This window comes from Phocoena sinus, chromosome 1 (assembly GCF_008692025.1).
Source record: "Phocoena sinus isolate mPhoSin1 chromosome 1, mPhoSin1.pri, whole genome shotgun sequence".
Classification (NCBI taxonomy): Eukaryota; Metazoa; Chordata; class Mammalia; order Artiodactyla; family Phocoenidae; genus Phocoena; species Phocoena sinus.
In genome coordinates, this window is record NC_045763.1 from 17,180,543 (window position 1) to 17,250,110 (window position 69,568).

General features: G+C 54.1%; 1 protein-coding gene and 1 long non-coding RNA gene across 7 annotated transcripts; one reads left to right on the top strand and one right to left on the bottom strand.

The window, feature by feature from the left end:
- Positions 1-2,836: 2,836 nt before the first annotated feature.
- Positions 2,837-31,412, bottom strand: WNT4 (Wnt family member 4). 5 transcript variants are annotated; one of them, XM_032632805.1, is made up of 5 exons: positions 31,161-31,412; positions 15,930-16,165; positions 6,752-6,883; positions 6,513-6,655; positions 2,837-5,758 (listed from the first exon to the last, which is right to left on the bottom strand). In XM_032632805.1, the coding sequence occupies exons 1-5, from the start codon at positions 31,235-31,237 to the stop codon at positions 5,390-5,392; spliced, it is 957 nt and encodes a 318-aa protein (XP_032488696.1). In that variant the 5' UTR covers positions 31,238-31,412; the 3' UTR covers positions 2,837-5,389. The 5 variants fall into 5 exon arrangements, with proteins under 5 accessions (XP_032488696.1, XP_032488668.1, XP_032488687.1 ...); XM_032632777.1 differs by having other exon boundaries at positions 2,837-5,857; XM_032632796.1 differs by lacking the exon at positions 31,161-31,412 and adding an exon at positions 21,602-22,903.
- On the top strand, positions 5,704-13,900 carry LOC116754297. Of its 2 annotated transcripts, none has more exons than XR_004350038.1 (3): positions 5,704-5,842; positions 6,007-6,193; positions 8,960-13,900. It is a non-coding gene; the product is annotated as an uncharacterized LOC116754297 (long non-coding RNA). The 2 variants fall into 2 exon arrangements; XR_004350036.1 differs by having other exon boundaries at positions 6,007-6,189.
- Positions 31,413-69,568: the final 38,156 nt, after the last annotated feature.

Sequence of the window (69,568 nt, forward strand, 5' to 3'; positions counted from 1 at the left end):
TGGGGAAGTGGCCAGTGCGGCTAGAGACCGGCCCTGCTGCAGGGTCCTACGCAGTCTGTTCTCTCGCTAGACTGTGAGCCCCTGAGGGCAGGGTCCAGGTCTGAATTGCCTCTGGGTTCCCGTGTCCAGCGTGGAGCATGTAATCCTCGAGTCCTGCCTAGAGGGCCCGGCCCCTGCCGGCCTCAGTTGTGGGGCTGGCTGAGGCAGCACAAGCCCGGGCTGGCCCTTCTCGCTCACAGGTGGCAGGGCTGGGGGTGGGGGTGGGCACTGAATCAGAGTATATGGCTCCTTGTGTCCAGCTTCCTCTTCCTGGCTGGCCAAAGGCTTGGGAACAGTGGCTGCCTTTCTGGGGCAGCCAGGGCACCTGGCCAGAGTATGCTCTGTCAGGCACTGTCAGCTCTTCAGCGAGCCCCGGTCCTCCTCTTAACCTCGAGAAGGCCCCAGGTTATTGGTGTTGTTCTTGGCAGACCACCGGGCCCCTCAGCAAACAGGGAGGCGAGTGTGTACCCGGCCTGGGCCTGTTTGTGTTGGCCTCGCCAGGCGGGGGATTAGCTCAGCTGGGCTGCTAATTGCCTCCAAAGTGCCGGCCGGGATGCTGACAAGGGCTGGGCCTCTAGGCCCCTCCTCCCCAGCAGGCACTATGCCAGGCTTGGGGACCTGGCCCAGAAGGGCCCCTTCTCTCCCCTGTCAGCGCCTGCTTGGCCTAGACCCTTGAGATGCGGGCAGGGGGTCAGCAGGGCTGGCGGCTCAGGAAGGAATGGGGGGAGATGCCTATGAAGTCATCGCCTGGGCCAGGCCAGGCCAGGCCACACTCCGCCCCCTCCCCCCATCCCTTAGACCTTCTCGAGTCAGATGCCTTCTCCTGAAGCTCAGCGTTTTCTCCTCTTGCTAGGAAGCTGCTGGGCTCCTCTGCCCAGATGCCTTCTGGTCCCTCAGCACCTTCCTCTCCTTCTTCTGGTATCTTTCTATTTCTGTGTCTGCCCTCCTACCCGCTGCCTTTTCCTCACTCAGCCTTTCTTAGCCCCTGTCAGTTGCCCAGAACCTTCCCTATACTTCCTTCTACCCTTCACTTTCCTGTGTTCTCTGGCCCTTTCTTGGCCCAAGATCCACTTTAAACTCTGCCTCTGGTCTCCCCAAGACTTCCTTGGAGTAGTGGCTATCACAAAGGAGCTGAGAAGGAGGTCCACTTTATTATCACACGGTTTCACAACCTTCTCAGAAACCTTCAGGCCTGAGTCTGAGGGCATTGTCAAGGATGGATCTGGACACAGCCTCTCTGCGAGCAGACCTGGCCTGGGAGCCCTGGAAACCTTCCACCCTCACAGGTGGAGCCCCTGGGCCCCACTGCATAAGCTTCCCACAGCTCCGACACACCCACCTCTACTTCTGACTATGGCCTCCTTCACCCCCACTCCCTGTCCTAGTCCTGCCTCTCACCCACATTGGAGCCTGGATTCAGCCTCTCCTGTTGGTGCCTAGGGGCAGCTTTGCCATTGCTTTGCTCCCTGGGTACCCCGATCCCTTGGATTTTCGGTTTCCTGCCTGGAGATCTCTGCCCTGAGACACCCGCCTGCTTCTGATCTCTGGGATGGGGCCAAAGTAGGACCACAGTCTTGGGGCACACCTGCCTTCAGCCCCTAACCTATCCCACTCCTCGTCTCATCCTCCCTCGGATCCCCTCCATCTTAGAGCTCCCTTAACTGCCCACTGCATTCCTGAAAAGGGAATAATAATATTTATAGTAATAGCTGCCATTTGTTGAGCTTCACACGTTTTATTTAACATCCCCAAGAAATAGATTCTATTATTATTTAACCCCAAATGATGAATGGAGTTGGGGCAGGGGGAGCAGCCCCATATTACAAATGAAGAAAAGGAGTTCCAGAGAGGGACAAAGAGTTGTTCAAGGTTCCATATAGTGAAGAAGTGACAGTGCTGGGATTCCAACCCAGGTCGGTGTGATTGCAAAGCCTAGGTCCTTTTCCCAGTTCTGGAAGGTGGTTGGGCACGGACATCCCCACCTCTTTGCTCTACCATCTTGGACCCTCTATATCACCAGTCTCTTTCTCTCTGCGTTTGACCCTGATTTGCGGATGTTTCCTTTTCTATCCTCCCATACTCTAGACCCCATCCCCTCCCCAATGCTTCACAAATTTGTGTGTACCACTGCTATCCTGAAAGCACTTTGCTTTGGCCCTTTTATACCCCATTAAATTTTTGGAAAGCCAAGCACATAGTAGCCTAACTGTTCCCAGGCTGGTGTGGGTTTACTGCAGTAGGGGCGGAGTGTGGGTGTGGGACCATGGCCCCCTTGGTAAGGCTGAGGACTTCATTCCACTAGGCTGAGGTTCCTGAGAAGCCACTTTGGGTCTCCCCAGCAGCTGTGACTTGAGTTATATGGAGTATTCCATCCAAACTCCTCATTCTGACTGGGCTCTAATCTTGGAGTTTACTTTTAGTCACAGGCCTTGAATCCTTGTGTCCTTGGGCAGGAACTAAACTCTTTTCTATTTGTCCCCCACTTCCTCAATCGACATCCACTTTACCACACCCTCCTCTGTCATCGTATCTGTCCCTCCTTTCCAAATCAATGCCCAAGAAGCGTTCTGAGACCTTGGATTAGGCCAAGGTTTGAACAGCTGATCATGCATGGCTCAGTGAAATGTGGACAGCCTCTGGGTGTTAAAGGTGAATTCAAACTAGATATTCAGAAGGAGAGGGGTCAAAGGGTGTCCCCATTTCTAGAATTTGATAATGTTTATCTGCTTTTCCCATGTCCTTCCCCAAGTTGCTCTTCTCCCTCTTCTACGAAAAAGTCACTGCCACAATTGCAAGATAAAGAAATAATCATTTTATCGTGCACCAGACTATTTCATGGGGATGTCACAAAGGCAAGGAGCCTAGTATAAAAATCGGGACGAGGTGGGGGCAGCAGAGGGGGTAGCAGCATCCAGAGCTGGGGCTTGTCCAGCCCTAGGCCTCCGAGGGCACCTTTGCCTTGCGGTAAGACCAGTGGAGAGGGTTTCGGGCAGGGCTTGAACCCTCTGGCCAGCTTCCAGGATGCGTGGCTATGTCAGTCCTGTGCTGGTTCCTCTTTAAACTGTTCTGCTGGACAGTTTAGAGCTGGGTGTGTCCAAGGAAGCTCCGTTTTCCTGCAGCTGTGGATCCCTTTGGCCTTTGGGGTGCTGGTGGCAGTGGTGGTAGGGCTGGGCAGAGGTTCCTAGAATCTAGTCTGCTTCACCGAGGCTACACCCTTCAGAATGCCGGGAGGATCAACTTTGAGGAGCCCCCTGGTAGGTGGAAAGGTGAGGCCTATGAATAAGCGCAGATCCGTTCTCTTCTTCCTGGGGCAGTGCCCATCATACCAGCATCCAGCCCGAATCTACTAGTGCCCTGGCTCTGGGGACAGGACTTAGGGGTGGGGGAGGGGTCTCCACTGCTTCCTTTGTGTGGGTCGGGCCTCTGCCAGTGAGGGATAGTATTTTGCCTGGCTCTGAGCAGACAGCTGAACAGAGCCCACCAGAGGAGCAGTGAGCCCAGCTGGGCAGCTGTGGGGACACAGTCGGCTCAGCTTTCATCCACATCAGAGCCTGCCTGCCCCAAGATTATCCCCACATTTGAATGTGGGTCCAGCCTCTCACTTGGTTTTGGCCTTCTTCTTGGATGGACATGAGCAGAGAGCTTGGCTGGGGGCCGAGGGTGTTGACCCTGTCTTCGTGAGGGAGCCAACACCAGGAGGCACAAACCGCAAGGCCTGGGGGAGAGCGTCTACAGGCTGGAGCCCGTATTCTGGATCTGGGACCTTGAATTCAGACGCTGAACCCTGGAGCCAAGAACTTGGAGTCTGAGAACCTGGAGCCTGGAGTTTAGGACCTCAAACCAGGAGCTGAAAGCCCCAGGGTGGGTGCAGCCTGGAGAGAGGGCTGAGAGTGAGGTCCTCTGGTGGTTGGGAGCCCGCCTGAGAAGCAGTTGGGTCAGGCCAGGGCTTGCTGTGTGCAGGTCCTGCGCACAGAAGTTTGGGCTGGGCTCCTGATGGTTTGGCTGGTGCACAGGGCCAGGCCCAGGCTGCTGGTGCTGGCTCTGGGGGCTCTGCTTCAGTACCCTCGGTACCCTCCGCTGCCGAGACCTCACTTCGTCAGCCTTCCCACTGTCCACCTCTTCCCTCAGAGCCTGCTCTGCCCTCCCTTGGGAACCAAGTGGGCTCTGGCTCAGCCTGTGGTCTGTGGCTCCTGCTGCTTTCCAGCCCCTTTTCCTCCAGCCAGAGCCCCATCCCTGAGGCTCAGACCCAGGGGGACCTACAGTTCCTGGGCCTCTGGGTACAGGAGTCCAGGAGGAGCCTTGGCTGGGGGGCTCTTCTGGCTCTGCCTCTGCCTCTACTGGCTCTGGGACCCAGCTGAGCCTTGCCCTTTCTCCTGTAAAATGGGCACAGGCATGCATCCCTGTCTTGTTGGCCTCCCAGGATTGCTGTGGTCATCCAGTGAGATGGCCCAGTACAGGGCCTAAAACAGTATTTGCTCAATAGATTCGGTTAAGGGAGTGAAATAAAAGTTGGGAGATGGCTTTTTCACGTGGCCCTCTCCCGTGTGCGTGTGGCGTTTCCATCCTTAGTTTCATGGAGGAGCAGCACCGTGGAGCGACGCTCACGGCGTCACTGTGAAGGCCCAGCTGGGGTCTCTGATCCAGGACGCAGCCGTATTCCTGCCTGGGAGGGACCACGGAGTGAGGGTCCCCCTCTCTGAGGGGAGGCCTGGCGGCTGGGCTAAGGGTGGGGGCACTGCAGCCTTCACTGGCTCTCGCCTCATCTGCTGTTCTTGCCTGGAGGGTTCCACAGAGATTGAACCTCCGGCTGCTCATGGAGGCCTGAAATTAACCTTCTGCCCTGGACCTGGTGTCTGCCCATTCCTTTTCCACGGGGCTTGCGAGACAAAGCTACCAGGCTGAAGCTGCCCGGGGTCCGTGTGTAAGTGTGGGGTGCAACTGCTGTCAAGATGGCACCATCCCCCTGCCATAGGGCTGCCCCTTTCCCTAGATGGCAGGGTCAGTAGGCCTGTGTCTGCAACACTTCGTTACCCACCTTAAGTCTGCAAGTGGAAAAACAGGTACAGATAACAAGTGAGTGGTCAGCAGTGGCCACATGTGGGCAGCCAGAGGCATAAGCAAAGTCCCTTCGGTCAGTGGCAGCCACAAAGGCCCAGGCTTCAGGGAGGCCCCAGCTGGTGCCCTTGGGGTCGCCTGCCTGGTTCCAGCAATAAATAACACGAGGACCCAAAAACCAAACCAAAACAAAAAATACAACCAGTATCTTTTGGGGTGGGTGGTGCGGGACTGTTTAAATTATCGGCCTTCCCTGGGCCACTAGGTGGTTGCTGGGCACAGGGCCGGGCGGCGGTCACCGGCACGTGTGCAGCTCCACGAGCCGCTGGCACTGCCGGCACTTCACGAAGCAGCACCAGTGGAATTTGCAGCTGCAGCGCTCGGCCAGCTCTACCTGTGCCGTGTGGAAGCCGCGGCCGCAGCACAGCAGCTCGCAGCCGTCGATGGCCTTGGACGTCTTGTTGCACGTGCGGCCCCTCGTGCCCAGCACGCCGCTGCGCGTGTCCTGCTCGCAGAAGTCCGGGCTGGGCTCCAAGTACACCAGGTCCTCGTCTGTGTGCGGCTTGAATTGCGCATTGCGCGGCACCAGCGCCCTGGAGGAGCCCACACGGCGCGGCTCCACCTCCGTGGCGCCGTCAAACTTCTCCTTCAGCGCGTGGCCCACCTGGCGGAAGGGCGGCACGGCTCGCCAGCACGTCTTTACCTCGCAGGAGCCCGACACCCCGTGGCACTTGCACTCCACCCGCATGTGAGTCAGGATAGCCTGCGGGGGGCGGGGAGGGGAGAGGGGCCATCAGGAGATGTCAGGGGAGGCCGGGGAGGGGCTGCTGGGGGGCGGATGAGCGGGGGCAGAGACGGGGGCATGGCGCAGAATTGGAGAAAGATGTACGGTCATGCTTCCTCTGTATTAAGCTCCTGCTGTATGCCACGGTGGCCTGGTAAGCTGTGTTGGGAACAGAGATACTGTCCTCGCCCTTGGGGCACTCGGAGTTGATGGAGGAGAGACATGTTAAAGGCAGCGTCATACGAAACAGGGAAAAGTGACGTGTTGGGGAGGAAGATGGCTGCACTGAACCTGCACCGGAACCTTGACGAGTAGGTACTGAGAGAGCAGATGGTATTGTAGTTAAGCACACGGTCTTCGCAGTGACAGAGAGAAATCCTAACCCTGCTACTTATTAGGGGTGTGTGCGTGACAAAGAGGGATGGAGACACACCTATGTGCACTGTTCTGTGATGCCTGCTTACCTGTCCGCTCCCTCCCCGTGCCCCCCGCCCCATAGGAGGTGCCTGGTACCGGCCAGAGCCCGACAAGTGTTTTCTGAGGGGCAGGTGGGGGCGGGGGAGAGCGTCTGGGGACATTGCCGAGCCCGCCCTTTCCCGGCCGGCCGTGAGGGTGCTGGGGCCGCACGCACTACCTTCCTGCCGGCCTCGTTGTTGTGGAGGTTCATGAGGGCCCGGCTGGACGAGGCCCCCTTGCTCCTCTCCCGCACGTCCACAAATGACTGTGAGAAGGCCACGCCGTAGGCAATGTTGTCCGAGCATCCCGACCACTGGAAGCCTGGGTGGGGTGGGCATGCGGGGTCCGTGGGTGAGTGAGGGCCTGGGCCCCGGCCCCTGCCCTGCCACGCATGCCCTCCCCACTGCCCGCACTTACCCTGTGGGCTGACCCCGTGTACCGTCCGGTCACAGCCGCACTTTTCCAGCTCCCCACTGCTGCACGCCCGCGTCACCGCAAAGGCCACACCTGCCGAAGAGATGGCGTACACGAACGCCGCCTCCCGAGTCCCTGTGGGAGGGAGGCAGAGGGAGGGCAGGGCTGGGTCCCAGTGCTCCTCCCGGCACCCTCCTTTTTAGAGGAGAGGCGTAGATGGGACTCCTGAACGACGGAGGCCCAGGGAGAGAGCAAGGCAGGCTGACTCCCGTGGGGCAGGAGTCACGCCGAGCTGGTGCTTGTTCTTACCCACCAATGGCCAACATACTTACACACGCCGGACGCTGCCCTGCGGCCTTCACGTGTGCTGGTCTTTTAGCCTCCCCGCACACGTCAGGTGAGTATAATTATTAATCCCGCTTTCAGAGGGATTAGCCAACTTGTCCCAGGCCACACAGCATGAGCAGCCGGATGGTCCAGCTTCAGTGCTCTGAGCACCGTCAGTTACTGTTCTCACAACCTCTCCGGGAGGTTAGTGATGTTAACGTCATTTTATGAGACAAGACAGGCATGGGAGAGGTGAATTAACTTTCCAAGGCTACAGAAGTAGCAGGCTGGCCTGTCAACCCAGCTCTTTTTGTGCCTATTCCCCAGCTGGCCCCTCTAGGCTCTGATGGGGTCCCCCGCCCGAGGAACCTGCCCCAGCCCTTCCTGCTGAGGCTGGGCCCATTTCTGAGACCACCTTGCTTCCTTATACCTCTAAGAGTAAACCGTAATGACAATGGCCCCACCGCTTACCAGGATCACTGCTGAAGAGGGGATGCCCTCTACCATCGGAAGCTTTATCTGTGCTTAGTTCACAGATGGCACATTGCGGGTTTGGGGAGGGGAAGTGGGTCGCAGTCGTCCAGTCAGCAAGTGATAGAACCAGGACTCAAACTCCGGTCTGTCTGCCTCTGCTGCCTGTCTTTCCCTTCTGCCCCATGACTTCTTGGTGGTTCTATGTTGGTGCCTGCCCTGTCTCTTGCCTGAATGGGTGTTTTTATCCTCCTAGGAACTGTGCCTCAGGGGGTGTAGCTGCTATGTAGACCCTTTCTGGGGGTGTGGGTGGTGGGAGGGAGTGTCTTTGTGTGTGTCGCGTGTGTGTGTGGTACATGTGCACAGGGCTGGCTGGGTGTGTGACCAGACGGGCCCTGCTCCTCTCTGGGCCCTGTGAGGGCCTCTGTGTGCCCCTGACTGTCCTTCTGTCTCTTGCTGGAGTGTCTGTGTCCACAGGAGCAAAGGGGGGAGGCTTTGGCCTCGTGGTTGGCAATTACCTCTGTGACACCCAGGCCGGTGCTCTCGGCTGCCCTAGGGAGCAGTCACCGTGGTCAGACAGAAACAATCACCTCCTCTGTGCCCGTGTCTGTGGACAGGCAGTGGAGGCCGAGCGCTGGGGTTGGGGGCAGCTCAGGCCCCCATGGCCCAGGACGCCCTGTTCTCGGTTCGGCCCTTGAGCTGGGGATACTGCCCGCCACCCACTTTCTACGGCCCACCCTCTGCCCTGGCCTGGACACTCTGGGCCGGCATGAGGGGGCTTGGCTGGAGCCACGGGGGCCTTGACAGCCTGAGATGGAATCCTCTCCAAGTTAATTGAGGTTAATAGCAGGATCATGTTGGTTGGTTTTGTGCTGTGGCCGCCCAGAGAGAGACGACTTTAGTTTCTGGTATTTCTGGTATTTCCAGGCCTGAACCAGCACAAATCTTTGCCCCAAAGACCAAGGGGGAAGGGAAAGCAGGAGATAGTAGGGTGGATGGGACTGGCAGGGTGGCCCCAGCCCCTGGCCTGGCATGTTCCTTTCTCCTCTGCTTCTCTGGGCCCTCAGGCAGCCCCTGGCCTGCCCCAAGCTCTGGGCCCACCTCCTCCCCTCAGTGCTAGTAGCCTTGGGTGCAGGGCTCCCTGTGAGGTGGCTCAGGGAGACCCCTGCCTCATCCCCAACCAACACCCATCTGCCAGGACTACAGGCCCCCTTGTCCTGGCCTCGGGAGCAAGGGCGCTATAGTTCTCTCCACTTGGGCTTGAAGGAAGAGGTTCTGGAAGGAACATAATAAGACGAGCTAAACCTTAGAGAGAGCTCACTCTGTGCTGGGCACTGTCTGAGCACTTGACATAATTTATATACTCTTCACAACACGCCTGCAAAGTAGACACTTTCACTCCCCGTTTTACAGATAAGGAAACTGAGGCACTGAGCCATGAAGCACCTGTCCAAGGACACCCAGCCAGGAAGTGGTGGAGCCAGAATTCGGACTCAGGCAGCCTAGCTCCAGAGTTTCAACCTTGACATGATCCTGCCGCCCAGAGCCCAGAGCCTGGAGCCCCCAGGAATATACAGCCCATCTCTTCCCACCTCCATGTGTGAAGCCACCAGCTGTGGGACATGTCCAGTTCCTTTTGTGGGTTCTTCACTGGGGGATGGTGAGCAGTGGGCCTGTGCTCAGCACAGGAGGCCCCAGAAGGCCTGAAGAATGTGGCTGAGACACTGTGTCCCGAGAGCCGATGGCAGCGTTTCCTCCAGCCTTTTATGACTGGCCCTGGGTCCCGATCCCTTGACTCCAGGGCTCATCCCCTCTGCCCGGCTGGAGCCTTGCTCACCAGTGGGGCGCCTGGCAGACCGCTGAGACACAGAAAAAGGATTGTGGTGTGGCTGTGAGGGTGGCAGAGGGGGGTTCCCCAGCGACCTGGTCGATAACTGCTCCCTGGTCTGGGGGTTTGCCTGTTCCAGCTGCAGGGGGAGGACTTTGTCCTCCTGGGACAGCAGAGCCGGCCGAGGGAAAGGCAGAGCTCTCGAAGATGCTAGCAGCTGCCCTACAGCCTTCTGCCTTTTCCATAATGCCATTTGCCCCATTCCACACCCAACTCCTTTCTTCCTGCTCGCTCTTCTTCCCTGGCTCCATTGGTCTAAATCCTGAGCGTCCTCTAGGTCCCACATCACTGCCATCTTTTCCAAGGTGCTAAGCCTGCCTGGGGCCGGGAATTCAGAGTTGTCCTGGGGATCCAGTGATAACTACCCTTTCTGAGGGCCTGCGATGTGCCAGGGCCTTTCCATGAGCTCATGGCGACCTGAGCAACCAGCTCTCTCCAGCTCTGCTCTGTGGAGGAAAAAGTGAGGCCCGGGGGCTTGTCTGGGGTCCCTCAGCCAGTCGGTGGCCAAGAGGGAATTGGAACCGCGGCCTGCCTCACTCGAGGCCAGTGCCCTTCTGAGCACATCACATGCGTTGTCTCCCCAGATGCTGGATGGAAAGACATTTGAGCAGGAAGGAGTGTTTGGAGGAGAAACAGATGAGGCTGAGTTGGGCTAGAAAGGAAGCCACGGGCGTGGGGATCCCCGGGGGCATCAGGCAGGTGTCCTGATGGCAGTGTCATTCCGAGCATAACTTACATGTTTCCAAAGCAGACCCAGCGGGAGTCCTCCGGAGGTGGGGCAGGAGAGGCACGGCCTCTGAGAAAGGCACTGCCCTTGTCATCTCCCCATCCCTGCCCCCCAGCCTGCCTTTCCAATCTCCTTTGCTCTCTTGTCTGCAAAGGCTCACCTTTTCTTGAAACTACCTCCAGGAAGCCTCTTTGGATTTAAGAGACAATATAGGACAGGGGAAAGAGTAAAGGCTTTGGAGCTGGACAAAGCCGTGTTAAGACTCTTACTAGTGTAGTGACCTTTCCCGGTTCTAACATGGGGAAAGTAACGCTGGCCCAGCAGGCCAGGCCCTGGTACTTCTGCGCATCCCTCCCACCATCATGGATTCCTGGGAGCCCGGGTGCTCTGGCTGGCCTGGCCTGCCCTCCCCGCGCAGTCAGAGTTGGACTCGGACTGTTCCATCTTCTAAGTGTCTTGTCTGCAGCCAGACTGGAAGCTCCAGGGGCCACGCTGTCCCTCACCACCTCCTCTGCGCCCCTCGAGCCCAGTACAGAGCTGGCAAGAACAGGCCTTTCCCAGCTTCCTGGAGACAGAGGTGGGTATTGGGAGGAGCATGGATGCTCAGCCTGGCAGGCCTGAGATCTAGTCCTGGTTCTGCCACTTCCTCAATGTGTGATTTCAGTTGTTCTGTCCATAGGATGGGGCTGACGATAGTTCTGACCTCTTCAGGTGGGTATGGAAATCTAATGACATAAAACGTGGGAAGTGCTTAGCCTCTGGCCTGGAGTAGGAGCTTGAGACTTAGTAGCTACTGTGAATGTTATTGTTGGGTGATTAATGCCATTTTACTCATTCGCTAACAAATATTGGCAGGGCACTTACCCCCTGAGGGCCACTTGTCCACATATTTGCCATTGGGCTAAAAGCTTCCTTAGCGCAGAGACACCTCCTCCCTCACCGGACGTTTGTTAGCCACCTGCTGTGAGCCAGGCCCTATGCCAGCATGAGGGAGACGGAGGTGAGTCTGTCCTCAAGGAACCCCCAGTGCCAAGTGTCTCTGGGGTAACCCCTCCCCAGACCTCCTGTGATGTATCGGATGGCACCAAAAGCTGGCCTGAGAGGTCCCCAGAAGAAAGGCATGTTGTCACCCTCATTGGGTCCAAAGTGATGCCAACATTGAAGACAAAGGTGAGAGCACGGGTGTTAGGGAGTCACAGCCCAGGACTGAAAAGCATCTACTTCTTAGATCCAGCCTGAAGTTCCCGTCAGTCAGGTGCCCTGAGGTTAGACACGCGGGGACTGCAAACACAGCCTGGGCTGAATCCTCACTCGGCTACGACCAGTGCACCACATCGCCTCCCGACATGGCAGTCAGAGCCCAGAGGGGCCGCAGGGCTCATGGGGTCCCCTCTCAGGACAGGGACACGATCAAGCTCACAGAGCAAGGTGTGAGAAGGCAGGGGAAGGCTCGGCGTTGTCTACAGATGGAGGGAAGCAGGCGCAGAGGCGTCTGCACTGCCTTCCACGCCTCTCCCCGTGCTGCTCGGGCCGGCCCACCCCGAGACCCCAGCACTTCCTGCTCACGGCCGCACTGAACTTCTGCCAGACTCCCTGGCCTCTCCCTCCCACCCTCAAACCCTCATCGTTCATTCCACGAATACTTATCAGTTACCTACCTCGTGCAGGTGCTGCCCCAGGCACGGGATTAAGCAGTGACTGAACCGCACAGAGGCCATCATCCCACATCTGGCCCTGCACGCCTGCTCAGCCAAGAACCACCGGCTGCCCCATTCCTGGCTGCCTCCAATGCCACCTTCACCAAATTGCTGGCAGATTCTCAGCCTAGAGCACAGTTTGGCCCTGACTTACACATGTCCTCACCAGTTACCATTATGTCACCGTCAGTCTTGCCTCTGTAGGCCAGGAGCAGGGGGTCTCCACTGCCTGGGAGGGGAGGGGGTGCGGGTTGGAGCTGTACGGCCTCGGGCAGTGCTGGCCGTAAGAGAGCTGCTCCCACCCCCAGGTGCCCTGGGAGTCAGGCAGGCCTTTGGAGACATCATCTTTGAATCCTGATGGGAAGTCCAGGAGCTGGGGCCTGGGGTTGCCCCACCACCCCCCAGCCAGGGAGGAGGACGCTGAGGCTAGGACAGGGGATGGACCTTGCCCGGGAACTCATGCCAAGAGCCGTCAGGTCCCGGATCTAGGTGCATCACACCCTCTGCTGGGCCTCCTATCTCAGCTGTAATGTGGGAACAATACTACACACTCGGACTTGTCGTGAGGGTGGTCGGATGCAAGGCAGCACCAAGGAGGCCCTCAACAAATGGGGCTCCTTTTCTCCTCCAAGTATGGCCTGGCCTGTGAGCTATTACCTTTCCAGGTCTGAGGTCAGGACCCCAGCCAGGCAGCCCATGAATGCGGGCACTGGCCTAGCCCCCCAACCCCTAAACCTGGGGGCTGTGAGAAAGGCCTGCCCAGCCGGCTGCTGCCCCAAATCACAGCAGCTGGTGAGCACGGATGGCTTTTCTGGGGTCAAGGTCCACCCTAAATGGTGATGCCCCTATGAGGTAAGCACACGTGCAGGTCCTACTGACAGGTGAGGAGACCGAGGCTCGGAGGAGTGAGGTCCCTCCCCCAAGGTCATGCTGCCCGTGCTCTCCCCGCACGGCCTCATCAACCGTGGACCCCCCAAGAGCAGCACTGTGGCCTCGGGAGGGACAAGTCCCGTCTCTTGTTCAGTGGAGATAAATTGAGACTTTTCCAGGAGGGATTTTACTAGGGAAGAAAACAGAAAATGCAAAAGTGAGGGGATGGATGAATGGGAAGAGTTCAGACTCCTCCAAACACGACTGCCCTTGCCTCGCATGTGGCTGGCTTGGCGAGTGCATGCCCTGACTCAGCCCCGAGGAGACTGGATGCTTGACCAAGTCACTTGGACTTTAGTCCACAGCAGGTTCCAGCCAAGCCTGGTAGGATTCTCAGCATCTTTCTGAACTTGATGAGCCGGGGCTGGGCCCCCTCCCTGGTTCCTGGTGCAAACACGGGTGAGGAAAGCACTTCTTGACGGGGTCCCTCACCTGCATCAGGCCGCACTGACCCATGCCTCCCCTCTTCTGCCCCTTGAGTCATTGCCCCGACTTGCTCTCTGCCACTGGATGACATCCCTTGACTGTCTCCTCCATGCCAGGCTCTGCCACGTGCTGGGAAACGGGTAAATGAGACATTACCCTTGCCTTGGAAGAGTTCAAGGTTTAGGGATGGGGGAGTGGGGTGGGGGAGACAGGCATCACAGTTCAGTGTGAAAGGTGTAATGAAAGCCACGTGGACACAAATGGTTTAGACAGAAGTGTGTGTGTGTGTACACGTGTGTGTATTAAGGGAGAGAGAGAGTGAGAGAGAGAGAAATTGATAAGTCAAATGGGTTAAAATGTAAACAGCTGGTGAATCTAGGTAAAGAGTATATGGCAATTCTTCACAGGAAAAACTGAACTCATATATTCAGAGAACAAACTGGTGGTGCCAGAGGCAGAAGCAGGGATGGGGGCTGGGCAAAATGGGTGAAGGGGTCACCAAGTACCAACTCCCAGTTATAAAATAAATACGTCATGAGGAGGTGATGTACAGCGTAGTGACCACAGTTAATAATACTGTATCGCATATTTGAAAGTTGCTAAGAAAGTAGATCTTGAAAGTTCTCACCACAAGAAAAAAAATGTTTGCAACTGTGTGGTGATGGATGTTAACTAGACTTACTGAATCGTTATATTGTACACCTGAAACTAATATGTCAATTATACCTCATTTTAAAAAGAAGAAAATGAAAGTAGTTGACTGAATAAACCTATCACACAGAGATTTTTAAAAAAAGAGTATATGGGAATTCCTTGTACTATTTTTGCAACTTTTCTGTAAGTTTGAAACTATATCAAAACAATTAGCAAAAAAAGGGGGGAAAACCCCAGCATGAACAAAGAGCTTTGGAGCCCAGTAGAAAAAGCAGCCACCTGCTTGCAGGAGCTGGGCAGACTGGAGGAGGGAGCTGCTGAGCTGGAGGAGAAAGAGGGTTGGGTGTTAGGGTGGAGGAAATAGCATGTGCAAAGGCATGGGGGTAGGAAGGGCCTGGCACATGCAACCCTGCCAGTCTATTCATCAGTCCACACCTACTGTGTGCCAGGGGCTTCCTGTGCCCGGGGTCTGCTGTTTGAGCCTAGTGTCTGGGCCTCATCAGACAGACAGCCCTGGGTCCTCGGCAGGGGCACTGTGGTCCCGGGAGGGCCTCTGCTCCCAGGCCACTCACTGGGCCTTTGCTTCTTCTCCGAAGCAGCAGTGTTCAGTCATGCCAAGCATAATCGTGCCTTTTTGGCCCCTGCCAACTCCCAGGAGAATGGCTTCCAAATTTCTATCCCAGTTGGTTTCCAACAACATCCAAATGGTTTTGCCACAAGCCCAGCAGCCCTCGCTGTCCAGGACCACAGGTGCCAAGACAAAGGTTGGCCCAGGAAAGCTTTTCTGCTGCCTGAGCAAGTCAAGGGGTCTGTGGACTAGTGTCAGTTTCACACTCAGGAAGTAGTAAAAGACGCAGCTGGTTTAGAGCGCTCCCTCGAGGGCAGCGGCTTGACCCGGTGACCTCTTAAGGAGACTTCCAGTTGCATGGAACGTTCTCTGTGCCCTGGCCCACCTTCCTCTGGCTTGATGCCTTCTTATATTTCTGGTGTCAGCCGAGGACCCACTCCTTGGGAAAGCTTTCCCTGAGCACCCACCCTGGCTGGGGCAGGGGTCCACCCTTGTGCTCCCGAGGCTCCTGTGTCCCCTCTCATCCTGGGTAAGAGCAAGACCCTGGAGCTGGACGGCACGGGCTTCCCGAGGCTCCTGTGTCCCCTCTCATCCTGGGTAAGAGCAAGACCCTGGAGCTGGACGGCACGGGCTTCCCGAGGCTCCTGTGTCCCCTCTCATCCTGGGTAAGAGCAAGACCCTGGAGCTGGACGGCACGGGCTTCCCGAGGCTCCTGTGTCCCCTCTCATCCTGGGTAAGAGCAAGACCCTGGAGCTGGACGGCACGGGCTCAAGTCCTGGCTTGGCCACTTTTTGGTTCTATGACCTTGGGCGAGTTACCTAACCTCTGTGTGCCTCAGTTTCGTCATTTGCAATACGGAAGCCCATCTCAAAGGGCCAGATGAGTTAATATCACTTAAAGCACTTAACCAGTGTCTGGTCCCTAGCTGGTGCTACAGGTGTGAGAGCCACTGCCCCTACTGAAGTGTCATTGTTGCCTCAACTGTGAGTCCAGGAGGACAGGATCTGGGTGCGGCTCTTCCCGGGGTCTCAGGGCTGGGCAAGTGAGGCTCAACAGGGTTCGTCAAAGGTACGGACGAACGAGATGAGCTTGCGTCGGTGAGACCAGTGCTAAGGTAAAAATAGCACAGGGCTGGGGGGCTGGAAGCCCAGGTCTGAATTCTTTTCTGCTGTTCACCCTCTGAGGAGCCCCGGGCAACTCCGTCTTTTCCCCTGCCTGAGCCTCAGCTTCTGACTCTAGAACAGGAATGGTGGCTCCGGGACCGAAAACACGGCACACCGTCTTGTGCTGCGCAGCCAGAGAACAGCATCCTCCTCCATCGGCCCTCCCGCAGGGGACTGCCGCCCGCTGGGTCCCACCCGCTCCCATGCCTCCTTCTGCATCCTGTGATGAGTGATGGACCCGTCAGGCCACTCGTGAGCACGTGATTCCCCACCCCAGGAAACAGTGGTCCCTTCCGGGGTCCCCAGCACCCCCGCGAGCCCCTCCCTCACCTTGCGTCACCACCTTGCCGAAAACAGGCAGCGAGTCGAGCGTGGAGCAGTTCCAGCGCCGGTTCCGGAACTGGTACTGGCACTCCTCAATGGCGAGCTGGGCGCCGCGGCGCACCGAGTCCATCACCTCCAGATTCCGCTTGCACATCTGCACCTGCCTCTGGATCAGGCCCTTGAGCTTCTCGCACGTCTCCTCCTCTGAGATGCTCCCCACTGATGACAGCTTGGCCAGGTACCTGGGGAGAGGGGGGTTGGGGATGGGGATGGGACGTGAGGCTGAGCCCCTTGCCTCCTCCTTCCACGCCCCGGCTGAGGCCATGCCCTGCCCAAGTCTCCGGGAGCCATTTCGTACCAGGGATGGGTCCTGGAGGTTGGCTTCTCTCTGGATCCAGTGACAGCCATCCTGCCTGGTTCCCAGGGCCAGAAGGGGGGAAGTGCTGTCTTGCACAAGGCCTCCATCTCAAGTTAGCCAAAGCAGGGAGAGCACTGGGAGGGCGGCTGACAGACCCCCGTGGGATCCCTCCCTGCCTGGGTGGCCCCTGCACTGGCATATGTACCCCGATGTTACCCTAGACCTCGCCCATGGGCTCTGAGCCCTTCGTGTCGAAATGCCCTCTAGATGGGAGGCTGGAGCCACTGTCTGCCCTGGTGTGTCTCTTTCCCTCCCAAGGCAGAGACCCCAGTGACCTAAGCTCACCTCTGGCTACAAGGTCATAATCCTCACTGCCAGCCATATCCCAGGGCCACCAGGCAGAGACCAGCGTCACTACTGTAGCACTTAGGACAATAAGGGCAGTGAGGGCTGGGGATAGTGCTGGGGGAGGGGGCTTTGAAAACAAAGTGTGCCATGCTCTCCCCTCCGCCCCTGGAGTCTTTATAGCCAGAGAATGGGGCCCCAATGCTTGCCCCACCTCACAGGGTTATAGTGAGGATATACAATCCAGATGAGATAGCTTATGTCGAGGCACTCTGGGGCCAGGCATACATGGGAAGGAGCTTTACTGCATCCCTTTCAGCAGAGTACAGAGAGCACGACTGTTGACTGGACACCTACCATGTGCTGTGCACGGCGGCAGGCACTTCTTCCTGTTGCCAGCTCACCCCAAATCTATGAGGTGACAATTATTACGACCATCTTATGGATTCCAAAATAAAGGCTAAGAGGTTAACATGCCCAAGGTGACCCAGGTAGCAAGTGTCAGAGCCAAGCTTCAAACCCCTCCAAACCCCATGGGCCTTTCCCCTGCCGACCCCCTCCATGAGGGCCCTGGAAGGCTCTGCCCTGTCTAATGACGGCCACTTTGTTTTTTTGTTTTTGTTTTTGGCCGTGCTGCGTGGCATGTGGGATCTTAGTTCCCCGATCAGGGTTCGAACCCGTGCCCCCTGCATTGGAAGCATGGCGTCTTAACCACTAGACCACCAGGGAAGTCCCTAGTGATGGCCACTTCGCAATCTGGGCCAGGAGGCAAGGGGGCCAGGAGTAAGACACAAAAATACTCACCGGGGTGGGAGCAGAGCTGGGGAAAGACCCTGTGAGGAAGAAACTGGTTTTTCTCTCGAGGGAAGGGTGTGCATTAACAGAACACCTACTAAGTGCCAGGCATGTTTCAGAGCAGTGAGATGACCATCCAGGTCACCCAACTTGTAGGGGCAGACCTGGATTGGAGTCCGGGTCTGGATGACCCCGAGGCTTGTGCTCCAACCACTGCACTGCCCCTCAACCAGTCCCCTCACCCCATCCCAGCATCCCTGGCCAGGGCCCAGTGCACATAGTAGGCACACAAGTAGCAGCCTAATGGTGGAAGGAGAGCTGAGTGGTGACTCTGGAAGGCCTCCCCTCCCTCCCCTGCCTCCCTTTCCCCGCTCTTCGGTGGGAGATGCACCTGCCACCTCCCAGGGCAGGCAGGGCTGCCTGGAGCTGCCTTCCAGATTCTTGGAGGAGCAGCAGGGTGCACGGAATCACAGCCTTAAGGAATGTTCCCTGACAGGTGGTCTGGTCCAGACTCCTTACTTTACAGGTAAGCTCAGAGGAGGAAAGGGGCCTTCCCACCACCTACCAGCAGGAGACTCAGACCCTGGCTCTACCCTCAGCCTCAGCCCCACAGATCAGGGGCTCTGAACAAAAGCAGAGCAAGTGTCCCACTGCCCCAGGGACCACAGTGAACCAGCCCAGCAGCCCAGGTCTGCTTGATGGGGGGGGGCAATGGCTCTCTGGGTGGTAGAGGTGAAGAAGCCAGAGCATCTTTACCAGGGAAGCTGCACAGATTTCTTGTCCGAAGAAGGACAAAGGCCACTGCTCTCTGGGACTCAGTTTTTCCACCTGAAATGTGAGGGGGAGACCACCGATTGTGGCCAAGTCAGGGAACTGTTGTCAGGCGCTAAAGGGATCCTGTATGTGAAAGATGGTCTTACGTGGTGCCTCAGGCAATGGGGCAGGAACTCGCTGGACATCTGTTTACTTAGTGAAGGAATGAATAAATGCATGGTACCCAGATAGAAAAGCACACAGAAAGCCTAGTAAGATATGGGAGATTTTTAAGACAATGACAATAAGGATAGCTGACTTGTACGGCCCTTAATCAGTAAAGCCTAAGACTTTACTTACATGATTGCATTTAATCCTCCCAGCAAGCCGATGAACCCCCATTTATAGAGGAGGAAACTGAGGCACAGACAAGTTAAGTACTTTGCTTTGTGTGCAAGGTCAGACAGCTAGTAAAGGCAGAGTCAGGACTTGAACCTGGTTTTGCCCGACTTCAAAACCTTTGGTAGAGACAGTATTCTTTTATGTGGCTCAAGGACTTGAATGTCACCCGTGGGCAGAGGCTGCTGGGAGCTGGGTTCGTTTGACCTAAGGGTGCGGGCCAAGGTGCAGGTGGGCCGCCTGCGGGTTGCTGAGCTCTCCCCCCCGGGGGTGCGCCATCAGCAGCTGGGTTCTATTTGTCAGGCCGGACCCGAGTGATGGTTCCCATATCTGGCTGCGCATCGAAACATTTGCGGGGTTTGCCGAAAGTACAGGTGTCTGGGCCCCACTCCAGGCAGGGCTTGGTGGGCATCTGGGCTTTTCACACGTTCCCAGCAGCAGCTGTGAAGCCAGGCTGGCAATGGCCTGGAGGGCACTTTAGGGGAAGTCTGTGAGTAACCACTGGGGATGTTTCTTTCTAAGTCCCAAGGAATCTGATTCTGGGACCCTCTCTCCTCTTCAAAGCTGCGGGGCCTCTCTGCGTCTGGCTTTCTTGATCTGGCAATCCCACAGGCTGCTGTGAGAAATTAACGTGATTTGACGTGGCTGGTGCATCTGGCTCTCGGTCGGCACATCTTGGGTGCACCGTAGCTGTGAGGATCTCGCCCTTCCCTGGCAGCTCGGGCTGGTGGGAGGTGGGTTGTCTTGGGCTGAGGCAGTCCCACCTCCCCTCACTTTTCCTGAATTCCTTGCCTCCCGGGAGCCTCACAGCCTCCTCTACCAGGTCCTGCCCAGAGGATGCACAGAGGCTGGTAGTGTCCCGAAGAGGCCTGGGCAGAAGCCTGAGTTTCTCAGAAGGGAGACAAGGGTGGGAAGGTGGCTGGGGGTCTGGGGAGGGTGTATCTGCAAGGGGAGGGGGCTGACGGCTCCTCTGCCCTACCTAGGTGCATCCCCTGCCTCTGCCAGCTACGGAGCTAGTCCCACCTGGCGCTCTTGGCCTGCAGGGGGCACCAAGAGCCCGGCTACTGGCTGTGGGCCAGGTACACGTTTGGGAAGCCACGGGTGAGGGGACTAGCAACTGGGCCTAAAGCTGGATCCTTTCCTGCTCAGATGCCAGGGTTGGTCTCTAGGAGAAGGTGGGGCCCCCTATTCCCTCTGTGACATGGGGGCACAGAGCTGACCTGTCCCCATCTCAGCCTCTGCTCCCTCTGTGTCCTGCCAAGGGGCCAGGTGGGGCTGTGCTGGGGCCCTGGCTTCTGTGTTCAAGGCAGGGGTTCTCTGGGCAGGAGGGACAAGCTGGGGAGGCCTGGCTGAGCCACCAACCCACTGTGGGACCTTGGGCAAGTCCCCGCCCCACTCGGAGCCTGTCTCCTCATGGTACCATAAATGAATGGGTCTGTGTCAGAGTCCGCTGGGACGGGGGGTGGGTTCAAGCCTCAAAGTCCCCCTGGCCCCATGCCAGGCGGACAGACGGAGCCCCTGCCATTGAAGAGGCGTGAGATGGACCTGAGGGGCCACCCACCCCGCCTCCCGTAAGCTCAGGACTCAACGAGGGACACGGGCTGAAATAACAGTAATAGGGATTTAGGGGTGAGCTGCTGGCCTGCCATGGGTGTGAGTCACTGGGACAGCTTCCAGGAAGAGGCTGAGAACCCTCTTCCGCTGAGGAGTGTCCCTGCCCCCAAGGTTGGCACCAAGGCCCACCACCCCCAGCCCCTGCCTTCATCTGGCTCCACAGCTGTCCCCTTCCAGGCCACAGGAGACATGGCCCCAACTCACCCTGGTTCTCTCAGATCCCAGGGTCTTGCCTGGGAAGGGCTGGGTATCAGAACTGGAAAGAACTGGGAATGGAGTGGGGAGAATTAGGACCCCAGGCATCACACGCCCTTGCCCACACTGCTTGCCCATGCTGGTATCTGGTTAGGGTGCCTGGCCTCATGTTACAGATGAGCAAACTGAGGCCCAGAGAGGTGGAGTGACTCCCCAGAGTCACACAGCTAGTGAGTGGCAAAGCTGGAATGCAAACCCAGCTCACACCGGGACCTCTCTTTCCCCTGTACCCTGGGTGTGGATCTGCCTTGTTTGACAGCTGCAGGGGGCTAACACCACCCTCGGTGTCACGTCTAGTCCATGGCCTCCTCGATGCCTAGCACAGGGTGTGGCACCTAGAAGGTGCGCAATACATGCCTGCAGCATAAATGGATGACTCTGTCCTGACTAGGTCCCCTCTGCTCCCCTCCTGGCAGAGTGCAGGGTTGGGGGCGGGGCGGTGAGGGGAGAAAGTGGAGGCTCTGTGGCTTTTTGCTCTGCTGAGGACTTGGAGACCCTTAGGGGCAAGGCCCAGCTGGTTCCAGGGGCCTCAGGAATCCCCTCTCTGCACCCTCAGGTGCACCCCCTTTCCTCCAGAGACACGCGTGCCACTTACTGACCTGGAGCTGGGCCGGCTCAAATGTCAACTGCACAAGCCATTCCTGGAGGAGACCAAGAGCCTGGGAGTGTGCGGGGGTGGGGGTGGGGGTGCTGACTGCGTTGGGCTGGGTCGGCCTGTGGAGTCCTCGGCCATCCCTGCTTCTTCTCTCATTCTGGTTGCATCGCCCCAATTTAGGCTTCTTCTTGCCACTGCTGAGCACAGGCTTAGCCATTTGCTACCCGCTGCCCCGGCCACGCAGGACTCCAGCCACAGCCGTGCCATCGATCAGGTTACCCCCCACCCCCAACCCCGGGCCGCCTCGCTGCCAGGCAGCTCGTGCCCCGTCTTCTCCAGCGGGGGCTCCGGTCCTTCAGGCTCCTCCCAGGAGGCCCTCCCCACGCCTGGCCCGTGCCTGCAGCCTGCGAGGCTGGAGGGCCCTGGCCCTGCCAGGGAGATCAGATCCTCTCGGCCACCTGCTGTTTTCATTAGAAACTAAAATTAGCTGGGCTTGTCCCAAGCTTTTCCAGGTTTGCTTGCTTTTTAAAAAAAATATACAAATTCCTAGAGGAAAATCCGCACCTCTTCGCGACTCCTGCCCAGCTCTCGCTCTGCGCGTCAAGAGGACAGGGGACGGGAAATAGCTGGAGCGTTTGGGAGGCCAAGCAGATCAGCGTCGTGGGTCCTGGCCCCATGGTCTCCAGGTGGGGGCTGGGACGCCAGCCCAGGCCTCTCTACCCCCTCCCTCTGGCTTCCCCACCCGGCCGGGCCACATTTAGAGCCTCCTCAGGAGCGGTCGTGCCTGCCGGCGACACCAGGGAGGAAGGAGGCCAAGCGCCAGGAGGAGGAGCCGGAAGGAAACGAGCCCCTGATGAGCCGAGAGCCGCCTGGGGAGGCGTGGCCTGGGGAGGCGTGGCCTGGGGAGGCGTGGCCTGGGGAGGCGTGGCCTGGGGAGGCGTGGCCTGGGGAGGCGTGGCCGGGTGAGGGCGAGAGGGACCCAGACCCCTCCGGGACTGTGTGCTCCTGGCAGGTGGGGAGCGCCTCGTTCCCCAGGAGCCTTCCACACCTCCAGTTGTCCTCAGACCTTTGAGGGTTTCTGTACACGTGGTCTTAGTCTCCTGCTGTCCTCTTCCCTACAGTGTCCCGGTCCCGGAGACTCTTATCCCTTCGCGTGGCAGGCAGCATGGTGCACTGGGCAGGAGAGATGGACAGTCTGGGTCAGCGTCCCATCTCTGTGTTACTGAGGCAAGAGAGGGAACATCTTTGAGCCTCAGTGTCTTCACCTCTAGAATGGGGAGAAGAATAGTTCTGATCTCAGGAGGCTTAAGTGAATTAAATAGTCACATAGAAGGCACTCTTCCCCTGTTGGCAACAGTATTACATAATCATCATTAAGATGTTTATCATCACTGCCCTCTCAAAGCCTCGTCAGAGTCCATTGAGCTGGATCCTCTTCTGGACCCCAGACAGTTCTAATTATTTGTCTTCTTTGGCTTGGTTCCATCAGCTCTCTTCCACCTGGGTTCCCAGCCTGTTTTTCAGCTGAGCACTCCGGAGGGCAGGGCACACGCCCATGGGGCACAGTGGATCACTTCAGCCTCGATCCCAACTGTCGATTTCTTTTTTTTTTTTTTTGGCCACGCAGCATTCGGGATCCTAGTTCCCTGACCAGGGATCAAACCCGTGACCCCTGCAGTGGGAGTGAGGACTCTTAACCACTGGACAACCAGGGAAGTCCCCCCCAACTGTAGATTCTTGATAGTCTCCGGACAGAGTATGCAGAGTTAGAGAACGCGTTTCCAGCGATTCTGGCCCATCAGATGGATCCTCCAAGGACTGGGAGTATGAGGGATGGGATGGGGGGGGGATGGTCCTGTTAGGAGATTAGGAGCTGGGGACACTGGGGTGAGGAGGGCAGGGACAGTGGGGATCTAGGACTAGCTCAGGTGTGCCCAGGGGACTTGGAAACCGTTCATGGGACTAGATGACTAGAAGAAAGGGACCTCATGTCCCTTGTCCCTTGTGCTCTTCAAACAACAGCCACGTGCTTTACTATATCCTTATATGGATATATATTCATATATCCATGCGGGGTTGTCCAGGTGGGTATCATCCCCTCCATTTAAAAAAATAATAAATTTATTTATTTTACTTATTTATTTTTGGCTGTGTTGGGTCTTTGTTGCTGCACACAGGCCTTCTCTAGTTGCGGTGAGCAGGGGCTACTCTTTGTTGTGGTACGCGGTCTTCTCACTGTGGTGGCTTCTCTTGTTGTGGAGCACAAGCTCCAGGCATGCGGGCTTTAGTAGTTGTAGCTCACGGGCTCTAGAGCACAGGCTCAGTAGTTGTGGCACACGGGCTCAGTAGTTGTGGTTCACAGGCTCTAGAGCGCAGGCTCAGTAGTTGTGGCGCACGGGCTTAGTTGCTCCGCGGCAGGTGGGATCCTCCCAGACCAGGGCTCGAACCCATGTCCCCTGCATCGGCAGGCGGATTCTTAAGCACTGCGCCACCAAGGAAGCCCCATCCCCTCCATTTTACAGATGAGGAAACTGAGGTTCAGAAAGCCACGTGTTCAAGGCCGTGTCAGTGGTGGTCAGGATTTGAAAACAGGTCATACTGGCTCCTAAGCCTGGGCTGGCTGATCAGGCTCCAGAGATGGCCCAGAGCATCGAGGGCATGAGAGTTTGGCATCAGTGGACAATGATTTGAGGAAGGTGGTCTTCTTCTCTGATGGATGAGTCTTTCTAGAGCCCCATGTCTCTTCTGAACTAAGGTGAAGGCATCTTTCAGGGCTGCTTTCAGGAGTGAGGGGTGCTGGGGAGGGCAATGTCTCAGGGGTTATGTGGCTGCCTGGACAGCATCTGGGCCGGTGGCCTCTGAAGCTACTCAGGCCATGGAAGGAGTTGCTGTCACTGGCCTGAACCCCCTGGAGGGGCAGCCGGCGAGGAGGGGCTGGCCTTGGAGACATTCCCAGTGGTGGTGGGGTGGCGGGTGCTGCGTCCACGCCACCTTCTTCCCAGGTGTAGCGTAACTCTAGAGTTCTCAATGCCCAGGTCACGTTCTCTTTGTCCCCAGTGCCTTTCCCCAGCCTCCTCTGGAGCCCAAGGCCCCACTCCTGTACCTTAGGGTGCTAATTCGCCCTCTACCTGTCTCCTGGGATCCCTAGCTCCCTTTACTCCCCATCCGCAGAGGTCTCAGCACCCGTATTTTCCGTCTCTTGACATCTCAGTTTCCATTATTTTCAGCTCCCTGTATGTCTTTCCTGTCCCCCACCTCTTATTCGGGAGCCCCCCCCGTTTCCCATCTCACAGTATTTGTTCCCAGGGGTGCTGGTGGCTGACTCAGGGCCAGGAAGTAGCCACTCAGACCTGAACTTGGATGGTTCCAGAGCTGTGCGAGAGGTGAGAATTTTTCTTCTCTCTCTGGGGCAGGTGTGCTTGTGGGGTGAGTGGGTGTCAAATGTAATGCACTTCCTCACCTTGCCTTGCCCCCCTAATTTACCAGCAGAGAGCTTCTCCCTTGCAAAGACCCATCCAACCCTCGTCCCCAGGGTGCCTTTCTTGCCCTTGGAGCCATCAAACCATTGAACTGTCCTCCCTAGCTTGGCTGAGGGAGCCCTGGGGTTGAGGACCAGGGAGGGATGGGGAAGCTGCACGAGCTGTCCAGGGCCGGCGCTGGCTTCCTGGAGTGAGGCTCATGCTCTGGTGGCTTCAGGTTTCTAGCGAGTTCCTTGGCCTTGGTGCACCCCTTCTAATGGCCCAGTCCTGGGAGAGCCTGTGGCTGAGCCCGCACGCCCACCCCAACAGGGCAGATGGGAAAACCTTGGTTCCTCCCTTGTTGCTCATCACCTCCAGCAGAGATGCCTGGCTAGGTGCATGGGCTGCAGCTCTGTTTTCACCTGCTGCAGGGAAAGTTCTGGGAAGACAGTCAGGAGACCTGGGGTAGAGTTCCAGCTCTACCACTCATACGCTCTGTGACCCCAAGTGCCTAGCACAGTGCCTGACGGAGCGTAGGTCTGGACAAGTAAGTGCTTGACATGACTGAATAGGGCTTACCAGGCACTCACTGTCCTGCTTGCAGGCTCTGTGTCCCGGGAGGGGGCTAAGCTGATCACTTCTGAGAACCCCTCTGACTCTGATGGCTGTGATTCCGCCCTCTATGCCTGGGGCGCCAGGACAGCTGGGCATCACTGACTCAAGAGGAATACCCTGCTGTCTCCACTCCTCGGCAAAGAGTTCCTGGGACCCAACCCTGCGATGATATGACTTGTATGTGAACAGAGTGAGAAACAGGGTCTGAAAGCACCCTCCAGGGTCACAGCAGGGAAGAAGCCCCTCTAGTTTCATCAGCAATTTCATGCTGCTTCCAATGGGCCGCTCCAAAGTTCCCCCATGAACTGTGAGCTGTCAGGGGGTTCCTTCCCTCCCAGGACACATCCCTCCCTCTTTCCACCCTCCCCGCCCAGCCTCTCTTCTCAGACCAGGTCCCCTCTGCTGCGGGGGTTCTGACTTGGCCAGGGAACTTTTAAAACAGAGTTTGGTTTCAAGTTTGCCAGGAGATGGGGGAGGTGGAGAGGGGTTTGGAGCGGGGAAGGGGGAGCTGGGGGGGGAGGTCACGGCAGGGAGCGTGCCTTCTCTCGGGTTTGGCCGAATCACAGAAGACACAGTTCAGGACTCAGAGATAAAACCTGGCAACTCCTGTAGAAATCTGGACAGCAACCATGGGGTCGCAGCTTCGCCTCCCAGCTGAGTTTGCGGAGCAGCTCTTGCAAGCTCGTTCGGAGAGGGGGGTGACTGGGGTGGGGGCAGCTGTGATGCAACCCCCACCCCCGTCAGCGGCTCCCTGGCCAACTCCGTGCCCAGTTGGCTCAGGCCAAGCCCTTCTTCCCAGAGGGAGGAACAAGAGGAGGAGCCGTGGTACAATTGCTCAGCTTTCCAAATGCACCCACAGGGCCCGAGTTGGGCGAGTTTCAACAGGTTTGGGGAGCACTGTCTTGTCAGATGCTGAGTTGCTCAATTGCTAATCCAGGGTTGAGGGAAGAAAGTCAAGCCACAGCAGACAGCTGTGTCGTGACTGCTGCCTGAGCAAACCCCTCGGGCAGAGCCTGGTCCCGGGGCCCTGGGAGGAGGGTGAGGGGAGCGAGCGCTTAGCCTGGCTCTGAGCGGGTGGCCTGGCCGGGAGCTGCGGGCCAGGGCAGCGCATCTGCCGGGTGACAGCCACACGTCCTGACACCCACTTTGGCACATCTTAGCATCACCTGAGGCTCAAGGCAGTAGAGCAGAGCCTCCCTCCCACTCGAGGTCTTTGAAAGTGGGGCACAATGTGACAGCAGCTTACAACCCTCTGGAGCGAACAGGCCTGTCCTTCGTTTGTTTATCAAATGTTGACTGAGCCCCTACTACATGCCAGACATACGCCAGGCACTGAGGCTGCTGAGCTGTGTTGATGCCACAGCCTCGGCCACCAGAGGTTTCTAACCTTGTAGAAGGAGCCACATTATTAGACTATAGTTATATACAATATGAGACAGTTCTATAGGCAGGGGATAAAAACCATGAGATCTGGACATGTGAGAGCAAGTTCAAGTCCTGCTTCTGACGTGCAGAATGTCCTTGGGGAAGTCACTGCACCTCTGGGCCTCTGAAGTGGGGCTGAAGACAATACAGACTCCCTCCTCTGAAGGGGGAGGGGGAGAGGTTATGTGGTTCTCATAGGGAAATGGCTGTGAAAATGCTTTGTCAGCCACCGATTCTCAACCGGGGGTGATTTCGTCCTCCAGGGGACATTTGGCAATGTCTGGGGACATTTTTGGTGGTCACCTAGTTGGGCGGGTGCTACTGGTGTCTAGCGGATAGAGGGGCCAGGGATGCTGCTAAACATCCTACAGTGCACAGGACGGGCCCCAAATATCAATGGTGGATTTGAGAGATCCTGGTGTGGACTGTGAAGAGCTGGGGGTGTGTAGTGATTAGATTCAATGCCCAGAGCCATGGGAGGTGATCCAAGGGGGTGGGTTTTTGCTATGTAGAAGGGAGCGAGGGATCCTTTATAGCTGGAGACTAGGCTGACACTTCTTGGGGGAGACAGACCACACCTTTACCTGTGGGGCTGGCACTGCACATCTTGGCTGGCTCTGCCCACACCTGGTCCAGCAAGTTGCACCCAGAGTGCCAGGCCTCACTCTGCTCACGGGCAGGGCAGTTACACACCTCTGCTGCGTGAGCAGGCACGTGGGAGCTTGGCCCGGAGACGGAGGTGCACACCTGCGGGGAGTCAGATCCAGTGCGCAGGGAGATGCCTCCCCCAGGGGCACCGAAGGGCACTCCCAGCAGCAACTCCTCTGGCTGGCAGGATTTGCCCGGGAGCCCGGCTGGTCTCCCTGGCTCTGTGAGGCTCTTGCAGGGGCCCTGGCTGAAGAGCAGGGAGGCAGCAGCCTAGGATCCTCCCTGTGTGACCTGTGTAAGATCACAGGGTCTGGACAACACAGTTTTGGGTAGATGGCGCTTGGGGGCAGCAGCCTGAAGGCCCGTTCCCTCCATCATCTCTGTAACCAGGGGCACAGCTCCCCCAGTTCAGTGACAGCTGCCCTCCACATCCTGCAGCAGCCATGGCTGCAGTTTTAATTGCTGTGCCTGGCACTGTTCTCAGCATGCCACATGCATGGGCTCGCTCTGGCCTCATCACCCCCAAGCATGGGTACCGTTTTACAGATGAGGACCCGAGGCTCAGAGAGGTTGAGTAACATGTCCAAGGTCACTACTCTTGTCAGTGGCAGACCTGGGATGGAACTGCATACCATCTGTCCTAGCCACTCTGCTGGACTACCTTTGAGTGGAGCACAGGCCCCCTGCCCTCGCCTACTGGGCCTCCGCTGGGGCCCCAGCATAGCGCAGCACTGCCTTTCTTCAGGAAACCCACAATAATGAAACTTTAGTTTGTCTATTCTCTAACTCTTCCAGTACCTTCCATTTGGGGTTCAGAACAATCTGCTGAGGATTGTGGCCCAGAGGGAAAAAGAGGCCCATCCAAGGCCGCCCAGCACTGGGGACCAAGCTGGGACTGGAACCCTGGTCTCCCGACTTCCAGCATAGCCCCAGTGCGGGGGGGAACATTCAGAGACATTTATGAGCCCAGGTCTGTGGCAGAGTCCGGGCCTTCCACCGATGGACTGTTTTTATCCCTCCATCCCTCCCTCGGTGGGAGCTGCTACAAGCTGTCAACTCACTCCTGGTGCCAGACACAAGTCTAATCAACAGCTTCCAGCTTCTCTGGGCTTGCCCAGGCCTCAGGCTGCACAGCCCTCCCATCTCCAAGCTCCATCCTGCACAACAGCTGCACGCAGCGGGACACCTGGCCTCCCCTCCAGGCCACCCGCCCTTCGGAGACAGCAGATAGCACTGGCTCTTGCAACCGGCCAGCCAGCCGACCCTGGACGGAAGCCTGACTCCAGGTATTGCAAGGGGAGTGGACACCCAGGCCTTGCCCCTCTGAGAGTGCTGCCAGCCATCCTCTTGGGGCCAGACCTCCAGCGTGGCTCACACTTGAAAAGACACAGTGCCAGCTACCATGCCCGGATGGACATCTGCCCGCCAGAAGCTTTTCCTTCTAGAGGTAGCTTTTGGGTCAGATGCCTCTGGCATTTACTAGCTAGGTGACTTGGGGCAATTACGTCTGTGATCCCCAATTTTCTCATATGTAAAATGGGGTTCAGATGTTGTCAGGACTTAGCTAGTACAGGGGGAGCTGCTATAATCATTAGTCATGATTCTACAACCTCCAGGCCAAGCCCCCTCCACGACCGCTGCAGCTCACACTCAACTCTTTCCTCCGACAGCAACAGCACGTTCATGGTCTCATCCATTCGTGATCTGCTTTTATCTTGTCTTCCTCTTGGAGACCAGGCTGTGACATCTATTTCCCCCAGAGCTGGACCAGTCCCTGGCCTGGGGATGGACCCTGTCTTGGAATGTGCCCAGAGATCTTGTCTCCATCATAGCCTCTCTGGTTTGGCAGCGTCCTGGGAAGCCCCTTGTTCTTCCTGCCTTGGGCTGAGCAGAGAGACCCTTGGCTCGAAGCCCAGGGTGGAGCAGGAGTGAGCTGGGTCATCCGGAGACCTGCTTCGTGGCAACCTGAACCATCACGGCTGCAGAGAACAGGTTTGCCAACCTCTCTTCTCTCGAGAAGGCTGCCCCTCCTCACCCCCCCACCCCCCCCACCCCCGCCACAGCGCAGCACGAGAACTGAGCTGCTGGAATTCCCCATGGTTTGCGTGACCCAAAGCTGGGGCTGCCTCCCTGGCTGGGATTTCGGGCTGGGATGTGGCTGAGGGTGGGTGGTGACACCACCTGGGCCACACTGGCTCAACCTTGGGACGGCTTCAGGGAAGGGCGTGTGTCACTGGCTGGGAGTCAGAGCACCTGGGTTCAGTTCTCAGCTCTGAGTTTGAGCAAGTAGCTTCCCCTCCTGGGGCCTCAGTTTCCTCATCTGTAAAATGAGCCAAAACGCTAGATGCTCTTGAAGGACTTTGCACTGTGGATGTTGTGCTCTTTCCCCGATGGCCCGGGTCAGACCCTTGAACTGCCACTTCCTCCTCTGCCTTTGAGCAGCCTTCAGCCCTGGGCTGGTCACACCCAGTTCTCGCTCACGCTCCCTTTGGAGACCCCGGCTCTGAACCCATGCTTTCCAGAGTCAACTCCAGGGACCCCAGACTTCCCCAAGTCCAAATCAGCTCCCCTCCTCGGCTCTGCGACCCAAGCCCCTCTCAGGGGGATGGCCTACTGGGGGTAGTGGGAGGGAGGTGGTGGTGCCCTGGTTTCTGTACACTTTGCCACTGCCCCTGAAGTGTTAATCGAATTCAGTCTCCAAGAAAAACAAAAGCTCCGCAGCCACTTCAGCCTGCCTTGGAGTCGCTCACTCTTGCTCTCAGAACAGCTGGGAGAATTCCACATCACCTCCGTCCCCCAAGCCCTGGGTGGCTCTGACCCCAACGAACACACTCCTTCCAGCCTGCGGGGCCCTGGAGGCTGCAATGACCTCATAGCAACAGCCATTGGACACTCGGGGCAATTTCATGGGAGATATTTGTTCTTTGGTCTTGATGCAGAGAGAATTTTTTTTCCTCTCCTGCTGTCTCCATGGAAACCCCAGCTACACTGTTGGCGATCCCCCTTCCCACCTCATGCTTTTCAGATCAATATTGGAGCTTGGCTCCCCACTGGCTGCCCACAGCCGATGGGGGCAGAGCTCTGGGCAGAAGGAATTGGGACCAGGGTTAAGCCTGGGACTGGGGGAATGGTCACTGAGGGAGATGAAGAAGGGGTCCAGGGTCCTCCTGCTTCCCTGTTCACCCACTCATGGAAGCTCATCCTTTAGAATACCCCCCCACCCTCCGAGCCAATCTTCCCAGGGAGTCCCCTGAGCCAGGCCCAGTCAAGGAGAAACAGACAGGTCATCAGCGGTCACTACCCCTCCCTCCTTAGGTGAGACTGAGGGAGGTGGAGGGCTGCTGTGCTCTTTAAGGTCTGGACGGAGTTTCTTCCTGCCCCAGGGAGAACCAAGGCCGTCCAGTGTCGGCTGCGGTCTCTCGGATGCCGGGCGTCCCGTCCCTTCCCTCCTTCTCTCCCGGCTCCCGCCCCCCAAGCAGAAACAGGTCTCTGCACGCCTCCAGCCCAGCCCGCAGCGCCGCGCGGGGCAGGTCGGCGCGGGGAACTAGCCCCTGTACTTCTGGGGATTAACCTGTTATCAGGAGCCAGGGTTCTTCCCCGTAATGGGCTTCCTCGGCGACCTGTCAGCCCAGCCCGGTCTGCGCCCCGCGCCCGGCACCCCACGCCGGCCGCGGTCTCGCTCTCGCACCCCTTGCGCTCTCGGGCTCCCGAGGCCGCCTAGGGGTGCGGAAGCCGCCGCCACCCTTGCAGCCTCTGGGCTGGAACGCGGGGAGAGGGGTGTCCGGAGGGAGGCCCGGGCGGTGTCGGCGGCAGTGCAGAGGGCGAACGAGCCTCGCGTCCCGCGGCCGAGACACCTGCCGGGCGCCCCCGCGCCCGCTGCCCCGCGCTGCCTGGCACCGACCGCTGCCCCCGGGGCCTGCGCCGCCCCGCCCCCGCCCGGCCCCCGCCCGGCCCAGCCGGGTCCCGGCCCGACTTACAGCCAGTTGCTCGCGGCGGCCGAGAAGACGGCGAAGACCAGGAGGCGCAGCGAACGCAGGCACGAGCGGGGACTCATGGTGCCGCCGCGGGCGCCCCGCCCCGGGCAGCGGCTGCGGCCGCTGGGGGCCTCCCGTCGGGGCGGCAGGTGGGCGCCCCGCGGGCGGGCTGGGGCGCGGCGCGGCGCCGGGCGCGGGCCGGGGCGCGCGCGCGGCGGGGTTCTGCCTCCGTGCCTGCCGGCAGCCCTGCCCGCTGCTGCGCCCGCTGCCCGGCGCGGACCAGACTGTCAGCGCCGCCCCAGAGCCGGGATGCGGCGACGGCGGCGGAGGGAGGCGGGCGGCCGGGGGGGCGGGCCAGGGGCGGGCCGAGGATGGGGTTACCTGGGCGGGCCCAGCGGCCCGGGACACCCCCCGGGGGCGGGCCGGAGCGGCGGCGGCCGCGGCCGCCCTGGCCCGCGGGACTGGCTTCTCCGGGGGCCTCCCCGGCCGGGCGCCCGAGAGGACTTGGGGCCGGAGTCCGCTCCAGGCACGCCTGGCTGCGCGTCGCCTAGCTCGGCCGGGCTAGAGGCGAGGCGAACCAGCTGCCTGGTCCCCGCCCGAGCCTGGGGGACAGGCGGGCACAGCTCCCCCAGCCCGCCGCTGCGGGCACTGCAGCGCCGCCCTCTCCGCCCCGCCTCGCCCCCCGCCGGCGCCTCGGAACCCGACCCCGGCCCGACCGTGGCGGACTGGCCCGAGCGCGGCTGCCGCTCGCGCGCACCCAGCCGCTTGCGCTCCGGGCGCCAGGAGCTGCGCACCAGGGCTGCGCACCAGGGAGTTCGGTGCCGCCCGGTCGCCCCCCGCCAGGCCCCTCCCTGCCTCCCGGCCGGAGCGTCCTCTGGCCCAGCCCCTCCCTGGCGCTCACCTCCCTCCAGCCTTCCGGGAGCTGGACGGGGCCTCCCCAGCTTCGGGCAGCTTGGGACAGTGGCCGGAGACTGCCGGAATCCGAAACCTCGCTTCTGGCTGGCCACAAGATCTGGGCGCGCCCTAAGCAGCAGGGTCTTGACCGAGCCCCTTACCTCTCCAGTCCCCCTTTTCTCCTCCAAGAAATGGACATAAGACCTGAGGGTTGTGAGGATGGAAGATTAGGGAAGGTCTCTTTTTAGCACACTCGCCAAGTCTTGCTTTGCGTTTGTGTTTTCTGTGTGCCTGTTTTATTTATCCTTCCAGATCCGGTAGATCAGCCCCTAGCTGGCACAGCGTGGGTGGCTGCAATGTTTGTGGAATGAATGAATGAAATGAAATGGGCTGCAGCCTGTGCCTCCCTAGTGCGAAGTGCTCAGTTCCATACCTTACTGACCAGTGAAAGCTATTTGCCCATCCCCAGGTCACGCCCTCTCCAGGTCTCTGATCTAATTGTGTCCTTCCTCACCCTACCTTAGCCTGGGTACCAGAGCCTCTCGGGGCTGGAGAGATCTCTTGTCTAAATGGGGGAAACTAAGGCCCAGAGAGGGGCAGGGAGCTGCCCACCTCACTCGGGTTGGGGCAGAGCCGTAGACCAGGCTCACACCCTCACCCCTGACACTGTGCTCTTCACTGTTTTAGAGGCAAGAGGTTTGCTCCCACGTAGATGGTCACGTTTGGGTGCCAGGAGGGTGCCCTTCACTCCATGGAGTCCCCTGGGCTCAGCACAGAGGAGGGACTCAGTAACCATTCGGTGTTGAGAGTGGGCAGAAGGTGGCAGGGATTTGTGGGGCTGAACAAGAGCACAGGTGGAGGTTCACATACCATATGTCTAAATATTTGCAAGTTATAAATCAAGCTAACAAAATGTGAAATAAAATATGTTCTATTCTCCTACCTTGACAAGCATACTTTCATAACAACCTGGAAGGCTAGCTCTGAATGTAGAATTCTCAGACTCCTCAGAGCCTGCCCTGGAGCATGGTGGTGCAGGGGCCCTGTGCACACATGTGTGAACATCTCAGCCTGCACACACAAGCTCGGACCACCCCACCCCACCTCCAAGAGAGCTGCCCCTGGCCACCCCTCGGCCACAGGGCAGGGCATATCTGCGGTGCCATCTGACCTCAGGGGTTGATCTGCAGAAGAGACCCACCCAGGTCTTGGAATTGGGCTTAGGGCCATCTGGGCAGGGAATCTCAGGGCCCTGGGCACCCAGAGTGTGGCCCAGAGGGGGCACAGTCTCCAGATGACACGTCCCTTTGGCCCCATCGTCTCTTCTCCCTGTGGTGAGAGCTTAGCTGGAGGACCAGAGTTTGGGGTCCCCAGGGCAGGGACCACTTTCACCTAAGATCAGTACTGAATTACAGAACTACTTTGAGCCAACATATTTACTCTTAGAGTCTCAGCGTGGTATGGTGGAAAATAATAATAATAATAAAATAATAATAATAATTTAAACAGCAACGGGCAATTATTTTAGGGTGGCCATATAATTTTCTTCCAAACCAGGACATTTTTGAGAGCGACTGGTGACTCTAACTGGAAGATTTGCTGGGGTATCAGGCATAAAGTAGGACTGTACCAGGCAAACTAGGATGTCTTGTTTTGCTAAAATATTGAGCCCTCATGTGCCAGGCGTTGTTCTAAATGCTTTACTGTTCTTTTCTCAATTTTACAGATAAGGAAATGAGGGTTAGAGAAGTGACTTGCCCAAGGACAGTGGTGTACCCAGTGCTGCCTGGTGCCTGGGGCTCTGGTGTTTGGGTCCCTGTCCCTCAGCACATGCCCCTGACGTTTGGGGAGCTGCTGGCCCTCCAGTGTCTGTACCATCAGGTGGGGACAATGTTACCTGACTCACCTTCTCCTGGGGCTGCTGGGAGACACACGTGAAGCAGTGGGTGTGAGTCCTGTGAGCTGGAGAGAGATGAGCCCAGGAGGGAGGGAGGGAGGGAACTGAGGGCCACGGCCAGAAAGGCACGCCCTGATCGTGATAAGGGAGAGGAGAGTCCTTTGGTCTGAGTCAGTGGAAAGTCTTAATGTGAAAGTCTCTTTGAGAAAATGCTCTTCTAACTTTCAAGAGCGACTCAATTGTGAAGAAATAAATACAAATTAATAAAAAGTTCAATCATCAATAGCTCTTTCATATGATAATAGCAACCGTGTATCTAGTGCTTTCTGTGTGCCAGCCACTGTTCCAGATGATTTGCTCACGTGAACTCATTTCATCCTGGCCACAGCCCTAGGAAGTAGGTGCTGTTGTTATTTCCATTTACACGTGGTGAAACCCAGGTGCTGCTCTAAAGTGCTTTAAGATATATCAGTGACCCTCTGAATCGGCACTATTGTTGTTACTCCCATTTTACATATGGAGAAACTGAGGCACAGAGGGGTTAAAATGGCTTGCTTATAGTAAGTGGCACAGCCAAGGTTTGGACACAGGTGTTCTGGGTGCTGAATGACCGACTACATTGTTTAGTAGACAGGAGTCTTCCACTTGTAAGGATTAATGTCTGGGTCCAGAAGGGGAAAGTCATGGGGTTTCTCTAGGCTCCTCCTGGCACTTTCTGTAAATCCTCTAGGACTGAGGTGGGGTCTCCCCGTCTGTAGCTCCTCTCTGTGTCCAGTGTGTTGAGTGCCCCACACAAATGGAATCTGAACGTGTATTGGTTGTTTCCCGTTCCTTGGTTGAAGGAAACGATTCCTTAACTTTTGGAGTGTCTTCTTTTTTTTTAATTGGCGTATAGTTGATTTACAATGTGACGAGTTATACATATATGTACATATTCTTTTCCATTATGGTTTATTACAGGATATTGAATATAGTTCCCTGTGCTATACAGTAGGACCTGTTGTTTATCTATTTTACATATAGTAGTTTGTATCTGCTAAACCCAAACTCCTAACTTATCCCTCCCGCTCTTCCCCTTTGGTAAGTTTGTTTTCTGTGTCTGTGAGTCTGTTTCTGTTTCGTAAATAAGTTCCTTTGTGTCATATTTTAGATTCCACATATAAGTGATCTCATATGGTATTTGTCTTCCTCTTTCTGACTTACTTCACTTAGTATGATAATCTCTAGGTCCATCCATGTTGCTGCAAATGGCATGATTTCATTCTTTTTTATGGACGAGTAGTACTCCATTGTAGATACATACCACATCTTTATCCATTCATCTGTTGATGGATATTTAGGTTGCTTCCAAGTCTTGGCTATTGTAAATAGTGCTGCTATGGACATTGGGGTGCCTGTTTCTTTTAGAATTACAGTTTTCTCCGGATATATACCAAGGAGTGGGATTGCTGGATCACATAGCAACTCTATTTTTAGTTTTTTGAGGAACTTCCATACTGTTTTCCATAGTGGCTGCATCAGTTTACATTCCCACCAACAGTGTAGGAGGGTTCCATTTTCTCCTGGAGTGGCCCTTTTTTGGAGTGAATTCTCCTTCTTTATTAGTAAAACTATGAAAATTCACCAAGGACAGGAAACCTGGCCAAGTTTTTAATCAGAAAGAATCACATACTGCATGTCTAAATTATTGCCAGCTCTGGGTGAATTAATCCAAAGCAGGGTGGTTGGCTGTGTCTCCAGCCCAGTCTTAGAAGCACTGAGGAGTGGAACAGCTGCTGACTGGGATTTCCTGTCCAACTTCCCAGGTTTTTGAGATGGAGAAACCAAGGGCCTAGGCTTGTGGTCTAGAGCATTCTTAAGCCTATACATACATTGTTCAAGGAGATAAAAAGTAGAGGGTGGGGCTTCCCTGGTGGCACAGTGGTTGGGAGTCCGCCTGCCGATGCAGGGGACGCGGGTTCGTGCCCCGGTCTGGGAAGATCCCACGTGCCGCGGAGCGGCTGGGTCCGTGAGCCATGGCCGCTGAGCCTGCGCGTCCGGAGCCTGTGCTCCGCAGCGGGAGAGGCCACAACAGTGAGGGGCCCGCATACAGCAAAAAAAAAAAAAAAAAAAAAAAAGTAGGGGGTGCCTTTCCTGCACCATCTCAGGCTTGGCGGGCTGGATCTGCACTGTCACCTTTTCTAGAGCTGTCTGCCCTGGGGCCCTGTTCCAGAAGAGCACAGGAGGAAACCTGGTCAGTCTCAGCCAGCCAGGTGTGTCTGTGTGGCCCTGGGCAGTTCCCTGCCCCTCTCTGGGCCTGGCGTTTACTTCCTGAAGACCCTTCTAGGAATCTAGAGAGGGGGTAAACTGGAACTTCGAGTTCTCAGGAAGACCTATATTTGTTTCCAGCCCTGCCAGAACTCTTCACCAAGCTGAGCCTCAGTTTCCTCATCTGTACACTGGGGATCATAAGGGATATTGTGAGGAATCAGTGTGATTCTGTGCGTAAAGCCTTCTACGCCCGGGGCCCAGCTTCAGTGAAGGTTAGCGCTTCATCTTGTTCTATGGTTTAAATCAGAAGTCACACTCCAGTGGTCTGCAGGTGTGTTTTGCTTGGCCTGCCCAAGGTTTTTAAATATATGAATTTGTTGACAACATTTCAAGATTGGGAGATTTCACATAAGAAGCAGGATCCCCAGCTTCTCTTGGAAAATGGGGAGGTTTGGCAACAGGACACCGACATTCTCTGATGAGGAAAGTGAGCTCTGCACATCTTTAACGGCTCACGCGTGTTCCTGCAGCACCTCAGCAGAGCCCTAGCGGAAGGAAGGAAGCCAGTATTTCCTGAGCATCCTACTGTGTGTCAGGGATCATGTCAGGAGTTGTGCCTGAATTGCAATTTAATTCTCACCATAGGTTACTCATACCCTTATTTTGCCAACGAGGAAATAGGGGCTCAGAGAGTTGGGTTAAGTTGCCCACTCTGTCAGCAGATGGTACAACCCAGGACTTCCAATCAGGCCCTGTGTCACTTTTCTCTTCTGGGGGCTCTCCTTCCACCCTCAGCCTAGCACAGGGTCCATGGAGACATCTTGCTTATTACCTGTTGATGGATTGATAGATGGATTTAGGCATGTGATGTCAATGCCTGTGGTTCCCATTCTTTATCTTCAGATCCCTGGGGGGCTGTGGAGTTAGGGTAGGAGTCCAGGAGTCAGCATGCATACCTAGAAGTCTTGGAATAAAGCTCTCTCGCCTATATATAAGATGATTGTAGTCTTAAATGTTTTATTATGATAACGTTCAAATAGAAGAAAATTGTAGTATAACAAACTCCCATGTATGCATCACCCAGATTCAGCCACTATCAATATTTTGTTCCGTTTGCTTCATCTACTCTTTTGTTGTTTTTGTTTGTTTCTCTTTTTCTTTAGGGCATTATTTCCAAACACATTCCAGATACCTTGTCATGTCTCCTGCACACACTTCAGTTTGGATCTCTAAAAACCAGTGGAGCGCTGGAGCCAGCTGGTTCTGGCTGCTGAGAGCTGGTTGTGTCGTCTCTTCTCAACTTGGCGTTCAGTGATGTCATGTTGGTAGCTTGAAATCATCTGTGGTGGGAGTATTTACACCATGGAAATTGACAAAAGCTACAAACCAGGGCTCCCTCCACACCCCCACCCCCCCGAGAGCCGGTTGTTAAACATTTACCAGCACACCACTGTCAAAAATACACGAACATTTTCTTACATAACCACCATGCTATTATCTCCCCTAATGAAATTAATGCTCACATCCCAATCAAATGTCCCCAGTAGTTTCAAAAATATCTGTTTACAGATTGTTCATCTAATCAGGGCTCAGACAAGGTCAAATATCTAGCTATGATATTGAGTTGTTACATTTCTTAATTTTTCTTAATCCAGGGCATACCCCTTTATTCCCCCCCCCCCACACCCCCGCCATGTTTATTTTTCTGGCCTTGATCGTTGGAGAGATCAGGTTGGTTGATCTGTAGAGGGTCCCCATTCTGCTTTGGCTGGATGTTCTGTAAGTTAATGGGCTCCTCCATCCCTGTATATCCACTCTTGAAAGGCTGAATAGATTCAGCTTTTTTTTTTTTCCATTTGTCTGTGTTTTTTGGAGGAGTGGGGACAGAAGACTTCATAGATAGTACTGGGCTGTACAATTAATTGTTTGATGCTTGTAGATGATTTTGTGATGAACAAAATGCAAAGTCATAGACAAGCATTAAAACACTTATGGTCGCTTTTTGCTATTTCACCATCACCGTAGACAGCAAATACACCCACTATGGAATCTTTGGCTCTGCAGGAGGGGTCGTCAGACTCAGGAAAACTGGGCCTCTCTGATTGGGCCTCACCAGTCTGGGCAGGTCTTTCTACATTCCGCTCTCAGGGACGAAGAACTGCCGTTGGGAGTTCATTCCAGGATGCTGTCACTCGGATGGTCAGCTATTCCTATCTCATGTCTAACTGCAGTCTTTCCTGCTTTAGATCAAGCCCATTTTCTCTACCTGGAACCCTGGAATTTCTTTTGTTTTGTTTTGAATTTTATTTTATTTTATTTTTATACAGCAGATTCTTATTAGTTATCCGTTTTATACATATCAGTGTATATATGTCAATCCCAATCTCCCAATTCATCCCCCCGCCCCACTTTACCCCCTTGGTGTCCATACTTTTGTTCTCTACATCTGTGTCTCTATTTCTGCCCTGAAAACCAGTTCATCTGTACCATTTTTCTAGATTCCACATATATGCATTAATATATGATATTTGTTTTTTTCTTTCTGACTTGCTTCACTCTCTGTGACAGTCTCTAGGTCCATCCATATCTCTACAGTTGACCCAATTTCGTTCTTTTTTATGGCTGAGTAATATTCCATTGTACATATGTACCACATCTTCTTTATCCATTTGTCTGTCGGTGGACATTTAGGATGCTTCCATGACCTGGCTATTGTAAATAGTGCTGCAATGAACATTGGGGTGCATGTGTCTTTTTGAATTATGGTTTTCTCTGGGTATATGCCCAGTAGTGGGATTGCTGGGTCATATGGTAATTCTACGTTTAGTTTTCTAAGGAACCTCCATACAGTTCTCCATAGTGAAACCCTGGAATTTCTTAATCTCTCCATTCTCCAGTCTCTTCTAGAGCTGAGAAGAAAAACAACCCAAAATACCATGTGATTCCAGGAATCTAAATCCTATACTTGAAGTGGTAGCCATTTAAACCCAGAGTGGTTCTAACTTTGCTGTGCCCTCAGCCCCTGCCCAGGAGAAGTTGTGCATACCTTCTCCACCCACCTGCAGGATGGGGGTCCTTACCAATCAGGGCAGAGGGCATTCTCCTTTACCTATCATCCTGGGGTCCCCCTGCATTCCCTGGCTGGCAGGCCTGGGGTCTTGTACACAGACCCAGCCTTAAGATGTGTTTCTGGTCCCCCACAGCATTCTTGTCCTGGTTACTCTTCCCATCTGGACCAAATCCCGGAAGCTGATTCCTCTCTGCCTTCGTCCTCTGGTCTGCTCCTTTGGGCCCCAACCCCACCTTACTGAGTCAGCTGGGACCTTGCTCTTTCCTTCCAGAAACAGGGCTGGGGTGAAAACACTTCTCGAGGCTGCACCTTCTGCTTGACTCTTGAAAATGGCTTGAGCTAGAAGTGATGCTGGTTTCTTCGGGAAGCCAAGCGGCATCTGGGGAACGTGGAAGCTTCGTTAGCGCGCTGCCTTGTGCCAGAAGTTTGAATCTGAGTTTGTGTTGAAGCTGTTCTTAGGACCCAACCCAGGAAGCAAACTCTTCAGGAGTGGGAAGGCCCCGTGGGACCCCTCCCTTGCACATTGCGGAACTGTAAAGCAGCTCATTGACCTGAAGGGAACTTGGGGGTGGGCAGTATGAACTTCACTGTTTCTCAATTCACATTACCTACAAGTCCTTGGATACCTGTAATCCTGGAGTCTCAGAAAAAAGGTCTGATTTGTAGAGAACTATCTAAGGTAAGTTAGAAGAGACATTCTGTTAAGGTCATGGTAACAGGGAATGTACCTGACAGTTAAGGATTTCTGCATGTGGTGCCTAGTTGCTCTGGAATGTTTATTTTCTTGACTTGTTTTTATTAGGGCTTAAAAAAATGGGTGGCTAAGATGTCTTCATACAGGACTTAATTTTCTCAAACATTCTCTAGCAGAATAAGTGATACTAATCTCTGCGTCATGCTCACATCTGAAATCCAACCTTCTGGACAAGGAGGCAGCTCCCGTGCTGTTTTCCTTCAGCATCAATCTGCCCTCATGTTGGGGAGGCATGAACAAAGGCCCTGGGGTCAACTAGCCTTGGGATCTGACTTAGGCTTGTCCCTTACTGGCTGTGTGGCTTTCAGCAAGCCGTCTATTTTTTCCCTCCTTCTCCCCTCCAGGCCTTTGCATGTGCTGTTTCCCCTGCTGGAATGCTCCTCAACTTGCCTTTTACTGGGCTCATTCCTTTCAGGTCTTGGCGTACATATCATGTCTGAGAAGGCTTCCTTGGTCTCCTGGTTACATATATTCTCTCAACCCCCTGGACTCTTCCTTTGAAGCCCTATCAGCCTAATCACAATGGTTATTAAACAGTTCTGTGTAATATTATCTGTGCAATGTGTCTCTTCCAGTGGATTATGATTTCCAAGAGGGTGGGGATCATGCCTGTCTCGCTCCCTGCTGTGTTCCTAGTGCCACCGTGTGCCCGGCACGTGGTGAGAGCTCAGTTAATAAGTGCTGAATGAATAAATGAAGTGCAATTCCCTAAGGCTCAGTTTCTTCATCCAAAAAATGGGCTTATGAGTGTCTTTCTTTTGAATGGGAATAGATATACCTCACAGACATTAGTTCCTTTCCTATCCTCAGGCCTTGCAAAAAACTCAGAAGAAATAAACGATCTTTTGAATTGTTCACCTGAAAAACCCACCTGAAAAGGAGTTTCATAAAGTTGGAATTGTAACTCTGGAATGACTGAGATATCCCTGGTTTCTGCCACAGGGGGATGGACTAAATGACTGTCTCAGATCCCGAGGGGAAGGAGCATTTTCTCCTGGGGATGAGAGAGCTGGTTTGCCTGTGTGTGCTTCCCTTCTGCTGGCCAGGGGAGACCTCCTGGCTGAGGTGATATCTAAGTTCAGGTCTGAAGGGGTAGTAAGGTTAGTTTAGCAAAGGGTGAGAGGAAAAGTATTCTAGGCTAAGGGAATAGCAGATGCAAAGGTCTGGAGGTGAGATGGCATGATGTGTCGGAGGAATGAAACAAGTTCAGAGTGGTGGGTGGGCAGAGATGGAGGAGTGGGTGGGTCCTGTGATGAAGCTGGAAGAGGTCAGCAGGGGTCAGGGCAAGGATAGAGAGGAAGGAGGCCACCAACACGTGAGGGATGCCCTGGAGGAGACTGCAGCTTGCAGGACACCGTATGCATGTGTGAGTGTGTGCACGTGTGTACACGTGTGTGTGTGTACATGTGAGTTTATGAGGGGGCAGTTTTGGGGGCAAGGGCGGCACCCTTGGCCTCCAGCCAGGAACCATGCACACAGATGCCCAGCTGGCATCCCCACAAATGCAGACACCCCGGCCCTGGAGTGTCAGAAACCCGCCAGGGCAGGAGCAGCTGCTTCTAAATCAAGGCCAAAGGCAGCCGAGGGGCCGGGTTGGGTTTGGTGGCTCTGCCCTGTGGGCTGATGTGAAGGCTGGGGCTGCAGGGGGCTCTCCGTTAGGGGCTCTGGGCCAGAATGAGCCCGGCTGGTTTGGGGAAGTTTATTTTGGAAGCTGGGATGATGCAAAATTAAGTGGGGAGGAAAAAATAGATGAGGCGGCAGTGAGGGTCTGTCTGTGGCTGGCGGGGCTGAAAGCGTCCAGCTAGAAGAGCGTTGTGTGGGTAAACAGATGGGGGTGGCAGCTTTTCTGCATGTCCGCTATAAATACCCGGCAGCTCGGCCGCCCTGCTGGGGTTTCCTGGCATCGTGGGTGTGGAGATCAAGGTGCAGACGGAGCAGCAGAGGGTGACCAGGGCACTGCTCAGATCCTAGTCTCTTGAGGGTTGGAGCTCTGAGGCTGAGGCCCTGGGCAGGGGCAGGAGGTGCTCCTTTGTTACTAACTGACTGTGGACCTCAGGCAAGCCCATTACCTCTGCGAGTCTGAGTTTCCTCATCTGTAAGATGGGGTGATAAAATAAGGCAAAGGAAGTGTCCCTCCTGGCAGTGACAGGTCCACTGCACACACTCAGGAAATGCTCTCTCCCGGGGTCAAACCTCTTAGGTGCTCTGTGACCTGGGTGAATTCTCTCATCAATCTGACCCTCAGTTTCCTCATTTAAAAGATGAGAAGAACCACGGTCTGGGAGGCTGAAATGGACTTGCGGGTGTGGCAGTGGACTGCAATGTGAGTGGTATTTCAGGGCTACCTGTGGGCGGGGCTAGAGCTCTCCCACAGCTCTCTGGGCCCCGGAGAGATCTCTCCCATCACTACAATATTATAGCACTTAGTAATAATGATAACAATGATGACAGCAGCCATGCCCACTGCAGGCTTGTGATGATCCAGGAACTTTGCGGACGAAGTTATCTAAGTCCTTTGTTTTCTGAGTTTATTTTCCCAACCTGCCATCTTACAGATAAGGGGCCTGAGGCTCAAGAGGAGGGACTGCCAGGAAGAACAGATCTGGGGTCTGCAAGATCCTCTATCTAGTCAATAAATACTCAGTGAAGATAAGCCACAGGTCAGGTGCTGGGGATTTAGAGGGTCCCTGTGTCCATGGAGCTCATAGCCTTGTGGGGGAGATGGGCTATAAATCAGTGAACAAGTGATACACAGACAAGCATCCAGTATCCGGCATGACCTGGGACCTCCTGTTCTCCTGCACCTTTAGCGGATGTGTTTGGATTCCTCCTAGGACAGAGGAACTTTGTCATCTAGTCACCCACAGTGCTGGCCCTGGAGTTGGCCGGCACCTGCTGAAATGAAATCAAGAATAAATCAATTCAGGGACTTCCCTGGTGGTCCAGTGGTTGAGAATCTGCCTTCCAATGCAGGCAGGGCTGAGGGGCCGAGGAGTGAAGATGTCCAGGGAGATGGGGCCAGGGTCTTTGTTCTCTCTTGCCCCCCGCCCCACCTGGTCTCCATCCCACTGACTCTGGGGACAGTGACCCTAGGCAGCTGGAGTGGGGCACAGCATGTATGGTGGCCTTAGAGCTGTTGACAAATATTCAGGTTTACCTCTTTCCGGATCCGTGGTAAGAATGCACTGTCCATTCCCTTAAAGTTAGGGATGATGATGTGACAGGCTTTGGCCAATGAAATGTGACAGCAACCAGAGACTAGCAGGGTGGTGGCGGCTTGGTTCCTGAGTGAGGGCAAGATGGGGCAGAGCCCCCACCAACCCACAAGCATGTAGTGTGAACAGGAACTAAACCTGTGCTGTTTGGAGCCATTGAGGTTTTGGAGCTGTCTGTTACTGTGACATAACCTGTGTATCCTGATTGATGGGTTCTGGGGTGGGGAAGCTATGGGACAGCAAGAGAGACTGCAACCTTGGAATTAATCGACTGATCCTTTTTCCTTCCTTCTTTTATTTATCCAGCCATTCATCTGTCTGTCTGTCCATCCATCCATCTGTCCATTCATCTACCCATTCATTCACCTACCCATCCATCCTCCCATCTGTCCATCCGTCTGTCCCTCCATCCATCCATTTGTACATCCATCCATCCACCCATCCATCTGTCCATCTAAGGATTCACACCCAGGTCTGCTTGGCTATGAAGCAGACATCCTTTGTGCCAGGATGCCTCTTTGGAGAAGACGCGTCCTTCTCTCTACCTGCCCCAAACCTCTCTGTCCACCATGGCCTGCTCAACCCTCCCTCCTCCAAGAAGACTTGCCTGACCTGCTCCCAGGCTCAGCGAGGGTGTCCAGGGGGCCGGAGAGACCACAGAGCCCTAATAACCGTGACTGGCCCACACATGTGTCGACTGAGTCACAACCTGTAGGCACAACCGCACTTTCCCAGAGACAGCTGAGGCATCATGGGAATTTGGCTGCAGTGACCCTGGGACCCTGATTGCCAGAATGGCCCCAAATGCACATACGTGGGGACCTTGTCCTCGGCAGGCCTCACAGGTCCATTTTGGGTTTGGCAAATGTGATCATTCTAGAAATGTGCTCCCACCACACAGCTCCATTCTTGACCCCTCCAGGGTTCAAAGCAGCCCTGGGGTCCACCTTGAAACACAGGTCTTACTTTGAAAAAAAGGAGGAGGAGCCCTTGATGGAGGGAAATTGAGTTTTTAGTGAAATTATCACATGCTGAATGGTTAGGGGAGCCGCTCAAGCCTTGCTATTTCCTCCAGGGTCTCCCTAGCAGCCCTTGCTGCAGTACTGAGAGAGGAGGCTTCCCTCAGCCTGGGAGGCCGTGTAGCCTAGTGGTAAATGCATGGGCTTCACAGGCAGACAGTGGGGCTTGAGTTCCTTTTCACCTCCTTGTGGTCCCTGAGCAGAAACTTCACATCTCTGAGCCTCAGTTTTCACATCTGTAAAATGGGGTTTTCCTCAGCTTGAAGGGTTGTTATGGGAATGTGTTGGGATAGTGACAGAAGTGCCCGGCACATAGTAGGTGTGCAATAATGGTAGTCACTATCAATGGTGGTAACACTGTGCACTGGACAGGACCTCACTTGGTAACAAATGTGCAGAGATTTGGTAGCAAGAATGAGGGTGATGGTGGTGATTTACTTTTGAACTAAGTCCAGTTCCTCTTGTTGAGGGAGTTAGTCCCTGGGGTTAAATGTTAAGAACCAGGATCGAGGGCACAGTTCAACTTACATTTATAAGAGGAAGGGAATTTTTCTTTTCTAAAACTCCTACTTGTGCCACATGCTGAGGTTAGCAGAGCAGGTGCATAATTTCTTGGGAGCTTCGCATGGGCTTTAAGGGGGATCATTAACCCCACTCTACAGATGGTGCAACTGAGGTTTAGAGGCCAAGGGTCTGGTCAAGGCCACAGAGTGAATAAAAGATGGAGTGAAGATTCCAGCCCAGGTCCCAACAGCCCCACCTCCTGTGCTCTTTCTTGCACAAACAGTACTCAGGCCTCTGTGCTGGTCGCTCTCTCCACTGCCAGTCAAGGTCATGTGATGGCCCAGGCAGCTTTGCCAAAGCCTCTCCTCATGCCCACAGGAGGCCACCTTGCCCTGGGGCTTGCCGTTGGCTGCTACCCTGGCTGGAGTGTGGGCTCAGGTCTGCTCTGGGTCAAGCTCCCTGGGGGCCCGAGGACAGGAAGGAGGCAGGAAGTGGGCCGCTGGGCAGCAGGTGGCAATGGCACTGGGCAGTCAGCGTGTTGCTTCCCAACACCTCATTCTTACTCCCAGGGTCCTTCCCCTACTCAGGACCTCCACCACCTTCATTCTGGAGCCCTCTTCCCTCCCTCTTGTCAGGGAAGAGAATCAGCCTGGGGCGCCTGCGCTTGATTTAGGCCATGGTCCCCACCGTAAGGAAACTGAGGCCCAGGGACAGGAAGGGAGACCAGCCCAAGTAGCAGAGCCAGAACTGAGAACCTGGGCTCCAGGTGCCCTGCCCAGGGCCCCTTCTCCTATGGAACGCCCAGGATGATCCTACTTCCCAACAAGTCACTAGCTAGTTCCCATGGGACATGGGAACAAATGATCTGACATCAGAACGGTCAAGGAAAATTCGAGACACAGTCAGCACAGCTAAACCCCACAGAGTCCCTCCTCTTGCACCCGCTGTCTCAGCGGCTAAATGCATCGCTTCTTGCGGGAGTGAGGAGGCAGGTCAATGCTTAACCCAAATCCCCAGTTCTCACGGTGATATTTCAGGCATGGTGGCACCTGGGCAGGGCAGAGATTTTGGAACTTGGGGAGGAACGTTTCTAGCTTCCCTCTTTCCTACTCCACGCGGCCTTTGGGAAGGCTGACCAGAGCCCTTGCACCAGGCGGGGCCTCCTCAGAAGACTTTTTCTGTGCCTTCCTGTTGCGGTTTTGACTTTGGGGAAATGCTCTGGCCTTGAACTCATCGAGGGTCGGCCCCATGTGAAGCTCGAAGTTTGTTCAGCCGTTTTGGGCTCCTGGTGGCAGGGAGCTTAGCCTTAAGCAAAGTCCAAACTGACCGCAGGCTTCCAGGGTGACTCTGGAGCGGTCGGGCCTATTTATATGTGGTGGGCATTATATCACCACTTCCCTCCACGCTGAGTTTGTGAAGGTTTTTCTCTAGGGGTGGAGCGTGCTCTTCTTTCCACCATCATCCTTGCTTTTCCTGGCTTCTCAGAGTTGGGGGGCCGACCAGCCAAGGGAGACAGTGCTGCAAAGAGGTTAAGGTGCGGACGCAGACAGATCTAGCTTTGAGTCCTTCAGGTCTCAGGTCAAATGTCACCTCCTCCAGGAGGCCTTCCCTGTCTGCTCTGCCCCTGTTTTATTGTCTTCACAGTATTTACCACTGCCTGGATGATCTCATCATATATTGATTTGTCTTACTGTCTCCCCCACCTGGATGTCAGCTCCAAGGTCAGGGGCTGTGTCTGTTCACAGATGTATCTTCAGTACCTAGCACAGTGTCAGGCCCACAGTAGGTGCTCAATCAAAGGATGCTGAATAAATGCACAAATGGGGTATGTTCCCTCCAACAGTGGTTCTCAAATTTCAAGGAGCATCAGAGCCCCAGTGTGCTTGTTAACTATAGAGACTTGGGTCCTGCCCCAGAGAATCTGATTCTGTGGGTCTGGGGTGAGCAGGAACCCGCAGCAGGTCTGGAGGCCATCCCTCGGGAAACACAGGCCCGGGGATCCTGGTCTGCAGAAGGGCCCCGAGCACAGCAGGACTGGTGCTGAGCTGCGGCTGGGGCTCCCCTACATCCTGCCTTGAGGGTCTTGGGAAGGGGCTGTGCAGCAGGAGGGGCCTTAGGCCCTCAGTGAGGGTAGCAGAGGGTGTACCCCCTACCCCCGCCAAGTGAAGCCAGGCTCTCTCTCTTTTCAGGCATCCGAATCAGGGTCCCGCTTTCATAGAAACCCTTGCTTAACGTCTATTTTCTGTGCTAGACTCTAAGTGTCCCAAGGGCAGGGATGAGGTCAGTTCTTAACCGCCCTGACATGTAGGCAAGTAAGGTGCTGGCCTTGCTCCTGGACCCTGATCTGGTCCTCTGTTGCCTGCACTGCATCCCACAGAGGGAGGCACCACGGGGATGTGCCCACCCAGAGCTCATACTGTTGATACATCCCCCTGTAGACCACCTTCCGGATGCTGGAACCCCTGCCGTGCTTGAAGAGGCCTGAGCCTGCTTCCAGGGTCTGTGTGGGCCCCTTCCCCAGGCCTATTCCCCCGAGGGTGGACTGCACTGTGGGTGTGAGCCCTGCTGGGCCGAGGTGGCCGTGGAGCAGATGTCTGAGGGGCACGGGACAGAGTTTGGACATGCGGGCTGAGGTGTCCACACACTGAAACCAGGGTGGGAAGAGAAGGGGCCAGGCCATGACTGGAAAGTTGCAAAGCTTCGTCTTGTGCTCACTCACATTCCAGGGCCACTCAGGGCATGGCAGCGTCCTCTCCTTCTTCTTACTTCACCCCCGGCTTCTCTGCTTTAAGCCTGCCCCCTCCTTAGCAAGCAAGGGAAGGGTAGGGGGATGCCAATATGTGTCATTTCCTTGCCACGTATGTTCATCATTTACGTAGGACCTGCCATGTCCAGAGCTTCCTTAAGTTTCCACGTTTAATCCTCACAGTGTCCAGGGGGTTAGGTAATGTTTTCCCCATCCTAGGGTGCTCAGAGAGGCCAGGTGACTTGTCCAAGGCCACACAGCCAGTAGAACATCCTCACTTGCTGACTCCAAAGCTAGTGTTCACAGGCTGGGGAGCAGATTTTTTAGGAAAGAGTAGCACTCTGGGGATACTGGGTGGGTACATGTGCTGTGTTTCTGGAGTGGTGACAGGGTGACGGGGAAGGAGGTAGGTATGGCTCTGAAGATCCTCAAGAGGGCAAGGCCGGGGGGCGGGTCCCCAGCAGGACTGGGACTACCAGGGCGTCAGCAGTGTCCAGGGACAACTTGGGAGCTCTTCAGACCCCCAAACCAACGTCGGACATCCCAGAGCCTCCCCCCAGATAAACAAAAGTCAAGTTAATACAGGGTACTGGCTACACAAATAAGGCACCAGTTCAAACCCGCTGGTTGTCTTCCAGCCAGGTGGCCGCCCCTAAAGCAGGACTTGCCACGGGGTGAGGCAGGACTCTCCCAGCACAGCATCCCCCCCAGGACAGGGCTGAGCCCCTGGAACAGAGCCCCTCCAGTCAGTCAGTGTTTAGTCACACGCCAGGCGCTACGCCAATTTCATTGTCACAACAGCCCAAAGGGGTAGTTACAGGTATTATCCTCATGCTACATAGGGAGGAATGGAGGCTCAGAGGGATGAAGTGCCTGGCTTGAGGTCACAAGGCAGCAGGTGGACAGGGGCATTTGGACCCAGGGCTCTGTGACTCCAGAGCCCAAGGGCTTGATCTCCTCCGTCTGCCTGGTGTTTGCTGATGCCTTGGGCCGTGTGGCTGGAGGAACAGGAAGAGGTGAGTTCTGACTCTCGCTCCCCTCGGCTCCCAGACAGACCAGAAGGTGAGTGTGTGGTGCCCTGGGGCTGCGGGGAGCCAGGGCGGACAGGAGCAGTAGGGCGTGTGGATGGGTAGGAAACCCAGCCTGGCAATGCCAGCCCCAGCAGGAGACACCTTTGCTTGTTCGGCCAGGCTGTGGGCAGAGGGCAGCTGTGTTGGGTGCCTACTGCCACAAGCTGGAGATGGTTTCTAAGGGCAGAGGGTAAACAGTTGCCTTGGCTACCTGGGTGTGCACCTGGGTGATAGGTCAGCTCTGGCGTGTTCTGGTAAGTGAAGGAGGGAAACCAGAGGCCTCGTGCTCTGAGACTGAGGTGGAGGGCACCAAAGGGAGGGCCCAGGACGAGTCTGCTGTCACAGAAGCTGGCCCTGGCTGGGCTGGCTTGGGGACTGGCATTGTCTGCTCCCCAGGGAGGAGGGTCCTGGAGTCGGGACATCAGGGAGGCTCTGCTCTGGTCAACCTGGCAGCATCTGTGTGACAGGAGAGAAAGAGGACATCACCTTTCTTTCTTTTTTCCTTTTTAAAGTTTATTGAAGTATAGTTGATTTACAGCAGTGATTCAGTTACACACACACACACACACACACACACACACACATATATTTTCTTTTTCAGATTCTTTTCCCTTATAGGTTATTACAAAATACTGAGTATAGTTCCCTGTGCTATACAGTAGGTCTTTGTTGGTTATCTGTGTACATCTCCTTTCCTTCTTTCTTTCTTCTTCTTTTTTTTTTTTTTTACAGTAAGCAGCCTTTCAATGCTGATTCATTCTGTTTTATTTTTTTAATTTTTAAAAAAACTTTTTACTATAGAATGTAAAAACGACACCAAAGTACAGACAATTGCTGTTTCCATTTCCCTCCTTCAACAGTCATCAATACGTGACCAGTCTTGTTTCATCTGTACTCTGCCCCACTCTCCACTCTTCACAGATTGTTTTGAATCAAATCTCAGACATCCAATATTTCATCTGTAAATATGTACATCACCTTTCTTAATCATCACTACTCCTTTCTGTCCCACACTATGGGCTGTCTACTTGCTATTTCATTTCTCATCCAACAAACGGTAATCAAGCCGGCTCTGAGCTTGGGGTACAGCCCCGAAGTTTCCAAACTCACAGTCTTCACCTCCATGGAGCTTCAGTCTAGAAAGCTCCGTATATTGGTTTCCTCTCATCTGTTATTTACAAGGTGAAACCAGCTCAAGCAAAGCAAAACAAAACAAAACACAGCGGGGGAGGGCATCCTGTGATCAGGAAGACTTTCCCATGCTGCTGGCTCTAAGGCAAAAGAACATTTCAGGCTCAACTGCTCTGTCTCCATCTCTTGCTTGTACCTTCTCTGCCTGGGGCTTCATTCACCCTGAGCATTCCTTTTTTTAAAAAATAAATTTATTTATTTATTTATTTTTGGCTATGTTGGGTCTTCGTTGCTGCACGTGGGCTTTTTCTAGTTGCAGCAAGCCGGGGCTACTCTTCGTTGCGGTGTGTGGGCTTCTCATTGCGGCGGCTTCTCTTGTTGCGGTGCACGGGCTCTAGGCGTGTGGGCTTCAGTAGTTGCAGCACGTGGACTCAGTAGTTGTGGCTCGTGGGCTCAGTTGTTGTGGCTCACGGACTCTAGAGCGCAGGCTCAGTAGTTGTGGCGCACGGGCTTATTTGCTCCACGGAATGTGGGATCTTCCCGGACAAGGGATCGAACCTGTGTCCCCTGCATTGGCAGGCAGATTCTTAACCACTGTGCCACCAAGAAAGCCCCTCACCCAAGCATTCTTGATGGGGCCCTGAAGATGCCTGCCCCAACCAGGATCCCTACAGCTTCCCCTTCCTTAGCAACACCCACATAGCCAATCTAATTTCGGACCCACTTCTGAGACAACTGGTGGGGGGCATTCTCTTGAGCAAGAGGCAAAAATAATGTGTCCATGACTGAGAAGACAGATATTCAAGGACCAATGTAACCGATACTTATATAACTGTAATTGTGATTGGTGTCACAAAGAAGTACAGGGTGAGATCAGTAAATGAGGGAATCTGATCTGGTCTGAGAAATCAAGGAAGGCTTCCTGGAGGAATTAGCCTTTGAATAGGGGTTTGACACAGAAGCAGGAATTAACTGACATAGAATGGGGAAGAGTGTTTGAGACAGAAGGAGCTGAACAGCTGTGAGGTTGGGTGCAGAGAGCCCTGGGGAGAGAGCAAGAGATGAATGAGTATGTTAGCAGTCAGCCCATGCGGGCCTCTCTGTGGAGGCAACAGTAGGAATTTTGGCGTTACCTTGAGAGCCATGGGAAGCCCTTGGAGAGTTGTAACTCGGGCTGGCATCACAGAATATATGTTCTATAAAGATCTCTTTGGCTACACTATGGAGAATGGACTGAAGGGGGCAAGTAGGCACTGAGAGACAGTTGGCTACAGCAGTCACCCAGGCAGGAGGCGATGGTGGCTTAAGTGAAGGAAGTGACATAGGAGACAGGATGAATTTGAAATACATTTTGGAGGTAAAATTAATAGAATTGGGGAACTGATTGAATGGTGGAGGGGTGGGAAGAGATAAACATTTGAAGGACGGCTTCTAGGTTCCCGGCTTACACGGAAACCTATGGAGTGGGGATTATCGGCTCTCATTTAACTGGCTCTGAAAACTGAGGCTCAGAGACAGGAAATGACTTGCTTGAGGTCACACAGCATGTGAGCGGCCGAGCCTGGATTCTGACTCAAGTCTGCCTGTCTTCAAAACCCGTGTTCTTCTTCTCCATGTTTCTTTCTCTGCAATTATCTCTTCCATGACGGCTTTGAGAAATGAGTGGCAGGTTTAGAGAGGTCTGAGGAACCCAGCTCCCTGTTGAGGGAACATCTGCAATGAGGTGCCTGAGGCTTCTAGAATGTCCATAGCTAGGAGCCCAAGACAGAGGGCTGGACAGAGAGAAGCCTACAGGAGGGTGACTCAGGATGAACACAGCCTCCTCCGCCCCTGACGGCCAGGATATGTACAGCCTGAGGAACTTCAGCATCTCAGGACGAGCAAGGACCCTGAAGTCAGGCCTGGGGGGTGTATTCTGGCCCCATGACTTCTGTCTCTAGGACTCAATTTCCTTTGCTTGTAAAGTGATGTCTACATTCCTACCTTGCAGGGTGATCACAAGACAGGTGAAGCCTTGGCACCGAGAAGGGGTGTAAATTGTAGCTATTAAAATTCTCTTATGCTAACCTTGGGGTTTGAGCAATATTGAGAGAGTCAAGCAGGTTTGAGATTCTGGGATGGAAATTCCCAGAGGTGGGAATATTGCAAAAACAAATCCCAAGAGCATGCGGGAGAAGTGGCCGGCACCAGTGCCAGCCTGGGTACCTTGAATTTGTACCCTTACTCTCCATGCTCAGAAAAATGTGTTCCTCTCCAGCCCACATCTCCCCTCCTCCAGGCCACGAATTCTCAGTGAACTTGTACCTGTCATGGCTGTCTTCTTGCTGATCTGACCTTTGTGAGTGACCCTTCAGCTTCCAGAAAGTGAGACCAGGTAGAGTTGCCCAGGCAGCTGAGTGACCTGAAGTGACTTAACCTTACTGTCCCCCTGCTAACTCAGGCATCCAGAAGTGATAAGACCATCTTTCCCAGAGTGTATTTAAGGATTCAATGAGATAATGTATGTGAAATGCCCACCATAGCAATGAATAGTGCTTCCCATTGGGTTGTCATTATAGGTTTGTGCCTGTCTCTCTTTCTAGGCCATGAACCTCACAGAAAGTAGAGATCATACCTCTCTGACCTCTGAGTACTCAGAGGCTGGCAGGATGCCTGACACATAATAGGTGCTCAGTTAAGCCCTGTTAAATAAGTGTGCTCCCTTTTTGGAGTCCCCAGCAGTGACTTCCACATTATTAAGAGGAAGATGGGGTACAGGTTAGGAGAATGGGTTGGGGGATCAGATAGATTTTGGGTTCATATCTTGTCTCTGACTCATACCAGCTACGATGCTTCAAGTCACTTCACTTAACCTGCTTCCTTCTCTGCAAAATAGGATTAAAAGGCCACCTCCCAGGATTCTGTGATCACATAACTCATGCACGTGAAGTGCTTAATGCAGTTCATGATGGGAGCTGCAATTATGACGATTAATCAACTAACTCCCATGTATTGGGTTGGCCAAAATTTCGTTTGGGTTTTTCCATAACATCTTATGGAAAAACCTGAATGAACTTTTTTGGCCAACCCAATAGGTGGCTGCCCAATGCAATGGGCCAAGTGCGTAGCTTTCCCAGCACCCCCCTGCCCTCCCAGATAACCTTGATTGTGGTTTGGGGAGCCATGTAGTTGCAGGGACTTATTCCACTGCTGGTGCTAGGCAGGAGCAGGGCTAAGGCAACAAGAGCATTTCAACCCCCTGGCTCAGTGATTAGTTTTGTGCTGGGCATGTGATCTAGACCTGTCACATCAGAGTGAACCTTAGGACTTTTGCTGGGAATTCTGGAACAAAGATGCTTCTCTGATACCCTACTGATCACAAATGAAGCGATCTTTTTCTTGGGAACTGCTGGGAGGTGTCCTGGGACGGTAAGGGAAGCCAGTTTTGAAAAAGGCAAGTTGAGTAAGAGAAGGAAACTGAGTCCTTGCTAGCACTGTTAAGCTGCTGGATCAAGCCTTTCCTGAAGGACTTTTCAAAACATGTGAGCCAATAAATTGCCTTTATTATTTATGGCTGTTTGAATTGAGTTTTCTGTTCCTAGTAACCAAAGTCACCCTTACGGATACAACACATACATTTCTCCACTTTGTGTAGCTGTCACTTCCTTTCTGTGGGTGTGGTGACATCAGCTCAGGCCACATTTCCTCCATGAGCACATGGGCTCTGTGAGAACCAGCTGACACTGCTGCCTGTTGGAAACCAGACCACCCAGGAGCTGAAAGATTATGGAAACATAAAGAAAACCAGAGCAGGGAAAAATCCAGATGAATGCTTCCAGAATAACCAAAAAGAAAGAAAGAAAGAAAGAAAACCAAAAGTGGTGGCAACGCTAATAGCAAAATAATTGACAGCCACACTCCTGATTGAGGAGGGTGTATCCCAATCTAAACCACCTGAAGGGAGTATCATCCTTGCAGGGAATATTCCTTGCTTCTGGCTGTCAGCATCTCCTCCCCTGCAGGCCAGCACTCTGGTTTCTTTTCCTGGAATTATGGCAGGGGTCCCACCTTCCCTAGCCAAAGGTGGGCTAAACAAAAGCTCCTTTACTGAGATGGAATCTTGAGCAGAAGAGGCTGGTCCATCTATCTCTGTGTCAGGATCCTCACCATACTATTCCAGTCGCGAACCCGATGTACCTTTTGCTATCTAACTTCTGCAGCATCCTTGGTTCCCAAGCCTGGTGCTCTGGCCCCCTGTGGATTCTGTGAACTCCCAGTAGCAGCCTTCCAATATTTTTCCTTTTGCTGAAGCTAGCAAGATTCATTTCTGTTGTTTACAACCAAAGAGTCTTCAGTGATACACCTGCCGAAGGGTCTGCAGCAAGGTGGGAGAAGAGTCTGTCATTCATTGAGAAGCCTCGTCAAACACAGGCTGGGTGATTTCCCACAAGGCTCTAGCGATGCACTCTGTGGGTCCAATCTTGGGAAGGCAGACTGGGTAATTGTGAAGGGTGTCCTCAAAGTCGTAGTGCATTGTCAGGCATTGTCTGCAGGCTGAATACATACATATATAATGATGCTATAAATACAATGAATAAAATACAAATTAGTTTCAAGGAATTTCTGAATTCACATGTTAAAAAACCGTTAGGTGGTTTATCGTCTAATCAATACTAAATGTAAAATCTGGGAAAACGTTTATATGGAAAAGGCGTGCTCCTCTTGAAAATGTTACAATCACAGCTGTGAGGGTGTGATGAAGCGAGGGTGTGTATTGCAGGACCATAGTGGTCATCTGTCCTTCCTGCCTCCAGGACCCATTCTTCCTCCCTGCAGGACTGCACCCTGATAAACCTCCGGGAGACTGGTTGCTCCCACTGGCTCCAAAGGTGGCCTGTGACTCAGATCTGGCCAATCAGAGCACTGGATTTCCCTGACCACACTGATTGGCTTGGGGATGGGGAAGTGACCCAATCAGAGCCAATGAGAAGCAAGTTTTGCTGGGGAGTTTCGCTGGGGCTTCTGGGAAGGAGTCATCCACTGTGACTTGGAGGATTTAAACCTGAAGAGGCGTGGAGGTCTGTAGTGGCCGAAAGTGATTGGTTCTGAGGGCAAACTTGCCTGTGAACGGGGCCAGCACGCAGGAGAGGGGAGCTGAACTGGAGAGGGAGGAGCTGGGTCCTTGGAGGGCGGTTTGGGCCTCTACTGAGGCCTCACAGAGCCAGCCCGCCCCTGGACTCCTCAGTGACAGGAGCCGAAGACTCCCCATTTCCTTAAGCCGTTCAGGGGTCCCAACGGACACATGGGAGAGGTGGTGCTGGAATTCTGAGACTCATCCGGTTGTCATCACCCCAGAGAGTCCTGCTTCTCGAAAGGGCACATTCAGTGTAATTCAGCCGAGGTGTATCTCACCCCTGGCGGGGTGAGAATTCCACTGGGACCCGCCTCACCGTGGGGACTCATTTTAGAGTTGCCAGGTTTAGCACATAAAAATATAGGACATCTCCTTAAATTTGAATTTCAGATAAACAACAAATCTTTTTTTTTTTTTTTGTAGTCTAAGTATGTCTCATGCACTATTTGGGACATACATATTATACTAAATAATTATTGTGTATCTGAACTTCATATTTAACTGAGCTTCCTGTATTTAATGTGGAAAACCTACCCCAGACTTTCTCTGAAGTCACCCTGGACGGGTTCATTCACGAGGTGAGGAGGAGACGGAGACAGGCATGGTGCATGGCGAGCTGTCACTGGATGGACAGGGAGCCTGGAGATGTGAGAGGTGACTGGGGAGGAGGGAAAGGAGGGGAGGGAAGAGAGCAGAGAGGAGTGGGGTCACCGAGGGTGTCAGCAGATGGGGAGCCGGAGGCCCTGCAGGGGAAGTATACTTTGCATGGCCATCACTGTGCCTGCAGTGGCTACCACCCCCTGGGAGAGGAAGCTGTCCCATCCTCACCCCTGCTCAAGGAGTCCACGTTTGTACCTCATGACCCCCCCCCAGCCACAGTTCGTTGGACAAGAATGGGTCCTGAGCCAAAGGCAGCCAATCCAGGGCCAGAATCTCATTGTGACTCAATGAGAAGAGCTAAACTGGCCTGAGCAGATCCCAGACCTGAGCTTCGAGATGAGGAGAGACCGAGGCAGCCAGAAGGGGGATCTGAAGCTGGAGGAGATATGGAGAGAGGCTGAGAGGCCATGAGGGGCTGTGCAAAGGGGGGTCATGAGGGAGGGAAGCTGTGTGAAAGAAGAGGCTGAGAGGTCAGGAAACTAGGTCCTGAGCTAGGTCTTAGGGCTCCAGATAAGACCCCACTCTTGAGAAGCTCTCAGTCTAGTGGGGTCAGACCCCTAAGGAATGAAGACTGGGACTCAGTGTACAGATAGTGAGATATACAGTATACTTCTGGGGCTTAGAGGAAGAAAACTTCAACTCTGCCTGGAAAATTGAGGAGGGCTTCTTAGGGGAGGTGGCCCTTGAGCAGGGCCATGGAGAATGAATAGAAGTTTACTGGGAAAGAAGGCAGGAAAGCGGTTGAAGCCACTAAAAAGCAAGAGTTCTTGATGTGGTGAGGTTGGATGAGAGTTGAGGACTTGGAAGTTGCCTGTCTTGAGGTTACAAGTGGGACGAGGCTGGCCAAGGAGAGAGCAGAGACCAGGGTCACAGGCTGCTGCTTTTGGGGGCCAGGCGGGCACATGAGTGAGCTAAGTTGGTCAGATGTGAGAGAGATCTTATGGCTTTGTGGGTCTGCTTCTATTTCCCATTTTTAAAAGGGCAGGGATCCAACCATTGCTCTCTAATTAAAACAAACCAGTGAAATGATGAAGAACAAATGTCTCCATGGCCAACTGGAAAGTCCACAGTCTGCCTAAAACAAACTAGACTAGCCACTAGAAACACCAGGGGCACTTTTACAAAATACGATTCCTGGACCCCATCCCTGGAGAATATGACTTTATTGGTCCAGGGTGGGGCCTGGACAGCAAAATATTTTAATAGCTGCCCAGGTGATTCTGTGGTTCTAAGGTATCACCAGAGGTGAAAACCAGTGGTCCAAAAGGAATGCCACTTGGTGCCTTGCAGGAATGTGCCTTCCCAAATTTTTGATTTTTCTTTTCCTTTCTTTTTAAAGAATATTTATTTATTTATTTGGTTGTGCTGGGTCTTAGTTGTGGCCTGTGGGCTCCTTAGTTGCAGCAGGCGGGCTCCTTAGTTGTGGCTCGAGGGCTCCTTAGTTGTGCTCACCAGCTCCTTAATTGCAGTTTTTGGGCTCCTTAGTTGCAGCTCACCGGCTGCTTAGCTGCATCACGCAGGCTCCTTACTTGTGGCATGCAAACTCTTAGTTGCGGCGTGCATGTTCGATCTAGTTTCTTGATCAGGGATCGAACCCGGGCCCCCTGCATTGGGAGCGTGGAGTCTTAACTACTGCACCACCAGGGAAGTCCCTTGATTTTTTCAAGAAAAGCCCGAAATCTGGATTTTTCTGTGAAATAGACTTATTTTAAAATGTTGGCTCAACTTCAAAGGCAAAATTGGGTAGTACTTACTATGGGTTGCTCTAAGCTCCTTTTCCTCACAACAGCTCTATGAGGAATTTATCTTGTTTTGCAGATGAGGAAACAGGGGCATGGAGAGGCTGTGTAACTCACCCAAGGACCCGAGCTAGATAGGGTCAGAGCAAGATGCATACCCAGGCAAGTCTGGTTCCAGAGCCCATGCGTTTATCCACAGAACCCATCTGCAGCCTGGCCTCCCCCCCTACCCCCAGCAGTTTGTGACCTCTGGTGGGTGAGTAAGAGGAGAGAAGGGCCGGGGGCAATCTTGGTCCTGATGAGAAAGAAGGCAGAGTGGCCAGAGGATGAGTGAGCTGCATGGTGGCTGCCATCAGACCCCCTTTGAATGAATGGAATGATGGAGCCCTTTGCCATCTGTAGTGGCCTCCAGCATCTCTGAAGCCCCACGTGGCCCTGCCTAGGGAGTGGAGCCCAGCGGCTCTGCTTCCTTTCAGGCCTGGCAGGTTCAGACTTAGGTCTTCATCAAGTGCCCCGCCGGCCCTGGCAGCGCTGGCGGCGCTGGCTCTGCCAAGATGCTGCCGATAAATGGGCTCACCTGGTGGTGGGGCCGTTGCCAGGGGAAGTTTCAGGCTTTGTTTCTTGCTGTGACTCAGGGTAGGTCATCATCTGGCAGCCCTCACACCTCGTGCCATGGGCTCCAGGCTGGGGCCCTGGACGTGTCTCCTTCTGAGGCTGGTCGGACCCATCTAATGAGCCCTGCTCCAGGAGTCACCTTATAAGGGAATGTTATCTTCCCACAGGCTTTGAGGATGGGACCTGGGGCGGGCTGGGGGTGGGCATTCTGGGAAGGCAAGAGAATGGACTCAACTAACCGGCAGGATCGATTAAGGACAGGAAAGTGGCCACATTCTATGGATCTACTGTGTGTGCTGTGTCTTGCTAGGTGCCTTTGCATCTGATTTCTTAACATTTACAACAATTCTGAGGGGTCAATGTTGTTATCTCCATTTTACAGATGAGGAAGTTGAAACTCAGAAAGGTGAGGTGATTTGGCCAAGTTTTCATGGCTTGTAAGTGGAGCTGTGATTTGAGTCCAGGTTGTTCCCTGGTCATTCACCTTCTCTAGATGTGTCCTGAGGCCTCTCCTTAAGACCCACCCCAACCCCACTCACTCCAGACCCCAAGGCTTGATTGTCCCGCCCTAGTGGGTCAGGCTGTGTTCGCCTCGGTAGCATACTCACAGGTCACAGGCATCTTGGACTGACTGGACCAAGAGGTGACAAATCTATGGAGACATGTGGGCGTCTGTACAGATCAATTGCAGAGAGATTTGGGGCTGGTGATTGTTAACACACTGATCAAATCATACAACACATCTGTGGCCACCAGGCAAAGAATCACCTTAGTTGAGTTAAAACTAAGAACAATGTTGTATGTCTAAAAAAGCGGTGATTATTTTGCTTTGCAGCTCACTTTTAACTTTATAAAAGTGGTTTAAAAACCAACATTGTTGTCTTTTCATCTCTGCTCAGCACTCTCTTCCTGCCCTTCTGCAGACAGGCTGCCCAGGTGGCATCTGGGCTCGTGTCTTTTGTTGCTTGTCTCTCCTCACTTGTCTGTTCAGCCCCACTAGGCATGGGCATAGGCTGTATCCGGATGAAGGCCTCACCAGGAGGAGGGTCTGAACCTGGGTGATGGGGAGTTCCCACCATGGCCCAGGCAGGAGCACTTCGTAGGAGGGTCTTATTTTGTGGGGTGGCTGGACCCTGGGCCCCACTGGGAGGGAGGAGAACACGCCAAGCCCCAGTGGCTGCCCAGTCTTTAGTGAGAGGCCAGTTTTTTGGCCTGGTGTTCCAGGCCCTTCCCAGTCAGACCCTGGTCCACCCCCCCAGCCTCGTCCCCTGCCTTACCTCCCTGGCTTCAGTCCTGAGCCACTCTGCAGTCTCACGCCTCTGTACGTTTGCACAGGCTGTTTGCTCTCTTAGGATCACCCTCCCTTACTTGCAGGGATACCCTGTGTGAAAGAGGCCAGCACTGGGTTAAACGCATAATCAGTGCTTAAAAGTGCACTTTCCATCCTCCCTCCCTCCTCTCTCCCTCCCTCTAACGTGGAAACATGGCCCTTCCTGCTCTAGGGGAACAATTAGTATGATGTGAGAGGCACAGTACCAAGCCAGAGAAGCCTCTAGTCTATGTGGTTGGAAGAAACAATGCCTACAGCACCCAGGATCCCTGCGCATTCTCCCCTGTCCTCTCAGTCCACTGTCTTGTGTGACTCTTCCCCCTTAGAGGTGGAACGTGTGAGTTGCCTAAGCCAGCCTGGTCATCGTGTTCCCTTAGCCACATGGTTTGGTTCATTCAGAGCCAGTGGGACATCATGAGATGCTGCTGGGACTGCTGGACAGACCCAAACCCTCTTCTCCTGACTTGGGTCTGGACCTGGTTCTCCAGCCTGCCTGCCACTCTGTGAGCTCTCCACAACCCCCAGTAAACACCCTTCAAGCTTAAGGAAGACAAAGGGGAGTCTGTGGCTGGCAGTCAATGCACACACCCTACAAATCTACGAACTCCTGGGATAGAGGAGCTGAGAGTCAGGGCTCCAGTGGGGAGGAGAAGGTTGTGGTGAGAGTGTCTGGACGGAGGGGGATCCCATCTTGGCCCTGGATGGGACCACAGGGGTCAGCTGTTCAGTCCCTGAGTGGTGCCCAGTGTCCAACTCCAGGGGCTGCCTGGGCCAGGCAGCCAGGACTTTACCCAGAGGGGCCTCCTAACCCCAAACCTAGTCCTTCTTGCTGAGACCTGGGAGTGGGGATGGTGGGGCGCAGGGGAGGGAAGGGGGGACTGCCCCTTCTAGGCTGGCACCATGACCATAGCCACATCCCGGTGCCCAGAAGTGAATCCACGAGTGGAGGGGAAAAAAGGCCCTAAAGCTAGTTCGAGGCCGAGGAGAGAGGCAGACACAGGCCTTTGTGTCCACACCTGTCCTTCCACAGCAGAAAGGGGGTGGTGAGGGCCCTGGGAGAAGGGGGATGGAAAGAACATAGGCTTGGAGCCAGATGGATCTAAGTTTGAATCTACCTCTACCGCTAATCAGCTGTGAGAGCTTGGACATATCACCTCACCTCTCTGAGTCTCAGTTTCCTTGTGTGTAAAATGGGAATAATCCTACATGCATCCTGGGATTATTGTGAAGAGTAAACAAGGATGAATCATGTAAAATTTTATACGGGTGCTTGGCACAAGCAAAGAGTCCACCAGTGTTTGCTTTTATTGTGGTGAAGAATAAGAACCCTGCTTCAGACCAAGCTTGGTCAGTTTCCTAAAGAGTTGGCTTTGGTTTAATTCCAGTTCTGAGCTGGTGAACCTTGGGCAGCTGCCCGTGGGCTTCCTCTTCAGGTGTCAGTTTGCTCATCTGTAAAATGGGGTTAATAGCATTTCCCATTTCAAGAGTAGATGTGGGGATTAAATGACATAATGCACATAAAGTGCTTGGCATCATGCCTGGCACATAGTAGGTGCTCAGTAAATGCCAGGTCCTTCCTGCCCACCTCCCTGCTTTGTACTGGATATGAAGGAGCAGAGAAGCCCCAGACCTGGCATCAGAGAACTAGGTTCTGCCCCAGGCTTGGCATTGAATTGCTGGGCTTTCTTTGGGTGGGATCCTGACTCCGGGGTCTCTGTCGACCTCTCATCTGTTAAATGATGACCTTGGACTTGATGGTCCTGCTTCTGACGCTAAAATTCCATTCTACGAAAACAAGAACATTGCTACTTAAATAAAGGACTGAGGGCAGCTGCTCCTCACTTGAGATGGGGCTGTAACAGAAGGAGGCTGCACTTTCGCTTCAGAAAACCCCCTTTTTTTCTTTCTTAAATGTTTTCTTTTCAAAATAAATTTATTTACATATTTATTTTTGGCTGCGTTGGGTCTTGTTGCTGCATGCGGGCTTGTCTCCAATTGTGGCGAGCGGGGGCTACTCTTCATTGCGGTGCGCAGGCTTCTCATTGCGGTGGCTTCTTTGCTGCGGAGCACGGGCTCTAGGCGTGCGGGCTTAGTAGCTGTGGCGCACGGGCTTAGTTGCTCTGCGGCATGTGGGATCTTCCCGGACCAGGGCTCGAACCCATGTCCCCTGCATTGGCAGGTGGATTCCTAACCACTGCGCCAAAACCCCTTGAGAGGCCCTTTTTGGTTATGAAAGGGCAGGGTCTCCCCACCCCACCCCCCACCGGGCCTGGCCTAGAAGAGGAAGTTCCTTGTAAAGTGAAGGACATGGGTCTGTGTAACGAGGAGGAGTTTGGGAGTCACCTCTGGGCCGCTGGAGAGAGATTTTGGGAGGCCCAGGACTCAAAGCTGCGTGGGGATGAGCAGTGGGCTCTTTGGTAGAGAGGGACTTGGGAAGGTGGGAGCAGCCAGAGGCAGGGAATGGGCTGGCAGCGAGGGGCCTGGAATGTGCCAAACAGTGAACTGGTCACTTTGGTGGTGTTGCTGGTTAGGTCCAGGAGTCTCCCTTCTTTCCCTGACCCTTGCACACACAGCCTTGTGTCCGTGGCCTTTGGGGGTGAAGGAGTCATGGCAGAGGCTGCACACAGGAGCAGAGAGGGGCGGCAGACAGCAGGATGCAGTGGAGACGTGGCTCAGGCCAAGAACGGATTTAGGAGTGGAGGGAGACAGGAACCTTAAACCCTCTCACAAGGTCCCAGGAACATCAAGAAGGGCTTTGGGCTTTCTGAAGTATGGGGCATAGGGTTTTGAATGATTTTATTTTGAAATTAAGGCCACGGTGAACCTAGAGGACATGGTGACATCGGGTTTTGTTTTTATATTTGTGTGACTTGGATCGGCAGAGAGGAAACGCTATTCCCTATCGGATAGGGGTGGGGCTGGGGAATGGCATGACCCAGGCCTGGAGCTGAGAAGCATGGGTTGGAGTGGAGGACTCTTGGATAATGTTGCTGTGGAGGGCAATGGGTTTGAGTCACAAGGGCCTGGCATGCTAGGTAAGAACCTGATTTTTTATATAGGCAATGGGGCGCTATGGAAGACTACAGCAGGAGAGGGACAAGAAGCAAGCCGTGGGAGGACGGCTCCAGAGGCTTGTAGAGGAACTGGGGTGGGATGAAGACAGGCAGGGAGGTGGGGAATAAGCCTTTGGTGTTGAGGCCCATTCACTCTACAGGGTTTGTTGTGGCCAGATCAACACAGGTGGGTTACCAAGGGTGGGTGTGATGCCACCTCTTGTGAGAGAGGGCACCTGTGTGATGGTCCTGGTGGCAGCCCGATTTCACCTGCATCAACCACCAGCTTCCTTGTAGTCTCCACCTTTCCTGTGACTCAGTTCTCCTGATGACCTAACACAGAGCTGGGGGAATTTTTGAAGTTCTGTCATTTCGGAGGTGACTCAGTTAAATGGGCAGGGCTGGGAGAAGGGGATCTCTCACCCCAAGAACTTTTGTGTAACCCCCAAATCTTCATGGGTTGCGGCTGAGATCTAGCCACCACACCTGCTGATCTTGTTTGATGGATGGGGAAACTGAGGCCTAGAGATGTGAAGGGATCTGTGTAGGCTTGAGTGGCTGGAGCAAAGTCCTGGGTCCGGTTCAAGTTCAGTCACTTTCTGTGTGACCCTGGGTGAGTCTCTTCTCTCTGGGCCTCTGTTTTCTCATCTGTATGGTAGGATAATGCAGTCTCATCCTCCCATTTTCTTGCCTTCCTTCCCCTCACCATAGACACCATCCTTGCCCTGGCCTCTGGTCCCCTGTGCAGGTCCTGGATGTCTTTATAGCTCACAGATGCTCCGCCACCTTCTCAGCCTGACACCAGCTCCCTTCCCCTCATAGGACCCAGCTTTCCTTGGGGACACGCCTTCCTAACCCTGCCATTCTCTGGCAGGCTGGGATCCTTGTCACTGCCGTCCCGCTGACCTCCCTGCCACCCTGCACATTCCCTGAAGTCTTGACTCACGCCCTTCCCTCCACTCCATCCTACTGTCATCCAGGGTGACTTTAGTGACTTCGTGGATGGCCTGTCTAGCACCTGGTCACTCAGTTCCTGGACTGCCTTGTCTCCAGTGGCTCCATTCCCTCCACCTGCCCACCCCGTGGCCACCCTGGGCCTCATCATCCCCCAGGACTTCCTCCTCTGAATCCCTACTCTGAGCTCCACTCCCTGAGCAGCTCCCGTCCTCCTGCACCGACAGCTGCGTTGAGCTGGCAGCTTCCTGAGCCCTTCCTTTCACTCCCCCAGGCCTCCATCTGCCCCCAGAGCCCCTGGTCCTGATCACCCCACCGTCCTCTCTCTGCTGCTTGCTTACTTGAGCATCACTGAAGAAAATCGCTGCCTGGTGGGTCACAGCTGCTACAGATGCACAGTTTCCAGCCATAGCTGGGCCCTCAGCACCTCCTTTCAGGCCCTTTTCTTGAGCGGGTGGTCCCCTCTCCAGGCCCTCATCACCTCACCTGGCCTTCATCACCCTCCTCGGGGCCCCTGGCTATTTCCAGCCCTCTCACATGGAAGGGGTGATCTTGCCTGTTGCCTCATCAAGACCCCCAGGCCTTGGTGGGAACGTCCTTGATTTCCCACCCCCTCACCCCTCTCCACACCATCTTCACCTTCTGTCCTCTGGCCCCCAGGTTGAGGCCTTCTGCCTGGTGATGGCTGCTCCCTCCACTCTCTTTTGGACCCTTGTTCTCTCCCATCTCCCCTGGGGCCTTGCACCTTCAATAATTCCCATTCTCTTTGACCCCTTCACCCCACTTCTCTGGCTCAGCCCTTGTAGCCTATTATTATGTTTAAGTCCTCATATCTCAAGATAAAGGACCCTTGATCCCGTGTCTTGTCTCTAGGTACCAAGCTCATGCCTCCACCTGGAACCTCCCAAGTGTGGTCAGGTAACATGCCTTCATTTCCCCCTTTCATGCTTCAAGGCATTGCCATCCACCCTCCCAAGTCATCCTGCAGAAGGACGTCAGTAACCTCATTGCTAAATCCAGTGGTTAACCCTTTATGCCTCAGCTAATGCATCCTACCATTTTTTTTTCCTTTCTGGAAAGTGCCCCCTTCTGTTTTAGAGTCTGCCAATGGCCTCCCCTAGAGCCATTCTCCCCTGGTTCTTTACTAACAGAAGCCAGGTTTTCTTTTGGAAAGCAATGTGCTCTGCTAAAAGGCCACATTTCCCAGCCTCCCTTGCACCTGGGATAGCCAATGAGGTATAAGTGGAAGCTATGGGAAAGGATGGGAAAGGGCTTCTAGGAAATCTGTTTTACAGAGTCCGAGCAGTATCAGCAAGAAGGCAAATTTCCTACTCTTGTTTCTTCCTCCTTCTTGCTTCTGGAGCGTGAACATGATGGCTGGAGCTGCAGCAGCAATCTTTTGATGATGAAGCGGACTTGAATGTGGAAATCAGGACTAAAAATAGCAGAGGAAGAGACAGAAAGAGCCCGAGTCTCTGACGATGGTGGGTTGCCTCCCTCCAAACTTCTTTTTATGTAGGAGGAAATAGAACCTGTATCTTGATTAAGCCGCTGATTGGGTTTTCTGTCGCTTACAGCAGAATCTAATCCTAGGCTATGCAACTTCAGAATGGTTTCCTGGCTTTCCTATCTTTCAGACTGTTACCGCTCTCTCTCCATTTGTGGGGACCCCAGGCCTCTGTTCTGGGCCTCCCTTTTCTTCCGTATCGCGTATTTCCTAAGTAATCTTGTTACTGCTCCTGGCTTCACATCATATGCTGGTGACTTACAGTTTTCAGCACAGACCTCCAGACTCCAATATTCAACCAGAACCCTCAGTTCTGTGGCCCCCGAGTGCTTCCTCCTGCCAGTGTCTCCTCCCAGGCCCCCTAGCTCAGCTGGTGAATCTTCATCCACTTATTTGGCCAAGTTGCAAACCCTGAAGTCATTCTCTTCCTTTTCCTCATCCTCCTACTGCCTCAACTCCTCACATGCAGTCATTCATCAAGATCTAGTAAGTTACCACTTCATACCCATCAGGATGGCTGCTATCTCAAAACCAGAAGTAACAAGTGTTGGCAAGGATGTGGAGAAGTTGGAACCCTTGTGCATTGCTGGGTGGGCATGTGAAATAGTGTAGTCACTGTGGAAGACAATATGGCGATTCCTCAAAAAGTTGAGCAAAGAACTACCATATGACCCAGCGATTCCACTTCTGGGTATATACCCCAAAGAATTAAAACAGGGTCTTGAAGAGATATTTGTATACCCAAGTTCATAGCAGCGTTATTCACAATAGCATAAATGTTGAAGCAACCCAAGTGTCCACTGATGGATGAATGGATAAACAAAATGTGGTATATCCATACGACGGGATGCTGTACAGCTTTAAGAAAGAAGGAGATTCAGATACTTGCTGCAACATGGGTGAACCTTGAAGACATTATGGTTAAGTGAAATAAGCCAGCCACAAAAGGACAAGTGGAACCCTGTGATTCCAATTAAATGAGGAACCTTGCGTAGTCAAATTCGTAAGGACAGAAAGTAGAATGGTGGTGCCAGGGCCTTGGTGGAGGGGAAATGGGGAGTCAGTGTTTAATGGCTATAGAGTTTCCGTTGTGGCAGAAGAAAAACTTCTGGAGACGGATGGTGGTGATGGTTACAAAACAATAGGAATGTAGTCAATACCATAGAACCGTACACTTAAAAATGGTTAAAATGTAGATTCTATGTTATGTATGTTTTACTACAAAAAATCTAGCAGTTTTACTTTCTAAATTGTCTTATTCTCCTTCACACCTTTGATTCTCAGTGGGACCACTGCAAAACCTTCTCTCTGGTCTCCCTGCCTCTGATTTCACTCTCAGTGTCCATGGCCCAACCCCCTCTTCATCAGAGTGTTGCTTCTAAACCTCAAATCTTGTCATGTCAGTTCCCCCCATACGGCCATCCGGGGTCCCCACTAATTCTATGCCCCTTAGCCTGGCCTTTAAGGGCCCCCCTGATCTGCCCTCTGTCTCTCTTTCTAACCAACACCTACCTGTTTTGGGGTCCAGTAATTCATCGAGTGCCCTGGACTGGTTCATACCTCCGTGCCTTTGCAGGTGCCGTTCCCTCTGCCTACTCACAGTGACATCCCACCTCCCCTCCTTTGCACAGCACATTCATCCTTTAAAACGCTGCTCTGGAGTCTCCTCCCTTGTGATGCCTTCACTAAACTGTCTCTTCTGGCCTTCGTACCACTCCTTTGCCATCTCCGTTTATTGCTGTACACGTCACGCTGCGCTGTGATTGTCTGCTTACATGTCTGTCTTCAGGCAGCCCTTCAGCTTCCCTACTCTTCATCCGGGAAGTCCTTTTTGACTCCTCCAGCCCACGGTGCCATCCACCTTCTCTGTGCTCACAATCTCTCGCAACCAACTGGATGTATCATTTCAGTGTTTGACTGGACACTGTCTTGTCTTCAGTTCTCTCCTGAGGATTAGTCTTGCCTCTGATGAGCTGGTACAAAAAGCTCCTGGGTTGCAGGGACCATGGCCTCAGTTCTCCTGTTCTCTAGCCCCCAGTATGGGGCTGGCTGCCTGAAAGAAAGGCAGGAGTGGACAATTAGGGAGCAAGTTGGTGCCAGAAACTCTGGCCCCTGCCATGTCATTTCATCCTCCCGAGGACTCTGAAATGAGGGTTGTCATTCCCATTTTACAGATGAGGAAGCTGCAGCTCAGAAGGTCAAGGGTCCGGGATCACGCAGCATGGCAGTGGGGGAGCAAGGGTTTGAACCCAGGGGGATCAAGCCTGTGCTCTGCTCCTAGCCAGAGTCTGGGCCCAGAAAGACTCACTGGGTTGGACTGAGTTGAGTGAGCATGTCTCCCACACACGTGGCAGTGTTTGATTTTTCCAGCAAGCTCAAGTACATGCAAGGTGGAGGCGGCATCCAGGGGAAACAGCTTGTGTTGGTCCTGGCTTTGCATGTGGGGACGTGTCCAGGGTTGTCGAGGCCAGGTGGGGAGTTGGGTGGCCTTGGGGGCAGTAGGTGAGTTTCCCTGGTGTCCCAGGAAGCTCCCAGTCTATGGCGGCTGCCCCAGGGGCACGGCCATCCTCTGCAGTAACAACTCTTCGCATATTTCTGGATTTTATTTTATTTTTTTTGCTGAGATCGTGGGCAGCTCCTGTCACCTCCCTGGCTCTCGTTTTCCTCATCTAAAAAAATAGGAATTAAAATAGTGTCTCTCTTTTAGATTCTGGGGACAGATCCTTTGCAAGGCTGGCTGTGGCAGTGCCTTGATTACAAAAAAAGTCCTATGAGTTTTGAGAGACTTTGCATCCTCTCGGGGAGCCTGTGGCAGAGAGGTCGGGGAAGGATCACCAGTCCCCGTTTACAGAGAAGAAGGACAGGGCCTCTGGCCATGGACAGATTTGCTCTCTTCCCACAGCTGGTGAGAGAAGAAGCTGGGACCATTGAGGTTTTTGAAGCAAGTCCAACAGCCTTTCTATTTGACTTTGCCTGATAGATGGAAGCCAGCAAATAAGAGGCTAAATAATTGGAATTTAGGGCTAAGGGATGGGATGGAGAGTTTAATGCTGAGGGAATGAGCACTGGGGAAAGATCACTGCATTACTAGTTTAGAGGACCAGAGAGGGAAAGTTAGTTGCCCAAAGTCACAGAGCAGGTTGATGGAGCTGAGTCTAGAATTTAGCTACAGGGACAGGGCAATAACAAAAAAAACAAAAAAAGAAAAAAAGAAAGAAGAAGAAGAAGAAAAAGAAACCAGCTATCACTATTTTCTCTATCTGTTCAGTAAGGTAATAGGTGCTCTATATGTACAAATGCAGTTAATCTGCCCAGCAGCCTGCAGCCTGTACCACTATGATTGTTTTCAGATGTAGAATTGGAAGCTCAGTGAGGTGGTCTGAACTGTCCAGAGCTTACGCTTGGTTAATGGGAAGCCAACATTTGAACCCGGTCCGGCACCAAAGCTGGTGTTCTCAGCCACTCTGTCCCACCTCCGCACTTGCCCATGTGTGTGAGTCGGTAAACGTAGCATATTGACCAGGGGCTTCGAGGCCCCAGAGAGCTGAGTCAGGGCAGACGGCCAGGCTGGTTGCTGGGTGCCAGCTGTCAGGTGCTCAGCTCATGGGCAGCCAGGTGTGCAAAGACTCCATTAAAAGGAACGTAGGGTGTAGGGTGTGGGGAGCGCACCGGTCAGGGGGTCAGGAGGCACATACTCCCCACGCAGACCTTGGTTTCCCCCTCACGAAATGTAGATGTAACTAATTTCCAAGGTGCTTCCCAACCCCACATTCCTGGCCTCCCTGCTCAAGGGGGTTCTGGGTTGAGGTTTGGTGGGGGTGAGCCAGCTGAGCCCCTCCTCCTCCTCCAAGGTGTGAGCCACCCGGGAACGCGGGGCCGGCTGTCATGGCAACGCTGTGTTGCGAAGTGACGTAATTGGAGTTCCAAACGTGTGAAATCAAATACAACATCCGCAAACACAGCCTGGGGGTCGGCATGGCAACCGCGGGCACCAGGATGGGCAGGCACTCTGCCCCGCAGCAGCCAGCCTGTCTCTGCCACCAGGCGAGAGAGCACTCTGCCCCCTCTCCACACAGGCCACACCACCTCCCTCTCCTAGGGCCTCTGCTGCTGCCCCCTCCTCTCCTCTTCTTCCCTCTTCGTCTTTTGGCTTCTCTGGGAAGCAGTTCTGCCAGGTGGTTAGGGAGTCGACACTAGCATCAGACAGATCTGGGTTCACGTTCTGACACAGTAGCTCTGAGGTTGGGCAATGGGCTTTACCTCCGGAAACTTACTTGCCTTAAAGGTGACTGTTATCCTATACTTTCCCTTCTTTCTTCCCCTTTGTTGTTCCTTGTCCTGCCTTCCACCCTTAGGGCACCTGCAGGCAGGAGTGACAGTGGCCTGGAGCCTGGACACCCAGGCTATGAGTCAGACCCTATATGGCTTTGCCTGTGATCTCAATCTTAAGTCTTCCCTTCCTTGGACGTGGGTCGTCTCCTCTGTAAAATAAAGATGTGGTCCATCTGTCTCTTTCAAAGAGTGGCCCACAGGCCATCTGCATCAGCATCACGGGGGTGCCAGGTTAGCAGTGCAAATTCCTGGACTGTCCCCCTTGATATTTTGATCCAAGTAGGTTTGGGATGGGATCCAGGACTCTGTTCTAACAGGCTCTCCAGGTGAACTGAGAGATACCCCAATGTGAGAATCCCTGGACTAGATGGTTTCTGTGGCTCCTATGCCTGGCTCTGATTGGCCCCTAAGACCCAATGCCTGGCTGTGATTGGCTACCTTCCAGGATCCTCTTTTTATTTTGTAGCACTGTTGCTGCCAGGCTGAGGCAGCCTTCCTCTGGTTTCTGTCTTGCTCTCCCCCTTCGTTCAAGCAACAGATGTTTCTTGTGCCAGGCCT

Bases quoted from the DNA above. Each gene is read 5' to 3' on its own strand.
- WNT4 (XM_032632769.1), bottom strand. From the start codon at position 21,714: ATGGGGCCAGGACCCACGACGCTGATCTGCTTGGCCTCCCAAACGCTC. The intron at 6,884-15,929 runs GTGAGGGAGGGG...TCCCTCCCACAG, and splicing joins CGGCAAGGTGGTGACGCAAG to GGACTCGGGAGGCGGCGTTC. The intron at 6,656-6,751 runs GTAAGTGCGGGC...CACCCCACCCAG, and splicing joins ACACGGGGTCAGCCCACAGG to GCTTCCAGTGGTCGGGATGC.